A 72089-nucleotide genomic window follows, 5' to 3' on the forward strand; every position below is an offset into this window, starting at 1 on the left:
AGAACAAAGTCTTGTCAGGATGCAGTTACTTGTCAAATCCCTAATTTTTTCCTAGATTGCCCCCAGGATGAGGTACTCAATCTATCGGGATATATATATATATATTTTTTATGTCTCTAACTTTTGCCTGGATCGCCCTTTCGGGTTTTCAATCCACCGAGACGCTCATTTTTTGCCTAAGTCACCCTTTCGGGTTTTCAACTTAGCGAGCTATTCTGTTTTTATTTAGGCGAAGTATTTCTTGACTGCATCTGAATTCACATGACGAGTGAAATCCTCCCCATCCATAGTTGTAAGCATCAAAGCCCCGCCTGAAAAGGCTCTCTTAACAACGTATGGACCTTCATAGTTAGGAGTCCACTTGCCCCTAGAATCGGGCGCGAAAGATAAAACTTTCTTGAGCACAAGGTCACCTTCTCGGAACACACGAGGCTTGACCTTCTTATCAAAAGCTTTCTTCATCCTTTGCTGATATAACTGACCATGGCACATGGCAGTCAATCTCTTTTCTTCAATCAAATTCAGCTGGTCAAAGCGACTCTAAACCCATTCAGCATCAGTCAACTTGGCTTCCATCAAGACTCTCATTGATGGGATCTCCACCTCTACTGGGAGTACAACCTCCATGCCATAAACAAGAGAGAAAGGGGTTGCCCCTGTTGAAGTGCGGACAGATGTACGATATCCATGTAAAGCAAATGGCAGCATCTCATGCCAATCTTTGTACGTGACAACCATCTTCTGTATAATCTTCTTGATGTTCTTATTAGCAGCTTTAACAGCCCCATTCATCTTGGGTCTATAGGGAGAAGAGTTGTGATGCGCAATCTTGAACTCACTACACAGCTCTTTCATCATCTTATTGTTCAAGTTAGATCCATTATCAGTAATGATCTTATCTGGCACACCATAGCGGCATATGAGTTGATTCTTGATAAACTTCACAACCACCTGCCGGGTCACATTCGCATATGATGCCGCTTCAACCCACTTGGTGAAGTAATCAAGTGCTACGAGAATAAATCTGTGTCCATTAGACGCTTTTGGCTCTATCATGCCAATCATGTCAATTCCCCACATGGAAAAAGGCCATGGTGATGAAATCACGTTAAGAAGTGTCGGGGGAATATGAATCTTATCCGCATAAATCTGACACTTATGGCATTTCTTCACATATTTGCAACAGTCAGACTCCATTGTCAGCCAATAGTAGCATGCTCTCAACATCTTTCTAGCCATGGCATGCCCATTGGAATGAGTACCAAATGAACCCTCATGGACCTCAGTCATTAACAGGTCTGCTTCGTGTCTATCCACACATCTGAGCAGCACCATATCGAAATTTCTCTTATAAAGCACATCACCATTGAGGTAGAAACTGCCTGACAATCTCCTCAAAGTCTTCTTATCTTTCACAGATGCCCCGGGCGGGTAAATCTGGTTCTGAAGGAAACACTTGATATCGTAATACCACGGCTTATCATTCTTTACTTCCTCAACTGCAAATACATGAGTTGGTCTGTCCAAGCGCATCACAGTAATATTGGGAACTTCATTCCAAAGTTAAACCACAATCATTGAAGCAAGTGTAGCTAGAGCATCTGCCATCCGATTCTCATCTCGAGGAATATGATGGAAGTCAACCTTAGTGAAAAACATTGAAATCCTCCTCGCATAATCCATATATGGAATAAGACCAGGCTGATTCGTTTCCCATTCACCATTAATCTGATTAACAACGAGGGCCGAATCACCATAAACATCAAGATGCTTGATCCTAAGATCAATGCACTCCTCCAATCCCATAATACAGGCCTCATACTCAGCCATATTATTCGTGCATTTGAAAGTTAGCCTTGCTGTAAAAGGAATGTGTGTGCCCTGAGGGGTAATAATCACTACCCCAATACCATTTCCATATTGATTTACAGCGCCATCAAATACCACACTCCATCTGGAACCAGGCTCTGGCCCTTCATCGAGTGTGGGCTCATCACAATCTTTCATTTTCAAATACAGAATCTCCTCATCTGGGAAGTCATACTGAACTGACTGATAATCCTCAATCGGCTGATGTGCCAAGTGGTCAACCAAGATACTACCTTTAATAGCTTTTTGAGCTCGATACTCAATATCATACTCGGATAACAACATCTGCCAATGGGCAATCCTCCCAGTTAAAGCAGGCTTCTCGAAGATATACTTGATCGGATCCATTCTGGATATCAACCAAGTCGTATGATTTAACATATACTGGCATAAGCGCTTAGCGGCTCAAGCCAAAGCACAACATGTCTTCTCAAGCATTGAGTATCGAGACTCACAATCAGTAAACTTCTTACTCAAGTTGTAGATAGAATATTCTTTCTTCCCTGTTTCATCTTGCTGACCGAGGACGCAACCCATAGAATCTTCAAGAATAGCCAGATGCATAATCAAGGGTCTCCCTTCCACGGGCGGAGACAAGATCGGAGGCTCAGACAGATACTCTTTAATATTGTCAAAAGCTTTCTGGAAATCCTCGGTCCAATCATGAGACTGATCTTTCTGGAGGAGCTTGAATATTGGCGCACATGTGGCAGTCATGTGGGATATGAATATGGAAATATAATTCAAGCGGCCAAGAAAACCTCGGACTTACTTCTCAGTTTTGGGCGCAGGCATATCTTGTATTGCTTTGACCTTTGCAGGATCAACCTCAATACCTCTCTCGCTGACGATAAAGCCCAATAACTTGCCGGAACGGAATCCAAATGTACACTTGTTGGGATTCAGGCGAAGTTTATACTTTCTCAAACGCTGAAAAAGCTTCAACAGGTGCTCTACATGCTCAACTTCCATTCTCGACTTAGCAATCATATCATCAACATAAAATTCAATCTCTTTGTGCATCATATCATGAAACAAGGTAGTCATAGCTCGTTGATACGTGGCTCCGGTGTTCTTCAAACCGAAGGGCATCACTCGATAACAGAATGTTCCCCGAGGTGTGATGAATGTTGTCTTCTCCATATCTTCGGGTGCCATCTTAATCTGATTATATCCGTCAAATCCATCCATAAATGAGAAGACTTTGAATTTAGTTGTATTATCTACCAACATATCAATGTGTGATAGAGGGAAATCATCTTTCGGACTAGCTTTATTCAAGTCTCTATAGCCCACACACATCCGGACTTTTCCGTCTTTCTTAGGCACGGGCACAATATTGGCCACCCATTGAGGATATGTAGAAGTCACCAGAAACCCCGCATCAATTTGCTTCTGAACTTCCTCTTTGATCTTCACTGCCATATCAGGATGAGTTCTTCTGAGCTTCTGCTTCACAGGCACGCACTCAGGTTTCAAAGGTAGAAAATGTTGCACAATATCTGTATCTGGACCAGGCATGTCTTCATATGACCAGGAAAAGACATCAACATATTCTCGTAGCAAATCAACCAACCCCTTCTTAACAAACTCCTCCAGGAGTGCCTCAATCTTCACTTCTCGCACACAATCCTCAGACCCCAAGTTGACTGTTTCCAGATTCTCAAGATGCGGTTGAATGATTTTCTCTTCATGCTCAAGTAGACGGGTAATCTCATCAGGAATCTTTTCAACATCATCTTCTTCTGCTTCAAATACAGGGAATTCAAAGTTGGGAGATGGTGTTGAATCATTATGTTCAATGGGTTTGATTAACCTGCGTAATGATTTTGGATATGAAAGCTTTAGAATTCAAACAAGGCAAATCATTATGCAGATGAAAAGATTGATTTTATTCTTATTCTTAGGGTTTTATGTGATCACCAATTTCATGCAAAAGCAAAAAGGGAAAATAATTGGAAAAATAAATATTTAACATGAATTTATTGAATGAAAATATCATTGTATTTATGTGCCAACAATGTCATCACTTCTCCTTTTGGCACGGGAGAAGGGTTTTCAAACACAATGGGCATTACTTTGACTTATGGACGACTGTTGGAATATCCACAGCGACCCAATTGTTGCAGACCCCCCCAGGGATGGCGAAATTGCCAGAATCCTCTGCATCCCCTTCCAAGATAGCAACAGCCTCCTTGTCTTGACCGGTGTGGATGAAACCTCCACTCTTGAATAGACCTTGCATATTGAAGACCCCATAAGCAAATCCTATGCCATCCCGGGACTTGTTGTCTTCTAACTCAATCATTTTCTCTAATCCAGCGGTTGCACCACGCTCAATGGCCAACTTTGCATCTTTGTAGGAAGCAAATGAAGGAGTTCTCTTCTCAATAGGTTCGGCAATAGATAAAGCTTGGAAAGGAGTTCCAACTTCATCCTCAGCATCTATATATGAGAAGGAAGACAAATGGCTAACCAAGAGAGCCTTTTCTCCCCTACCACTATCAGCTTTTTGTTCTTGATAAATTTCAGTTTCTGGTGTAGGATGGATGTCACGGCGCCTGTCTCGTGAATCTATGGTCTGCCTAGGAGACAACTATACGATGGGTCAATATCCATAACCTGGAAGGTAATGTGGAAATCACTTGGTCCAATTTTGATTGGGAGATCAACCTCACCAATCACAATTTTGGGAGACCCATCGAAAGCCTTCACAACTACTCCACTCTGCCTCATGGGAGGCCCTTGATATGACAGCTTCGTAAGAGTAGTTTTTGGCAATACATTCAATGATGACCCAGTGTCCACCAGCACATTGGACATGGCGTCGTCTTTGCAACCCATAGATATATGCAATGCCAAGTTGTGGTCTCTTCCCTCCTCGGGGAGATCAGAGTCACAAAAGCTCAAGTTGTTACAAGCAGTAATGTTTGCAATAATGCTATCGAATTGCTCTATCGTGACATCATGATCCACATATGCCACATCCAACACCTTCTGCAAAGCCTCTCGGTGTGGTTCTGAATTTAAAAGCAATGATAACACATATATTTTGGATGGCGTTTGTAGAAGCTGATCTACAACATTGTATTCGCTTCTCTTGATGAGCCTCACCATCTCATCACAGTCTTCTTTCGTATTGCCACTAGGGCCAACAGAAGTAGGAGTTTTCAATACAGAGGAGGGCTTAACAACAAGTGCCGGATTCGAGGTGCTCACAGCATTTCCAATCGGGTGTTCAATGAAATCAGCAACAATACTCCCTCGAGCATCAGCCTGAGGCTTTGGCGGTGCCGAAAATACACGACCACTACGGGTCAAACCGCTAGCATCAACAATATTTACAACAGATGAAGAAGGCAATGACACCTCTTTCCCATTTTCCACTGCTACAGCATTGTAGCGATAGGGAACCGCTTTTTCAGAAGAGTATGGTACTGGTCCGGCCGGTTTAATGATGAGAGCAGGAGAAGCCTTCTGCTTGCTACCATCATACTTGATGACAACAGGCTCGGGTATCCGGAACACCGGGGAAATCATGTTGACCTCAGGCTCATCTTCATCGACATTTCTATTCTGAAGGATCTCAATGACTCCTTCATCTAGCATCTCTTGCACATCTTTGCGCACCTGGCGACAACCTCTCTGATTAACAGAACAGACTCGGCATCTATCATGGTCATGCTCATAATGACTATAATCACATAGCAAACGATGCATCTCGACCAGAGACTGTCGAATATGACTAATGTATTTGACTTTGTATTTGCCAGGGCAACCCTGGACCATGTTGACAGATTTTCCATGCTCGGGCAATGGGTTTTTCTTCACGTTAGGACTTACATCCTCGAAACACAGAATGCCACACCTCACAAGGTCTTGTACTTTGGTTTTCAAAGGGTAGAAATTCTCCACGTCGTGGCCGGGAGCACCATAATGGTAAACACAGTGTAATTCGGGCTTATACCACCACTGGGGGTTAGTAGGTATAGCCGGTGGGTCTCGCGGAGTAATCAATTTCCTCTCTATCAAAGAGGGGTATAACTCTGCATACGTCATCGGAATAGGATCGAAGGTGACCCTTTTCCTCTCGTAACTCGTGCTGGTTTGATTACTGTTTCGAGGCTGGTAGGCCTGCTGCTGCAGACGATGCTGTTGTTGTTGATATTGCGAATGTGGTTGCTGATTGTTGTTGTGTTGCTGGTACTTCTGATTATCTCTGAAGACAGGTGCTATATGAGCCACCTGGTGCTGGTTACCGGCGGGACGCACGGTCTTCCTCCTCACAGAGGGTCTTCTTAATTTCATATGGGAGGTCACAACATGTGTCTCTCCATCTTTCTTTTTCGCAAACGCCCCATAACGTTTGGCAGAAGAACCTTCTTCTCTTGTCAGACGCCCTTCTCTAACCCCTTCTTCTAGACGCATCCCCATATTCACCATCTCGGTGAAGTCAGAAGGAGCGCTAGCAATCATCCGCTCATAATAAAAAGAACTTAAGGTCTTCAAAAAGATCTTAGTCGTCTCTTTCTCTTCTAGCGGGGGCACGATCTGTGCTGCTACCTCTCGCCACCTCTGGACGTATTCTTTGAATGTTTCTTTGTCCTTCTGGGACATGGCCCTCAATTGATCCCTATCAGGAGCCATATCCATATTGTACTTGTATTGCTTGACGAATGCCTCGCCAAGATCGTTGAAGGATCGAATGTTCGCACTGTCTAAACCCATGTACCAGCACAGAGCAGCACCGGATAAACTGTCCTGAAAGTAGTGGATGAGCAGTTGGTCTTTGTCGGTCTGAGTCGACATCTTCCTGGCATACATGACTAGGTGGCTGAGAGGGCAGGTATTTCCCTTGTATTTTTCAAAGTCAGGGACCTTGAATTTCACAGGGATCTTCACATTAGGAACCAAGCAGAGTTCGGCAGCAGATTTGCCGAAAAGATCTTTTCCTCTAAGAGTTTTCAATTCCTTGCGAAGCTCAAGAAATTGGTCGTTCATAGCGTCCATCTTCTCATAGACATCTGGGCCCTCAGACGGCTCAGAATGATAGATGGTGTTGTCTACTCTGGGCAGAGTATGCACGACAGGAGGAGGAACAGCAAGGACCGGGCTAGATGCCGGTATAGAAGCAAAGGTGGGAGCAGGACCCTCGGGCATGAAATTGGGAGGCATCCCCCACGGGAATCCGACTGGCATGGCCATTGGAGCAAAGTGTGCACTGGCTGCGGGCACAATCGAGGAGACAATCTCAGAGATAACTGTCCTCTGAGGAGGAGTTGAAGGTACCGGAGAAGACTGACTCTGGGCAGCCAAGAATGACTCCATTAAAGCACTCAATCTGGCCACTTCCTCTTTTAGCTCGCGATTCTCTTGTTCTAGATGATCCATCAATCTTGAAATATTGGCTCTGGTGTAGTACCGGTGAGTCAGCTTGTCTTCAAAATAAATGAAGAACACAGAGTTAGATCACAGGACAAGAAGCCGGGAACAAAACCTGCTTATGCACATGATGCATGCAATGCTTATGCACATGATTTATTTTTTGTTTCAAAGGAACTTTTAGAGTTCTATTTGCAAAGTTTTGGGAAACATTACATTTGTATTACTCGTGGAAATATTCTCATCAATGATATCTGGAAAATATTTTTTACACCAAAGAAATACAACATTGGTAACCAAATATAATACAAGAGAGAAGGAAAATGATTATCCTATGGATCCTTAGAAACAATCATCTAAAGTTCGAGAGACTGGAAGATAAGATGCACGAAGCCTCTTCACCTCTTCTTCATAGGCTGCCTCCATATCTGCCTTCTCCTTGGCGAGTCGATCATACTTCCTCTTCCAGAACCTAGAAGACTGAGGAAGTAAAGAAGTCCATGCATCATCAGGATCATCAATAACCTGATGCTCAAGAAACTCTATCAAAGCATCCTTCTCCTTGATCTGCTGAAGCAATTTCTCTCTTTCACGGATCCAAGCACGTGAACGGTCTTCGTCTCTCAACTCCTCTACTCCTTGATCAGGGAGGGTTGAAGGCCCAACCATAACCATAGGTGTAGGTCTCGGATACTCGTAAGGCATGAGGTACTCGGAAGCTCTCCTCCTAACCCAAGAAGTATAAGGCTCCAAAGCGATACAATTCTTCGGACCTAGCTCCTTCCTTCCTTTCCTATGAATCTTGCGCCAAGCGTGCACCATTCTGCCTTTCTAGTTTTGGGGATCTTTACCCTCCTGAAAGAATACACCTTCTAACAGAATGTTATTAGGTTTATCCTTTAGGGGGAACCCAAGCTGACGACGTGCCAAAACAGGGTTGTAGTTAATCCCACCACATGTACCAAGAAGAGGTACATTAGAGAATTCACCACAAGAGTCGATAATCTGCACACCATCATACACACGGTTGTACCAAGAGATATCATCATTAGTGAGAGACATAAGTCTTGTGGACCACCGTAGACATCCCTTGTTCTCCTTGAAGGCGACCGTCTACGGTAAGTGAGAAATAAACCACTTATACAACAGAGGTAAACAACATACAATGGCACCACCAACCCTTTGCATTCCTCATATGCAAAGAAAAATAAGTATCACCCAACAGAGTTGGAACGGGATTAAGAGTAGAGAAGATCCTAATAGCGTTCACATCCACAAACTTGTCGATGTTGGGGAACAATACTAACCCATAGATGAGAAGTACAAATATGGCCTCAAAGGCGTCCTCACTCATGGCCTTCCCATACATAGTAGCTTGAGCAATGAGGAACTCAGAAGGGAGACCTTGAATTCCACCTTTGGTAGTCATATGAGCACCAACCAGAGATTCATCTATGTGCAACATGTCTGCTATCTTTTGAGAAGTAGGAACATTCTCCAAGCCACTGAACGGAACCTGATCCAGAATAGATATACTCACAAGATAAGCATACTCCTCAAGCGTAGGCAAAAGCTGAAAATCCGGAAATGTGAAGCAACGATACAAAGGATCATAAAACTTCACCAATACACTCATCAATCCTTCGTCCACTTGAGTAGTCAGAAGAGATAGAAGCTTCCCAAAACGAGCTTTGAAACCCAAGGGATCTAATACATAAGATGTCAAATTCCTTAGCTCTTTCAAGTCTGGTTGTCTGAAGCTGTACTTCTTCGTATTCCTTCTTTGTATTTCCATGTCTGAAAATTTGCAAATAGACCTCTTAAGTTCCTTGAAAATTTTCTTCATTATTAATGATATGGATGCGAATGGGTGCATGAATGCAACAATCACACTCAAGGATCAAGCAAAGCACACCAAACAAAGGTCATGGGATGGATCATATTATCCTTAATATCAATCATCCATTTTGGTGGATTATGGTTTACACCTTATCAACACCCAAGTTCCATTGATATCAAGGATATATGAACGGATCAACCATGAATCAAGGGTTTGTTGCAAGTCACGAGCATGGAGCCTCGGTTAAGAACCACCCAAAGGGAGTGTACTAGAGTTTAAACCTGCCAAACATGTTCTACAAGAGGTTCCCATAGTCATCATCCCATCTTTCGGATATTATCGGAGAAACGACTACTCGTATTCCAAAAATATTCTCAAGAGAGACTCTTATGAGCGTAGTATCGCATAACAATTGTACCAAATCTTACACTTGAACGACTTTCGCACTACATCCTAAGAATAGGCCAAGATGGGCTTGGTAAACTAAGGTCCTTGGCTTCCAAGGTTTATATTAGAAAGAGTAATGTCTAACCACAACTTACTTGTGTGACATTATTGATCCCAACATGACCTCCACCAAGTGAATGGACTTGCAAGTCAACTTGCTAAGGAATAACTCCACACAAGTCAACAAGACTATGTCATTCTCCTATCCTAAGTGCACTCGAGTTTGGGTATAGAACTCATCTCACAAAGATCACCAAGCATACAAGGAATTAATATTCAAGCAATTAAATCATTACATACAATACAGTAATCCCAAATTGCACAAAAATATGTCACAAATCAAATATACAATACAATACAACAAATCTGAAAAGTAGGCAAAACCCACTAGGCAAATGATCCCCAGCAGAGTCGCCACTTTTCTGTAGCGGGGTATTCGTTACCATTAGAGATATTGACTAAATCCAAGGTAAACCATACAAGTCGAGTCACCACCGCACTTCTATTTATCCAAAGGAATGGTTAGAAAGCGAACAAAAACCTAAAAGTTTTATCAAATCAAAAACTAGTAAAAGAGAGTCAGAGATCTGGGTAAGGGGGTTGGTTATGCAATGGGAAGGTGTTAGTCACCCAAAACATCCTAGGTACTCCTAGGGAGCCCTTTTCACATTTGTTGTAAGGTTGGTATTTTTGTGAAAAATTCATTTGTGCAAACATGATTGAAGAGATGAGAAGAGAATATACAAGTTTATTTACATTTTGTGTTTGAATGGATGAACCCATTGCCTACGTACCATCTTAAAAAAAATTAGGATCAAAACCTCGTAGTTCGGGGTAAAAATCTCAAAAAAACAAGTTGGTGAATTGATTGGTCCAAAAGCCTTAAGGTCCTTTGTTATCTAAGGGAGAAAACTCAACCTAAAACCACAAATCCACCATGTGAGGATAACTTCAACATGCTAGTGAGGGGTTAACCCTATAATAAGCATGGAAGACTCATTGTCCATCACTAAGGATATAGGTGAGTATTACATCTACCGCAAAGATAACTCAAACCTAATAGCTAAAGGTTATGAAAAACTTTTTGATTAGAAAGTGGCCATTGAAACCACAAAAAGACATTTGAATGGGTTATATTTACCAATTAGAAGTATATACAAAAAATGGTCAAAGTTGACTTAAAGATTCAATTCAAAATAAGTGTTATGAAAAGAAAGTTTGAAAATCAAAAGCATAAGGCTTAGGTTTCTAATGTTGAAAACAAGTGTTAAATGTTTGCACAAAAAGTTTGGCTTGGGTTAGAGTGGAGAGAAGAAGAAGAATGGCTAAAATCCTAAGCATACAAGAGGTGAGGGAGAAGAGAACAAAACCACACAAGGAGTTCCTCTCTTGAGATCATATTGATGATCCAAGTAGCTCCCATCCTTTGGAATAAGCAATCACAAACATAAACTCAAGCAATCAATAGACAAAAGAACTCTTGGAAAAACTCCTCAATGTATCTTGGATCTCTCTCTTTTAGAAGCTCATGGTAATGGTTCCTCAATTAGGCTCAAGTTGGAATCCCTAGCACAAGAACACGCACACCAAAAAGTTCTATAATGCAAACAAAGAATGGACAAGAGGGAGTTTAGAATATGGTCCTTTCAATGTTCATCCTTAAGCTTTAAGCAATCTAAAGGCATGAGGCCTAGTTGCTCTTTGACATTTAAGCACTCTAAAGGAATGAGGCCTAGTTGCTCTTCAAACTCCATTTGCTTGGGTAAAGTCCTAATATCTAAGTCCATTTGTCCATTTCTTTGCATTTTGGGTTCACAACAAACAGACAAACACAAGCACAAAAGTATATACACAATTATATGCTCAAGTGAGCAAAAGGCAAATGGCATTAACATAAGCATGTGCTCCAATGAGCAAAGGAAAAAAAGCAAATGAATAATATGTGTAAGAATGGTAAATTGCATAAAAGTAAAGTGCATAAAGTAAATGTTAATTGTTAATGGTTAATAGTTAGTGTGCCATAAGGCAAAATTTAGCGCTATGTTAAGCAATCGTAATCGGACTTATGTAGAAGTCACAACTCTCTGAGGCCGGTCAATAATAATGTAGGCAACAACACAAGTTAGAAGTCTTTATTAGTGAACCAAGTTCCAACAACTTGCCATGCCAAAAAGAAGAAGAGAATTGATCTTGTATTGGTTTAAGCCTTTTGCATAATTTAGGAAACAACCTATCCTTAATGCAAAGCCATTCACTTGATCAATTAGAAACTAGAAATTAGGAAATAACCTATCCTTAATACAAAAAATATCAAATGACAAAATAAAAAATATTAAAAATCAAAATTAGAAACTAGAAATTATTTGGAGAAGAATGCAATTGGTCCCATATTTGTTGGATTCAAAATGAGGAAGATATGAATTTTTGAAAATAACGGAAATAAAAGAAATAAAATCAGAAAATAAAAAATTCAAAAAAACAAGGAGCGTCTGATCAAGCCTCATTAATTGACGTGGCTGATCAAACGCTCCAGAAGCGTGCACTCATGGTAGGCTTCAGGTCAATGCGCCACACAAACATTAAAACAAAGTCATAACATTGGACAATGGAGATTAAATCTGGAGATCAGATCCAAGGGCTCACGATGCATCTGGCAAAGAGACGGTCACCGGAGCCACCTTCTTCTCCGGTGAGCATGAAGATTCCGGTGACATTTGCAGGTTTCAAAAGCTTAACCAAAATACACGATCCATACATCATTGGAAAGCTGGGATGATGTACATCATCCCTGTACCACTCAATTCCACTCTAGATCTCTATATTGAGAGAAATCAGAGATGGAAATTCTGTGATGTTCATGTGAACTTGATGGATTTCAAAAATTAAATGCACAGTAATGATGCCTCTATTGAGAGGACTTCAGCCAACACAAAATCCAAACAAATAGATCAATCGATGATGAGTTTCGAAGAAAAAACCAGTTGAAGAACAACCTTGGATTCTGGAGATTTGAGCTTGCCTCCTGGCTTCCTTTGGCAAAACAGAAGTGCAATGGACTAAAGGATGAAGGTCTAGAAGCTTTAGATCCAAAGATTCAACCAGATGTAGTTAAATTTTAGATCTGAAAAATTTGAAGAAAAGTGAAATAGCTTCTTTGGTGAGAGGTAAGGTTTTCAGTTCAACAGCATTTCAGGTTGATTCATGGATGAAATTTGAATGGAGTGAGGCTCTTATTTATAGAAGGAAAGGCAAGGCAAGTGTGATTCAATCCGTGTGCATGGAATTGGACATTCATTGCATGGGATTGCATGATCATTCACAAGGCCCAAATTCAATGCCAAATGCAATCTGAAATCATACCAAAGTGAAATGGACGTGTAATCTGAATGGTAATTGCTTGTGCATGGAATTTTGAGGTGTTATGCATAATTGAACCAAAAACTTCTCCTATTCGAAAATACCATTTGCCAAATCCAAACATGATCATGTGAGTAATGGTTGGATAGATTTTGATGTAAGGAACAATTGTTATGTTGGGAAAAAATCCATTTGAAATGTGGAAATTGGTGAAATTTGAGCTTAAAGTGCAAGGTGCATAACATGTAAAGGCAAAGTTTCTAAATTTGGCCAATGTTCAAGCCCCTCTGTTTTGATGATGCAAACTTCAAATGAAAAAACCTTCAACATCAAATTTGTATATCTTCTCAAGACAATCAAAATGGACTTAAAGTTTGCATCATTTGGATTTTTGATGAAAGAGTTATGTGCACTTGAAGTTGGACTTTTTTGCCTTTCAATGCATTTGGTCCAAAGTGACCTATAATGTTTTGCATTATCACATGTATTTCCTTTGAGATTTTGAAATTTTGTTCAACATAACATTTGAATAAGACATCTTAAGCTTTCCAATCCATTTGATCCCACCTCAAAATCTTAAAAAATGAATGAGTTGTGTCCTTGTGAAGTTGACCTAAAATTAGGGTTTCAGTCGAAATGACCTATAATGTCTTGGAATGGGAGATGACCTTCCAAGCTTCAAATCAATTTTTGATGAACATGAAAGTTGTTCATATTGTTCTTAAGATCATTTTTTTCTTTTGGAATCATCTCCATTTGACCAACACATAAAAAGTTAGGTCTCAGTGCATTTCAAAATAGTCAGATGAATTGACTGATCCACCTCTCAAGTCCACAACTCATATCTTGATGAATTGATGATTGAGGACACTCAAATAAGTTTAAATATGCATGAAAGGATGAATTAAAGAACTTACCTTGATTGTATTTGACCATGGGATGAGGTTGCTTCATGAGCAAGGCATTATGGTGCACATATGAATTAGGGTTTCTCTGGGGAACAAACCTCAAACCCTTTGACTTGATTTGATGAATTGAGATACTAGGGAGGCATATTTGATGGATGAGAGATTTGGGAGCCATTACCATGCTTGCTTCCCTCTTCACTTGGCCATATCTTTGCACCAATGGTTTCCTTGAAGCTCTTGACCTTGTTGATTGCTCAAGCTACAAACAAAAGATGTTAGTGACATATTTTTATGCTCTTGGTTAGTCAATAAGAATGAGAAAAGCAATAATATACAATTCAAGCGTGCTTGGTGATCTAAAACCACTCTCAAGAAGTCCCACCCAAAGGTAAAGGGAACCAAGATGCTCATGTTCCTTGAGGCTTTGCAAATGCAATGTTATGATGCCATGAGGGATCTTAGGGACAAAATTGGGGTCTTACAGATGCCCCTATTTAAGGTCATTCTAGCCGTAGAAGTGAAGGTAAATCTTCGTCTCGACGAGGTAGAATGGGCTTAAATAATAACAAAGAGACGAGTTTTGGTCCCTAAGAGACCTCATAATGCGAATGTATGTATGCAAAAGGATATACTCTGCGGAGATATGTGTCCACAAAGAAGAAAAGAAATCAGGAGAAACTGACAATCCATATGAGTAATACACTCAATGGGACAAAGACTCTGGGGACTCATATGGGGATAGGAAAGGGAGTAAAAATGCGTGAGTAGGTCACGACTCACAGCTTGGGGAGCAGAATTCCAAAAGGAGGAAATCAAAGGAAACCCGAGCTGACTCAAAGGCGCATGTATTGGGGAATATGCCAATACAGCAGAAATTATCCTTAACGGATACTTCAGAAATTATCCAGTGGGAATGTCCACTAAGGACTCAGCTGAGGAAATAACAAATGAGGTATTACCGGTTACTGGGTAATAAGCTCAAAAAGAGATCATGTGATCCCACCGGTATTAGGGTGAGGGAAAAACATGCTCCGGGAGAATGAATATTTAAGACCGTTATAAGGGTGAGAGATATCAAACATCCAAAATATCCGAGGAAGACCTAAAAGGTATATTTCAACTCAGGGATTCTGACTCCACAGGGGACAAAAAGTCATAATAGGGAGCAGAAGGAGGGAACACCAGGGATGCCGGTTACTGGGCATATAATAGGTGACCAATCAAAACATGAATTGGGGAATATTCCCAAGACACTCATCATCCAAAAGAGGGCTAAAAGCAAACTCGATTATGGGATGGACATTCGATTTCCACAAAAGGGATACGAATCTTACTCAACTGGGGAAGAACAAAAGGCTTCGACCAAAGAGTGCATGAGATATATTATCTATTACCGTCAGAACGTAGATAATATACTCGCATGGAAGATTATTCACAACCGGTTACTGGGTTAATAACGGATAAATCGACCGACAAAGAAAGGCATCGGGATACCGAAACTAGGTATATATGATGACGATTCAAGGGGAGCAACAAACATCACCGACAACTGGTATATGAAAGATGACTTGCTGGGGATAAACTGCCTACTCAGAGCAATTATCCAAAAGAAAGGGGGAATATCACCACCGAATATTGGATAATGATAACCGTCAATGAGGGGATTACACCTACCGGATACTGGGTAGAAAACCACGGAGAAGTAACCGTCATCGATTAGGATGAACAAAAGGTTAACTCTGCAAGGGGATAATAGGGTTTACAACTACCGGTATAAAGGTAGAAAACTACGGACTCCGCCGTGGATAAGATGAATGACTACTAATTACTGAGCAATTATTCATTTACCACAGGGAAGCGCAGGAAACAGTCTCAAAAGGCCAATCTAGGATCAAACTAAAGAGGCAAACTGAATCAAGACTCGTCCCAGTGAGGATATAACTCAACAAGGAAGCTTATCCCAATATATGTTGGGAAGGAACAAGAACAACCATCATCCACGAGGATATAACTCGGTGGGGAATATGGAAGGAAAGATAAACACTTTCTGCTTAAGGGGCTGAATCTATATTGAGGGATCAGACACCGACATCTGCTTGGGAAATGTATTACCCACTCAGCAGGGGATAACAAACAAAGATATATGGCAAAGAATGCAATCATGAATGTCTGAATGCTTGATATATTATATGCACACATGTGTGGTTTATGTATGATGAATGCTGACAAACAGACATTTCTAACACAAACAGCTCCAAAGGACACAAACATCCGGTACTACATCTCAAGAGAGAAAGCCAGGTCCACTGAGGGCAAGTGATACCAGGAAGCAAAGATCATCAGGGGGATGAACATTAGTCATTCCAACTGGGGACGGGAGTTATTGCATCGATAAAATCTGCCACACAAGCAACTCTACCGGGGAATTCAAAAAGGAATTCTGGGGGGGCAACCACCAGATAGGAATCTTCCACGGTCACATCTGCTGAGGAGGCAGGAAGCATGAATGTCTTACCACACACTCTGCTTGGTAGAAAAAAATCTCAAAAGGTTCAGGAGGAAGAAGATATAAGCATGTCAGGAATATGAACAAATGTCTTACCCTGTTGGGGATCATACCATCCTTGGGAGAGCACTGAAGATCTCCTAAGTATCCTTTCGTCATTGTGAATGTTCACTTTGTTTAAAAACAAATATAAAAAATTTGATTATTTAAAACAATGACATTTTCTCAATTAAAACGTGCAAAACATTTGTTGAATAGACACAGATAAGAGTGCAAATAATTGGATAAAAGGCTCAAATTTATTTGATGGAATGGTAGTCTGCAAATGGCAAGACTCCATAGATATTTACAAGTTTGAAATTGGTGATATATACTGGAAAAGGGCTACATTGAACATAATGACCATTTCTCCACCAATTCTGAATTTGATGTATTTGAAGCTTTGGTTGATGATGAATGAGCAAAAATCTTTGACGGAGGACAATTGTAGAACAAAGTCTTGTCAGGATGCAGTTACTTGCCAAATCCCTAATTTTTGCCTAGATTGCCCCCAGGATGAGGTACTCAATCTATCAAGATATATATGTATTTTTTTATGTCTCTAACTTTTGCCTGGATCGCCCTTTCGGGTTTTCAATCCACCGAGACACTCATTTTTTGCCTAAGCCGCCCTTTCGGGTTTTCAACTTAGTGAGCTATTCTGTTTTTATTTAGGCGAAGTATTTCTTGACTGCATCTGAATTCACAGGACGAGTGAAATCCTCCCCATCCATAGTTGTAAGCATCAAAGCACCGCCTGAAAAGGCTCTCTTAACAACGTATGGACCTTCATAGTTAGGAGTCCACTTGCCCCTGGAATCGGGCGCGAAAGACAAAACTTTCTTGAGCACAAGGTCACCTTCTCGGAACACACGAGGCTTGACCTTCTTATCAAAAGCTTTCTTCATCCTTTGCTGATATAACTGACCATGGCACATGGCAATCAATCTCTTTTCTTCAATCAAATTCAGCTGGTCAAAGCGACTCTGAACCCATTCAGCATCAGTCAACTTGGCTTCCATCAAGACTCTCATTGATGGGATCTCCACCTCTACTGGGAGTACAACCTCCATGCCATAAACAAGAGAGAAAGGGGTTGCCCATGTTGAAGTGCAGACAGATGTACGATATCCATGTAAAGCAAATGGCAGCATCTCATGCCAATCTTTGTACGTGACAACCATCTTCTGTATAATCTTCTTGATGTTCTTATTAGCAGCTTTAACAGCCCCATTCATCTTGGGTCTATAGGGAGAAGAGTTGTGATGCGCAATCTTGAACTCACTACACAGCTCTTTCATCATCTTGTTGTTCAAGTTAGATCCATTATCAGTAATGATCTTATCTGGCACACCATAGCGGCATATGAGTTGATTCTTGATAAACTTCACAACCACCTGCCGGGTCACATTCGCATATGATGCCGCTTCAACCCACTTGGTGAAGTAATCAATTGCTACGAGAATAAATCTGTGTCCATTAGACGCTTTTGGCTCTATCATGCCAATCATGTCAATTCCCCACATGGAAAAAGGCCATGGTGATGAAATCACGTTCAGAAGTGTCGGGGGAATATGAATCTTATCCGCATAAATCTGACACTTATGGCATTTCTTCACATATTTGCAACAGTCAGACTCCATTGTCAGCCAATAGTAGCCTGCTCTCAACATCTTTTTAGCCATGGCATGCCCATTGGAATGAGTACCAAATGAACCCTCATGGACCTCAGTCATTAACAGGTCTGCTTCGTGTCTATCCACGCATCTGAGCAGCACCATATCAAAATTTCTCTTATAAAGCACATCGCCATTGAGGTAGAAACTGCCTGACAATCTCTTCAAAGTCTTCTTATCTTTCACAGATGCCCCAGGCGGGTAAATCTGGTTCTGAAGGAAACACTTGATATCGTAATACCACGGCTTATCATTCTTTACTTCCTCAACTGCAAATACATGAGTTGGTCTGTCCAAGCGTATCACAGTAATATTGGGAACTTCATTCTAAAGTTTAACCACAATCATTGAAGCAAGTGTAGCAAGAGCATCTTCCATCCGATTCTCATCTCGAGGAATATGATGGAAGTCAACCTTAGTGAAAAACGTTGAAATCCTCCTCGCATAATCCATATATGGAATAAGACCAGGCTGATTCGTTTCCCATTCACCCTTAATCTGATTAACAACGAGGGCCGAATCACCATAAACATCAAGATGCTTGATCCTAAGATCAATGCACTCCTCCAATCCCATAATACAGGCCTCATACTCAGCCATATTATTCGTGCATTTGAAAGTTAGCCTTGCTGTAAAAGGAATGTGTGTTCCCTGAGGGGTAATAATCACTACCCCAATACCATTTCCATATTGATTTACAACGCCATCAAATACCACACTCCATCTGGAACCAGGCTCTGGCCCTTCATCGAGTGTGGGCTCATCACAATCTTTCATTTTCAAATACAGAATCTCCTCATCTGGGAAGTCATACTGAACTGACTGATAATCCTCAATCGGCTGATGTGCCAAGTGGTCAGCCAAGATACTACCTTTAATAGCTTTTTGAGCTCGATACTCAATATCATACTCGGATAACAACATCTGCCAACGGGCAATCCTCCCAGTTAAAGCAGGCTTCTCGAAGATATACTTGATCGGATCCATTCTGGATATCAACCAAGTCGTATGATTTAACATATACTGGCGTAAGTGCTTAGCGGACCAAGCCAAAGCACAGCATGTCTTCTCAAGCATTGAGTATCGAGACTTACAATTAGTAAACTTCTTACTCAAGTAGTAGATATCATATTCTTTCTTCCTTGTTTCATCTTGCTGACCGAGGATGCAACCCATAGAATCTTCAAGAACAGTCAGATACATAATCAAGGGTTTCCCTTCCACGGGCGGAGACAGGATCGGAGGCTCAGACAGATACTCTTTAATACTGTCAAAAGCTTTCTGGCAATCCTCAGTCCAATCATGAGACTGATCTTTCCGGAGGAGCTTGAATATTGGCGCACATGTGGCAGTCATGTGGGATATGAATATGGAAATATAATTCAAGCGGCCAAGAAAACCTCGGACTTGCTTCTCAATTTTGGGCGCAGGCATCTCTTGTATTGCTTTGACCTTTGCAGGATCAACCTCAATACCTCTCTCGCTGACGATAAAGCCCAATAACTTGCCGGAACGGAATCCAAATGTACACTTGTTGGAATTCAGACGAAGTTTATACTTTCTCAAACGCTGAAAAAGCTTCAACAGGTGCTCTACATGCTCAACTTCCATTCTCGACTTAGCAATCATATCATCAACATAAACTTCGATCTCTTTGTGCATCATATCATGAAATAAGGTAGTCATAGCTCGTTGATACGTGGCTCCGGCGTTCTTCAAACCGAAGGGCATCACTCGATAACAGAATGTTCCCCAAGGTGTGATGAATGTTGTCTTCTCCATATCTTCGGGTGCCATCTTAATCTGATTATATCCGGAAAATCCATCCATAAATGAGAAGACTTTGAATTTAGCTGTATTATCTACCAACATATCAATGTGTGGTAGAGGGAAATCATCTTTCGGACTAGCTTTATTCAAGTCTCTATAGTCCACACACATCCGGACTTTTCCGTCTTTCTTAGGCACGGGCACAATATTGGCCACCCATTGAGGATATGTAGAAGTCACCAGAAACCCCGCATCAATTTGCTTCTGAACTTCCTCTTTGATCTTCACTGCCATATCATGATGAGTTCTTCTGAGCTTCTGCTTCACAGGCATGCACTCAGGTTTCAAAGGTAGAAAATGTTGCACAATATCTGTATCTAGACCAGGCATGTCTTCATATGACCAGGCAAAGACATCAACATATTCTCGTAGCAAATCAACCAACCCCTTCTTAACAGACTCCTCCAGGAGTGCCCCAATCTTCACTTCTCGCACACAATCCTCAGACCCCAAGTTGACTGTTTCCAGATTCTCAAGATGCGGCTGAATGATTTTCTCTTCATGCTCAAGTAGACGGGTAATCTCATCAGGAATCTTTTTCACATCATCTTCTTCTGCTTCAAATACAGGGAATTCAAAGTTGGGAGATGGTGTTGAATCATTATGTTCAATGGGTTTGATTAACCTGCGTAATGATTTTGGATATGAAAGCTTTAGAATTCAAACAAGGCAAATCATTATGCAGATGAAAAGATTGATTTTATTCTTATTCTTAGGGTTTTATGTGATCACCAATTTCATGCAAAAGCAAAAAGGGAAAATAATTGGAAAAACAAACATTTAACATGAATTTATTAAATGAAAATATCATTGTATTTATGTGCCAACAATGTCATCACTTCTCCTTTTGGCATGGGAGAAGAGTTTTCAAACACAATGAGCATTACTTTGACTTATGGATGACTGTTGGAATATCCACAGCGACCCAATTGTTGCAGACCCCCCCAGGGATGACGAAATTTCCAGAATCCTCTGCATCCTCTTCCAAGATAGCAGCAACCTCCTCGTCTTGACCGGTGTGGATGAAACCTCCACTCTTGAACAGACCTTGCGTATTGAAGACCCCAGAAGCAAATCCTATGCCAGCCCGGGACTTGTTGTCTTCTAACTCAATCATTTTCCCTAATCCAGCGGTTGCACCACACTCAATGGCCAACTTTGCATCTTTGTAGGAAGCAAATGAAGGAGTTCTCTTCTCAATAGGTTCGGCAATAGATAAAGCTTGGAAAGGAGTTCCAACTTCATCCTCAGCATCTATATATGAGAAGGAAGACAAATGGCTAACCAAGAGAGCCTTTTCTCCCCCTATCACTACCAGCTTCTTGTTCTTGATAAATTTCAGTTTCTGGTGTAGGGTGGATGTCACGGCACCTGCCTCGTGAATCCATGGTCTGCCTAGGAGACAACTATACGATGGGTGAATATCCATAACCTGGAAGGTAATGTGGAAATCACTTGGTCCAATTTTGATTGGGAGATCAACCTCACCAATCACAGTTTTGCGAGACCCATCGAAAGCCTTCACAACTACTCCACTCTGCCTCATGGGAGGCCCTTGATATGACAGCTTCGTAAGAGTGGTTTTTGGCAATACATTCAATGATGACCCAATGTCCACCAGCACATTGGACATGGCGTCGTCTTTGCAACCCATAGATATATGTAATGCCAAGTTGTGGTCTCTTCCCTCCTCGGGGAGATCAGAGTCACAAAAGCTCAAGTTGTTACAAGCAGTAATGTTTGCAATAATGCTATCGAATTGCTCTATCGTGACATCGTGATCCACATATGCCACATCCAACACCTTCTGCAAAGCCTCTCGGTGTGGTTTTGAATTTAAAAGCAATGATAACACAGATATTTTGGATGGCGTTTGTAGAAGCTGGTCTACAACATTGTATTCGCTTCTCTTGATGAGCCTCACCATCTCATCACAGTCTTCTTTCGTATTGCCACTAGGGCCAACAGAAGTAGGAGTTTTCAATACAGAGGAGGGCTTAACAACAAGTGTCGGATTCGGGGTGCTCACAGCATTTCCAATCGGGCGTTCAATGAAATCAGCAACAATACTCCCTCGAGCATCAGCCTGAGGCTTTGGCGGTGCCGAAAATACACGACCACTACGGGTCAAACCGCTAACATCAGCAATATTTACAACAGATGAAGAAGGCAAGGACACCTCTTTCCCATTTTCCACTGCTACAGCATTGTAGCGATAGGGAACCGCTTTTTCAGAAGAGTATGGTACTGGTCCGGCCGGTTTAATGATGAGAGCAGGAGAAGCCTTCTGCTTGCTACCATCATACTTGATGACAACAGGCTCGGGTATCCGGAACACCGGGGAAATCACGTTGACCTCAGGCTCATCTTCATCGACATTTCTATTCTGAAGGATCTCAATGACTCCTTCATCCAGCATCTCTTGCACATCTTTGCGCACCTGGCGACAACCTCTCTGATTAACAGAACAGACTCGGCATCTATCATGGTCATGCTCATAATGACTATAATCACATAGCAAACGATGCATCTCGACCAGAGACTGTCGAATATGACTAACGTATTTGACTTTGTATTTGCCAGGGCAACCCTGGACCATGTTGACAAATTTTCCATGCTCGGGCAATGGGTTTTTCTTCACGTTAGGACTTACATCCTTGAAACACAGAATGCCACACCTCACAAGGTCTTGAACTTTGGTTTTCAAAGGGTAGCAATTCTCCACGTCGTGGCCGGGAGCACCAGAATGGTAAACACAGTGTAATTCGGGCTTATACCACCACTGGGGGTTAGTAGGTATAGTCGGTGGGTCTCGCGGAGTAATCAACTTCCTCTCTATCAAAGAGGGGTATAACTCTACATATGTCATCGGAATAGGATCAAAGGTGACCCTTTTCCTCTCGTAACTCGTGCTGGTTTGATTATTATTTCGAGGCTGGTAGGCCTGCTGCTGTGGACGATGCTGTTGTTGTTGATATTGCGAATGTGGTTGCTGATTGTTGTTGTGTTGCTGGTACTGCTGATTATCTCTGAAGACAGGTGCTATATGAGCCACCTGGTGCTGGTTACCGGCGGGACACAAAGTCTTCCTCCTCACTAAGGGTCTTCTTGGTTTCATATGGGAGGTCACAACATGTGTCTCTCCATCTTTCTTTTTTGCAAACGCCCCATAACGTTTGGCAGAAGAACCTTCTTCTCTTGTCAGACGCCCTTCTCTAACCCCTTCTTCTAGACGCATCCCCATATTCACCATCTCGGTGAAGTCAGAAGGAGCGCTAGTAATCATCCGCTCATAATAAAAAGAACTTAAGGTCTTCAAAAAGATCTTAGTCATCTCTTTCTCTTCTAGCGGGGCACGATCTGTGCTGCTACCTCTCGCCACCTCTGGGCGTATTCTTTGAATGTTTCTTTGTCCTTATGGGACATGGCCCTCAATTGATCCCTATCGGGAGCCATATCCACATTGTACTTGTATTGCTTGACGAAGGCCTCGCCAAGATCGTTGAAGGATCAGATGTTCGCACTGTCTAAACCCATGTACCAGCGCATAGCAGCACCAGACAAACTGTCCTGAAAGTAGTGGATGAGCAGTTGGTCGTTATCGGTCTGAGTCGACATCTTCTTGGCATACATGACTAGGTGGCCGAGAGGGCAGGTATTTCCCTTGTATTTTTCAAAGTCAGGGACCTTGAATTTCACATGGATCTTCACATTAGGAACCAAGCAGAGTTCGGCAGCAGATTTGCCGAAAAGATCTTTTCCTCTGAGAGTTTTCAATTCCTTGCGAAGCTCAAGAAATTGGTCGTTCATAGCGTCCATCTTCTCATAGACATCTGGGCCCTCAGACGACTCAGAATGATAGACGGTGTCATCTACTCTGGGCAGAGTATGCACGACAGGAGGAGGAACAGCAAGGACCGGGCTAGATGCCGGCATAGAAGCAAAGGTGGGAGCAGGACCCTCGGGCATGAAATTGGGAGGCATCCCCCACGGGAATCCGGCTGGCATGGCTGTTGGAGCAAAGTGTGCACTGGCTGCTGTCGCATTACGCGAAAAACCGGCGGGAAACGAAAACAACAGAGCCGCCACCGTGCGTTATTTATCCCAAAAGAGGGAAAGGAAACGCTCGAAGTAAACCTGGAAAAGACATGGTCTCGCGACCAAAGAGAATGGGATCGGGAGTCGGTTATGCGAAGGGAAGGTATTAGCACCCCTACGCATCCGTCGTACTCGACGGGATCCACGCACAAAAGGAAGGAATATGGTTGCTAAACACTGCTCAAAAAAACATCAAACACTGGCTGAAAGAGACACAGAAAACAAAAGAAACTAACTCGGCAGGATATCGCATCCTGGGCCTACGTAGTCTATCGGGCACAGACATCAGAGTCGACGTAGTTCGGACTAGGGGAAAACGTGCTCGCTAGGATGTCGCATCCTATGCATACGTATCTTCTCGGACTAAAGAAGAATCAGAGCACTCGTAGCTCGGCTAACGCACGCCAAACAAAACCACACAAGAAATCGACTGCCAATCGCTGGACTTACGTCAAACTCCACACGAAACAGGCAAACACACACACAGGAAACCAATTGCCAATCGCTGGACTTATGTCAGACTCCACACAAGCAAACTGGAAACCGAATGCCAATTGCTGGACTTACATCAGACTCCAACCAGAAAAGGAGAAACAACTCACACAAACAAAACAAAAGGGCGCCCGGAGAGATCAGCTCATCTCCTGCCTACGTACCTCATCTGGTATGAGGATCAGGGCGACGTAGTTCCCCTACGCAGGGACAAAGGACTAGCCTAACCAGATACAAAGGGAGACTACGACTCGAGCCTAGATGTTATCATGCATATCATCCCTAAGTTAAGGTTGCTATCTAACTTGCACAGGGAGCAAGCTATCCTAAACAGCATAGGCAAAGCAAACAATCACAAATAGCACACACTATATACACACAAAGTGGGCTCACACAAGGGTTAGGCTGTGAAACACAAGCCAACTGGAATCGAGTGATGTTAGCTCTTAACCCTAAAATTGAGAGTTAGGGTGAAGCAGATGAAATAGGAAGTGAGGGGTGTGCCTCACAGCTCTTATCCCTGGCCTGGGAGAGCTTCAGACAAAAGAATGTGTGGGTTCAGAAAGTGGGAACCCTTCTACACATATGACTGACACAACTGTACAAGGATCTTGGGTTGATATCCACAATGCATCAACACAAGGTGTGTGAGCAAAGGGATGACTCAACTGAATAGCAGGAGATGGATTGCACATCTCTTGTATCTGCCAATTGCCTTATCAAAGGTCTTTTCCTGCTTGGGGACAAAAATAAACAAACACAAGCATTGCCTCTTAAGGAGGACTTCAGACAGGTGCCTGACCAAATAACAGGCCAGGTCTTCCAGACTACATGGAGTCAGAGACATTATACCTCAAATTGGTTAAGCAACCAAGCAACAGCAAAAGCAAGTTCACAATGAACTATAGCAACTAATGTACCTGAAAACAATCTAACTCAGTCAATACACAACTTAAAGAGTCAAACAGACAGACTAAAAGTCAACAGTTAATTGTACAAACAGACAACAAGCCATGCATCAAGCAAAGCACAAGCTCAACTCAAAGGAGCTAATCCACCTACAAAACAACTTAATGTTAATCAACATCAATCAAATATCAATCCAAATGAGCAAATGAATCACACTCCTCAAGGCCATATGCTTCTTGTCCTGAAAACACAACTCAAACATAAGCACTAACCACTAGGACATGGCCTAAGGTCAAAGAGGGAGAAATAATTCAAAACAGAACATGAAAATTGGCATGAATCAAATTAAACCAATTAAGAACAAAATCCAAGTGGTCTCATATCCATAACATTCACCAAAATCATTTCACAAAGCAATCGTGGCAAGGCATGCAAGTTCAAAGCTCATAGAAGCAAACAGAATGAACCAATTCACATCAACTCAAAAATGATTCAATAAATCTCAATAAAAATCATGGCTAAACAGAACACCCAACATGATCTACACACCAAAATTCAAGGCATTTGGACAAGTGGAAGTATGGAAAACAAATTCCATAAGGCAAGGTATGCACAAACAAGCTCAATTAGGGCACAAATAGATGCATCAAATTCACACAAGCATAAAACAGAATCCATGCATGATAAATGCATCCAATCAAAGCCACAATTAACTTCAAAGTGTCTAGAACACATGTACAAAATTTCAGGTTCATATGATAAACATCCACCATTTCACAAATCATCTAAGTTCATGACTATCCAAAAGTCCAAACATGACCAATCAGCAAAGAAAATCTCAAACAAATTGGAAATGCACTCAAAAATTCTACAAAAATTCATGATAAAACTTAACATCCAGAAGTAGCATCATGGAAAACATCAGATCATTTGACATTGAATTGGCATGGCAAATAAAATCAACAAGTCAAGCAAGCAAAGGTGTGACACACATTGTCACACCTACCTTAAACAGATCATATCTCATCAACCCGGAATGGGAAAAATGCAAACTCTATACCAAAATGACTATTAGGATGTCTATTTTAAGCATGCAAAATTTCAAGAGTGTTGGATAAAATCTCATCATTTCACAATCAAAATGGAAAGGCAGGTCAAGAAAACATATGTACACACAATCCCTAGCCAAAATTAAAATCCATTCGTGCACAATTTCTGGAAAAATCATCATAAAATACTAGAGATCATGAGGAACATCATGCAAAAAATCCCATCTCAATTGGATTAATAATCATGGAGATATGAATTTTTGAAGTGATTGGAAAAATAAAAAAACATGTGAAGAACTAGCATGCACATGGATGAAATAAATGCATAAGGCTAATGTGAAAATGTTTCAGCCAGGGCTCGAACCGAGCTAACATTCAAACGAGCGCGTTTATAAGTGAAACGCGTCGTTTCACTTAATCCACATGGCACAGGCAATCGTTCTCAACCAATGAATCAGCCACGCTGGATTCCAAACGACCAATGCATGGCCTAAAACACCAATCCATATGCACAGTGCGCAAATAAGGATCAAACATGCATTATGGGAAAGAAAACCTAGGGTTCATACGTGTTCTTCATCATTCATACACTCAAGAACAATTGTTCACAGAAATTCACAAACGATACATCATTGCACCCGTCTTTGCACGTACATCAACAATCTCAACTCAATTTATCCTAATTCTCACTATCATGTCTGGATCGAGTAAAAGAAAATTCACACATCAATCTTATATTCAACATATCTCACTCAAATCTTGATGAAAATTAATGCCACAAAGCTCAGAATACTCATGGATTCAAGATCTACAACATGCATATCCTAATTGCATGAATTGTGAGATTCAAAATCTTACCTTCAAGAGATTGCAGAACTGAATTCGTGACTTTCAAGCCTTGAGAAGCAAAAACAGATGATCTTCAATGCTAGTATGATGATTTGGATGAATGTTGGATGCTCAGTCTTGTTTGATCTTGCTCAAATCTACAGTTGCCATTGATGATGCTAGCCTCAACAGTTCAAGAATCAGCTCAAAATCCTTGCAATCTTGCTTCAGTCCAACTCAGTTATGGTTGTAGATGATGATTCAATCGTGGAAATAGCAAGGTTTGTGAAGAATTTTGATGAATCTTCAAGAAAGAGTTTGAGAGCACAATGAAGAAAAAGTTCAGATCTGGAAATTATGCCAAGTTAATCCAATTTTCTGTTATGATTTGCAATATATATGGTCTGTTAATCATGTTTGCTAATCAAGATTAAGCCATGCCAAAGAGATTAATGAAATGAAGGTGTAATGGCTAATTTGCAAATGCACCTTAATGTGTGATAACCAATGCTACAGTGCACGATTTTGTGCTTAATTCACCTCAAAAATCAATTTGGAGCCAAATGCCAATGTTGGAATGCATGGACAATGCTTATTTTTCAAATTCAACTTTTCCCTCCAAAATTCAAATGGAATTCAAATGAAAATGCCAAAATTTTGTAATGGAGATGCATGGTTCATGATGCATGAATTGGATAGCTCATGTTAAAATAAGATTGTTACAAAAAGAACCATCTCATTTGGCCTTGTGGTGTGAAAGTTATCCCCTTTTGAACTTCAAATTATCTTGACAGTGATTGATCCATAATTTCTCAACCACACATGGGAAATTCATGTTCTTGGACTTTTTGGAAAGGTGAGAGCAAGATCTTCAACTTTCATGTTGGACAAAATTTCATTTGAAGCTTCCTTGGACATGTAAACTTGAGGAGAAGACCTTTCCATTTTTGGCAGTTTGAAATTACAGGTCACTTACTATTTTTGGAAACTTTTCATCTGACCTCAAATTCTCCAATGTTGATGTTTGAAATGTCAAATGAGACTTGTATGGACATGAATGAGGCCTCTCTAACCATCTCCCACCTTCAAATCCATGATTGAATGCACAGTAGACTTTGGTTGACTTTCTAGGGTTTCAGATGAATTGCATCTTGACTGTTGAGCTTTGAACATCCAATCTTTGGCCAAACCACTTAAAAATGATCCCTAGGTCATATGAACACAATGAACCAACCCTAGGGATTTGCTCCAATAGGAATTGCACTTGCTTGCTTGCACAACTGGATCTCCTGACCAGTCTTGACTGATGACTTGCACTTGGGCAATGGACAATGCAATGCTATGCAGTGGACAATGTAATGTTAATGACCTAACATGAAAATGAATGTACAAAATGGGAGGTGCAAATTTGAGGTGCTACAGCTGCCCCTATTCAATCAACTGGGAACCCGAATGGATGAGAGCAACGGCTGTCAGACTTTCAGGGTAAACAGGGATTGAATACCGAAGAACCGTAGAAATTTGCACAACTGCGGGGATCCAAGAAAGGAAAATTCACCAATGGGCGCTTCCACTGGGATCTGATATTTATTACTGGGGATTCTGATTTTTCCTCAAAGGTACAGTCACATCCAGACATCGAAAGACGATGAATGGGAAGAGAAACCACAACTAGACGTCAACGGACGACTAGGAAAAACTCAACGTTTATCGAAACCAACGGAGAGGTAACCAGACATTAATGAATGATGGGAAAAGAAAGACTCGACCAGACGTCAATGGACGACATGGGAAAAACTCGACGTTTATCAAAACCAACGGAGAGGTAAATAGACAACCAGATGTCAACGGACAACTAGGAAAAACTCGACGTTTATCGAAACCAACGGAGAGGTAACCAGACATTAATGAATGAATGGGAGGACTCGACCAGACGTCAACGGACGAACGGGAGAAGCTCGACGTTTATCGACACCAACGGAGAAGGAGAAGACTCGACCAGACGTCAACGGACGAAAGGGAGAAGCTCGACATTTATCGACACCAACGGAGAAGGAGAAGCTCGACGTTTATCGACACCAACGGAGAAGGAGACTTACTGGGGAAAAGCTAATCACAATCAAACGTCAACGGACGACTTGGGAAAAACTCAACGTTTATCGAAACCAACGGAGAGGTAAACAGACATCAGCGGATGAACTGCGGGGGATAATACATCTAAACGTCAACAGACGCATAGGAAAAACTCAACGTTTACCGAAACCAACGGAGAGGTAACCAGACATTAATGAATGACTGGGAAGACTCGACCAGACGTCAACGGACGAAAGGGAGAAGCTCGACGTTTATCGACACCAACGGAGAAGGAGACAGACATCAAAGGATGCTGGGAAAACTGAGATACAACTATTCACCAACGGACGAATAGGAAAAACTCAACGTTTATCGAAACCAACAGAGAGGTAACCCTACTGGGGAAGAGACAACTATACGTCAACGGACGCATAGGAAAAACTCGACGTTTATCGAAACCAACGGAGAGGTAGCTCACTGGGGATCAAGGTCACGACAGGGAGCAGACAGGAAGGAACACCAAGGATACCGGGTTGTAGGCATGAAACAGGTGACCGACCAAAGCGTGAATGGGTTTGTGTTCCAAAACACTCATCATCCTTAAGATGGCTAGAAAGGCAATCTTGTTAAAAGATGGACATTCGATTCCACAAGGAATACGAATCTTACTCAGTTGGGGAAGCAAACAAAGGGTTCAACCAAAGAGCGCATGAGATATATCATCTATAGCCGTCAAAACGTAGACAATATATTCGCATGGAAGATTATCCTAACCGGGTTGTAGGTTGTTAAAGGATAGATCGACCGACATCATCCTGAAGAGAGCGAAAGCAAACTTGTTAAAGGATGGACATTCGATTCCACAAGGAACACGAATCTTACTCGACTGGGGAGGACAAAACTTCGACCCAAGAGTGCATGAGATATATTATCTATAGCCGTCAAAACGTAGATAATACACTCGCATGGAAGATTATCCATAACCGGTTTGTAGGTTGTTAAATGGATAAATCGACCGACATCATCCTGAAGAGAGCGAAAGCAAACTTGTTAAAGGATGGACATCCGATTCCACAAGGAATACGAATCTTACTCGACTGGGAGGGACGACACTTCGACCAACGAGCGCATGAGATATATTATCTATAGCCGTCAAAACGTAGATAATACACTCGCATGGAAGATTATCCATAACCGGGTTGTAGGTTGTTAAATGGATAAGTCAACCGAAGAAGAAAGGCATCGGGATACCAGGACTAGGTATGCAAAGATGACCAATCAAAAGGGGAAACCACAAACATTACCAGCAAACGGTGAATGAAAGAGGACCCGCCGGGGATAAGATTGCTTAATCAAAGCAAACATCCGAAAAAGGGAAAGGAATATCAATACCAACTGGATAATGATAACCACAAAGAGGGGATTACATCTACCGGTTAGTAGGTAGAAAACCACAAAGATAGGACTTACAACTACCGGTTTGTAGGTAGAAGCCAACAAAACAATCTGCTGAGGAACAGAGTGAGAAAAAAAAAGGATTTACAACTACCGGGTAGAAGACCGCAAAAATCCGCCAGCAACCAGAATGAACCACAAAGGTTACCTCTGCTAGGGGATGAAAGTGGGATTTATAACTACCGGTTCGTAGGTAGAACACCACAAAGATAGGACTTACAACTACCGGTTCGTAGGTAGAAGCCAACAAATTCCGCTGAGAATAAGATGAATGAGTGCCGGTTAGTGAGCAACTATTCATTTATACCACAGGGAAGCACAAGAGACAGCCACAAGGAAGCCAGTTTAGGATCGATCCAAAAAGGCAGACTGAATCAAGACTCATCCTAATGAGGAAAGAACTCAATAGGGAAAACCCATCCCGTTATGTGTGTAGGGAGGGAACGGAAACAACCGTCATCCACGAGGATATAACTCAATGGGGAGCGCAGAAGGAAATGACAAACACTTTCTGCTTAAGGGGTTAACTCTATATGGAGAGATCAGACACACCCACATCTGCTAGGGGAGGATCTACTGGGGAGATCTGTATCACCAATTAGCAGGAGACAACCATCAACAGATACATGGCCAAAGATGCAACATGAGTATCTGAATGTTCTGATTATGCATGTATGCATTATGCATGAGGAATGTATGATGAATGCTGACAAACAGACATGTTTAACACACATAGGTCCAGGAATCAACCATCCGGTGCTACTCTTCCAGAGGGAAGGCCAAAATCACCAAAGAGCAAAGAAAACCTGCTGGAGACTGGGACATCAGGGAACAACATCATCCTGCAGGGGAGGAAGGCCACAATAGGCTTTCGGAGGGATCATCAATCACAACCGGATGAAAGAGTTCGATATACAAGCAGACACGCCACAACAACAACTCATGCTGGAGATCAGAGATACCAAGAAGCAACCAAATCTCTGATGAAGATAGATAGGCATTGATAAAGCTCATCATGCCAACAACTCCGCCGAGGAATCTATCCGAGGGAATGCCGGATTACTGGGATGTCAAACCACCAAATACCGAATCTTCCAAAGACAAGCACCCATGCCGGGGGGAGGAGAAGACTGCTCTGCTGGAGAGACGAAAGTTGAAGTCTTCGATAAACAATCTGCTCGGGAACTGGCCCACAAAAGTGTTCCAACAGCAAACTTTGCTGGGGATGCCCCACGATAGGGCTCAAACAGCACCCTACTGGGGATGCACCACAATAGGGCTAACAGGGACTTGGAGGAAGAATGCTGCACTGTCGGGGACATGAAGATGAACAACTTCAACCAACACTGCACTGAGCAACCTCGCTGAGGAGAAATCATAAGAGGTTCTACAGGAAAAGGATACAGTTATGCTCGAGATACGAACAGATGTCTTACCCGTTGGTAATCATACCACCCTTGGGAGAGCACTGCGGATCTCCTAAGTATCCCTCCATCATTGTGAATGTTCACTTTGTTTAAGAACAATTTGTGAAAAATTTGTTTATTTTGAAAACAATGATACTTTATCAATTAAAACATGCAAAACATTTGTTGAGTTGAAACAAATAAGAGTGCAAATAATTGGATAAAAGCTCAAATTGATTTGATGGAATGGTAGCCTGCAAATGGCAAGACCCCATAGATCTGTACAAGTTTAAAATTGGTGATATATATTGGAAAGGGCTACATTGAACATAATGACCTTTCCTCTACCATTCCGAATTTCGATGTATCCAGAGCTTCAGTCAACGACGAATAGAGAATCCCTGACGGATGACAGATGTAGAGCATAGTCTTGTCAAGATGCAGTTACTTGCCAAATCCCTAATTTTTTCCTAGATTGCCCCAGTGTGAGGTGCTCAATCTAGCGGGATGCAAATTCTTTTTTTCAATGTCTCTAACTTTTGCCTGGATCGCCCTTTCGGGTTTTCAATCCACCGAGACGCTCCTTTTTGCCTAAGTCGCCCTTTGGGGTGTTCGACTTAGTGAGCTGTTTTGCTTTTTTGTTTTGTTTTAGGTGAAGTATTTCTTGACTGCATCTGGATTCACAGGACGAGTGAACTTCTCCATCCATTGTTGTAAGTGTCAAAGCACTGCTTGAAAAGGCTCTCTTGACAACATATGGACATTCATTGTTTGGGGTTCACTTGCCCCTGGAATCGGGCGCGAAAGACAAGACTTTCTTGAGCACAAGGTCACCTTCTCGGAACACACGAGGCTTGACCTTCTTGTCAAATGCTTTCTTCACTCTCTGCTGATATAACTGACCATGACACATGGAAGTTAATCTCTTCTTTTCGATCTGATTCACTTGGTCGTAACGACTCTGAATCCATTCAGCATCAATCAACTTGGGACTTTGAGGGTGTTATTTCTCTTTTGTTTCTTTCTTTCTTTTTATTTCTTTTCTTTTGATTTCTTTTGATTTCTTTTGATTTTGCACCCTCCTCTTTTTTTCCTCTCTTTTTTTTTAATGCCCCAGTTGGCTGTTCTGCTGATTCTCGAGATGCAGCTGAGTGATCTTCTTTTCTTGCTCAAGAAGTCGGGAAATCTCGTCAGGAATCCCTTCAACATCATCTTCTTCCGCTTCGAATACAGGGAATTCAAAATTGGGAGATGACGTCGGATCATTATGTTCAATGGGTTTAAGAATCGACCTGCATAATGATTTTGAGTATAAAAAGCTTTTTAGAAATCAAACAAGACAATCGTTATGCAGATGAAAAGGTTGCTTTTATTCTTTTTTTTAGGGTTTTTTGTGATCACCAATTTCATGCAAAAAGCGAAAAGGGAAAACAAATGGAAAAACAAATGTTTTAACATGCTTTTATTTGAATGAAAATATCATTGCTCAAATGTTGCCAACAATGTCATCACTTCTCCTTTTGGCATGGGAGAAGGGTTTTTAAACAAAGTGATTATTACTCTGACTTATGAAAAACTGTAGGAACGCCCACAGTGACCCAATTGCGATAGATCCCACCAGGGATGACAACTGTCAGTATCCTTTGCATCAGCAGCTTCTGCTCTTGAACAACCCTTTTCGTTGAAGACTTCAGAAGACAAGTCAACGCCAGCCCGGGACTTGTTATCTTCAAGCTTGATTAACCCTGGGACCTAAGTCCTCGAAGCTCAGAATCCCTGATCTGACAAGGTCCTGCACCTTATTCTTCAACTGAAAGCAGCTTTCCACATCATGACCAGGAGCACCCGAATGATACACACAACGCTGATCAGGCCTATACCACCACCGAGGGTTGACGGGTATAGTCGGCGGGTCTCTGGGAGTAATCAAGTTCCGCTCTATCAAAGAGGGATACAGTTCTGCGTATGACATAGGGATTGGATCAAAAATGATCTTCTTCCTCTCGTTACTCGTACTGGCTTGATTACCATTGTGAGGCTGGTAAGCCTGCTGCTGAGGACGAAGTTGTTGATGCTGATATTGCTGAGTTGGTCTTCTCTGCTGTTGTTGAGGTGCTGGAATAGTCACAGCAGCAACCTGACGATACTGTCCTCTGTTCACATTCCTCCGACAGTGCACAGCATTTGTTTCACTCTCTCCCCTTTTGGGTGCCCCAGAGAATGGCTTCTTAGAATTCGAAGAACTTGAAGAGCCAGGATCTTGAATCTTTCCTGCTTTAATGAGACTCTCAGTCCTCTCTCCACAGACAACAACATCAGAAAAGCTACTGAACGGGAAACTCCCCATGCGGTCCATGAACACACCTTGCAAGGTACTGATAAACATGTTAGTCAGCTCTCTTTCCAACATAGGAGGTTGTACTCTTGCGGCTAGCTCACGCCACCTCTGGGCGTACTCTTTGAAGCTTTCCCCAGTCTTCTGACACAAGCTCTGCAGTTGGTTTCGGCTCGGAGCCATATCCATGTTGTGCTTGTACTGCCTCAGAAAGGCTTCACCTAGATCTTTCCAGCTTCTGACTGATTCTTTCTTCAGATCCATGTACCAGTCCAAAGACGCTCCAGACAAACTGTCTTGGAAAAAGTACATCTACATCTTCTCATCGTCAGTGTATGCTGAGATTTTTCTGTAGTAAGCCTGCACATGAGTGCGAGGACAGGAAGTGCCATTATATTTGTCAAAGGACGGCGCCTTGAATTTGTAGGGAATCCTCAACCCCTCTACCAGCCCCATGTTTGTAACGTCGAAACCCAGGGAATTCTGACATTCCATGGCTCTTATCTTCTCAGCAAGGGCATCAACCTTCCGATCTCTATCCTTAACTCTTCCAGCAACTTCATCATCTTCACTGAGCAGAGTGAACATGTCCTCTTGTCTATCAACAATCGGAGCGGGATGACGAACTGGAGCCCGGGTAGCTCTGGCATTAACAATCTCTGCAGCAAGAGGATGTCCATTGATTCTGATCCCCCTCAACTCATCACCCACGGCATAGTCATTGACGGGAACAGCAACATTAACATTATCCTGAACGGGCATGCCCACCGGCGACGCGCGGTTGGGCTGCGGAATCACAGTCTCTTGTCTCTGAACCAGGGCTCTAAGCTCTTCCTGACCTTGCGCAACCCCTTGCATCATCGTCATAAACTGGGCCATGTTTGCCCTCATCTCAGCCAACTCCGTCTGAACTTGATCCATAATTCTCTGATGATTGAGTCTGGTTGAGTAACGATGTGGTCTCTGATCAGCTATCCTGTCTCAGTCAAGAACCAAAGTGAGAAGTCTCTCCCAAACATGTCTGCAATGCAAGGATGACATGTGCATGATATGCGTATGATGCGGATGCTATATTCTATCATGAATGATCCTGATAAAGGATATGCATATGCGGGTTAACTTTTTTTTTCGTGCATTCATATTTTTTTGAAAATAAACATGCTATGATGTAAATGATGCGAACATGACTGGTCGGCTGTGCATCTCGGAACACAGGATCGAAGCTTCGGCTTGAACTCGGAACCATAATTCATCTGAAACCCAAAGTCATATGATAAACTGTCATCTGAACCCAATCTGAGGAACCAAGTCACCAACAGGATCACAAGTCACGAACAAGTCACCGACAAGTCACCAACTGTACCTGTAATAATGATCATTCCCTCCCCACTCACGGGTGTCATCTAGGCCAGGGTAAGGTCATGAGAAACGCAGCATAAATAACCTTTCGCAGAATATCATCATATACACACCCGAAGTATCTAACGATAATATCCCACCAGGGTCTGAACTGCTCGTGATATCAATGTTCCGCTAAGTGGCGCATACCACCCGCTTCCCATGAATCACTCTATTCCTAGGTTTCCTAGATTTCACTCATAGCCTGGGTATTGGGCCTTTTACCTCGAGTAACTCCCACCCCAAACAGAGAGAACACAGCACAGCCAGCACATATGAATATGAATGAATGCAAACATTAATGCACACATAAATGCAAACAATAAATAAATGAATGCAATAAATAAAACAGCAAACAGCAACCAAAACCCTAACCTAGAGAGCGCTAGGAGAGACTCGCTTAGGGAAGATGGACCAGCAAGAGGTCAACTTCTCAATGTCCCCAGCAGAGTCTCCAGCTGTCGCATTACGCGAAAAACCGGCAGGAAACGAAAACAACAGAGCCGCCACCGTGCGTTATTTATCCCAAAAGAGGGAAAGGAAACGCTCGAAGTAAACCTGGAAAAGACATGGTCTCGCGACCAAAGAGAATGGGATCGGGAGTCGGTTATGCGAAGGGAAGGTATTAGCACCCCTACGCATCCGTCGTACTCGACGGGATCCACGCACAAAAGGAAGGAATATGGTTGCTAAACACTGCTCAAAAAAACATCAAACACTGGCTGAAAGAGACACAGAAAACAAAAGAAACTAACTCGGCAGGATATCGCATCCTGGGCCTACGTAGTCTATCGGGCACAGACATCAGAGTCGACGTAGTTCAGACTAGGGGAAAACGTGCTCGCTAGGATGTCGCATCCTATGCATACGTATCTTCTCGGACTAAAGAAGAATCAGAGCACTCGTAGCTCGGCTAACGCACGCCAAACAAAACCACACAGGAAATCGACTGCCAATCGTTGGACTTACGTCAAACTCCACACGAAACAGGCAAACACACACACAGGAAACCAACTGCCAATCGCTGGACTTATGTCAGACTCCACACAAGCAAACTGGAAACCGAATGCCAATTGCTGGACTTACATCAGACTCCAACCAGAAAAGGAGAAACAACTCACACAAACAAAACAAAAGGGCGCCCGGAGAGATCAGCTCATCTCCTGCCTACGTACCTCATCTGGTATGAGGATCAGGGCGACGTAGTTCCCCTACGCAGGGACAAAGGACTAGCCTAACCAGATACAAAGGGAGACACAACTACTCCACTCTGCCTCATGGGAGGCCCTTGATATGACAACTTCGTAAGAGTGGTTTTTGGCAATACATTCAATGATGACCCAGTGTCCACCAGCACATTGGACATGGCGTCGTCTTTGCAACCCATAGATATATGTAATGCCAAGTTGTGGTCTCTTCCCTCCTCGGGGAGATCAGAGTCACAAAAGCTCAAGTTGTTACAAGCAGTAATGTTTGCAATAATGCTATCGAATTGCTCTATCGTGACATCGTGATCCACATATGCCACATCCAACACCTTCTGCAAAGCCTCTCGGTGTGGTTTTGAATTTAAAAGCAATGATAACACAGATATTTTGGATGGCGTTTGTAGAAGTTGGTCTACAACATTGTATTCGCTTCTCTTGATGAGCCTCACCATCTCATCACAGTCTTCTTTCGTATTGCCACTAGGGCCAACAGAAGTAGGAGTTTTCAATACAGAGGAGGGCTTAACAACAAGTGTCGGATTCGGGGTGCTCACAGCATTTCCAATCGGGCGTTCAATGAAATCAGCAACAATACTCCCTCGAGCATCAGCCTGAGGCTTTGGCGGTGCCGAAAATACACGACCACTACGGGTCAAACCGCTAACATCAGCAATATTTATAACAGATGAAGAAGGCAAGGACACCTCTTTCCCATTTTCCACTGCTACAGCATTGTAGCGATAGGGAACCGCTTTTTCAGAAGAGTATGGTACTGGTCCGGCCGGTTTAATGATGAGAGCAGGAGAAGCCTTCTGCTTGCTACCATCATACTTGATGACAACAGGCTCGGGTATCCGGAACACCGGGGAAATCACGTTGACCTCAGGCTCATCTTCATCGACATTTCTATTCTGAAGGATCTCAATGACTCCTTCATCCAGCATCTCTTGCACATCTTTGCGCACCTGGCGACAACCTCTCTGATTAACAGAACAGACTCGGCATCTATCATGGTCATGCTCATAATGACTATAATCACATAGCAAACGATGCATCTCGACCAGAGACTGTCGAATATGACTAACGTATTTGACTTTGTATTTGCCAGGGCAACCCTGGACCATGTTGACAAATTTTCCATGCTCGGGCAATGGGTTTTTCTTCACGTTAGGACTTACATCCTTGAAACACAGAATGCCACACCTCACAAGGTCTTGAACTTTGGTTTTCAAAGGGTAGCAATTCTCCACGTCGTGGCCGGGAGCACCAGAATGGTAAACACAGTGTAATTCGGGCTTATACCACCACTGGGGGTTAGTAGGTATAGTCGGTGGGTCTCGCGGAGTAATCAACTTCCTCTCTATCAAAGAGGGGTATAACTCTACATATGTCATCGGAATAGGATCAAAGGTGACCCTTTTCCTCTCGTAACTCGTGCTGGTTTGATTATTATTTCGAGGCTGGTAGGCCTGCTGCTGCGGACGATGCTGTTGTTGTTGATATTGCGAATGTGGTTGCTGATTGTTGTTGTGTTGCTGGTACTGCTGATTATCTCTGAAGACAGGTGCTATATGAGCCACCTGGTGCTGGTTACCGGCGGGACACAAAGTCTTCCTCCTCACTAAGGGTCTTCTTGGTTTCATATGGGAGGTCACAACATGTGTCTCTCCATCTTTCTTTTTTGCAAACGCCCCATAACGTTTGGCAGAAGAACCTTCTTCTCTTGTCAGACGCCCTTCTCTAACCCCTTCTTCTAGACGCATCCCCATATTCACCATCTCGGTGAAGTCAGAAGGAGCGCTAGCAATCATCCGCTCATAATAAAAAGAACTTAAGGTCTTCAAAAAGATCTTAGTCATCTCTTTCTCTTCTAGCGGGGCACGATCTGTGCTGCTACCTCTCGCCACCTCTGGGCGTATTCTTTGAATGTTTCTTTGTCCTTATGGGACATGGCCCTCAATTGATCCCTATCGGGAGCCATATCCACATTGTACTTGTATTGCTTGACGAAGGCCTCGCCAAGATCGTTGAAGGATCAGATGTTCGCACTGTCTAAACCCATGTACCAGCGCATAGCAGCACCAGACAAACTGTCCTGAAAGTAGTGGATGAGCAGTTGGTCGTTATCGGTCTGAGTCGACATCTTCTTGGCATACATGACTAGGTGGCCGAGAGGGCAGGTATTTCCCTTGTATTTTTCAAAGTCAGGGACCTTGAATTTCACAGGGATCTTCACATTAGGAACAAAGCAGAGTTCGGCAGCAGATTTGCCGAAAAGATCTTTTCCTCTGAGAGTTTTCAATTCCTTGCGAAGCTCAAGAAATTGGTCGTTCATAGCGTCCATCTTCTCATAGACATCTGGGCCCTCAGACGACTCAGAATGATAGACGGTGTCATCTACTCTGGGCAGAGTATGCACGACAGGAGGAGGAACAGCAAGGACCGGGCTAGATGCCGGCATAGAAGCAAAGGTGGGAGCAGGACCCTCGGGCATGAAATTGGGAGGCATCCCCCACGGGAATCCGGCTGGCATGGCTGTTGGAGCAAAGTGTGCACTGGCTGCTGTCGCATTACGCGAAAAACCGGCGGGAAACGAAAACAACAGAGCCGCCACCGTGCGTTATTTATCCCAAAAGAGGGAAAGGAAACGCTCGAAGTAAACCTGGAAAAGACATGGTCTCGCGACCAAAGAGAATGGGATCGGGAGTCGGTTATGCGAAGGGAAGGTATTAGCACCCCTACGCATCCGTCGTACTCGACGGGATCCACGCACAAAAGGAAGGAATATGGTTGCTAAACACTGCTCAAAAAAACATCAAACACTGGCTGAAAGAGACACAGAAAACAAAAGAAACTAACTCGGCAGGATATCGCATCCTGGGCCTACGTAGTCTATCGGGCACAGACATCAGAGTCGACGTAGTTCGGACTAGGGGAAAACGTGCTCGCTAGGATGTCGCATCCTATGCATACGTATCTTCTCGGACTAAAGAAGAATCAGAGCACTCGTAGCTCGGCTAACGCACGCCAAACAAAACCACACAAGAAATCGACTGCCAATCGCTGGACTTACGTCAAACTCCACACGAAACAGGCAAACACACACACAGGAAACCAATTGCCAATCGCTGGACTTATGTCAGACTCCACACAAGCAAACTGGAAACCGAATGCCAATTGCTGGACTTACATCAGACTCCAACCAGAAAAGGAGAAACAACTCACACAAACAAAACAAAAGGGCGCCCGGAGAGATCAGCTCATCTCCTGCCTACGTACCTCATCTGGTATGAGGATCAGGGCGACGTAGTTCCCCTACGCAGGGACAAAGGACTAGCCTAACCAGATACAAAGGGAGACTACGACTCGAGCCTAGATGTTATCATGCATATCATCCCTAAGTTAAGGTTGCTATCTAACTTGCACAGGGAGCAAGCTATCCTAAACAGCATAGGCAAAGCAAACAATCACAAATAGCACACACTATATACACACAAAGTGGGCTCACACAAGGGTTAGGCTGTGAAACACAAGCCAACTGGAATCGAGTGATGTTAGCTCTTAACCCTAAAATTGAGAGTTAGGGTGAAGCAGATGAAATAGGAAGTGAGGGGTGTGCCTCACAGCTCTTATCCCTGGCCTGGGAGAGCTTCAGACAAAAGAATGTGTGGGTTCAGAAAGTGGGAACCCTTCTACACATATGACTGACACAACTGTACAAGGATCTTGGGTTGATATCCACAATGCATCAACACAAGGTGTGTGAGCAAAGGGATGACTCAACTGAATAGCAGGAGATGGATTGCACATCTCTTGTATCTGCCAATTGCCTTATCAAAGGTCTTTTCCTGCTTGGGGACAAAAATAAACAAACACAAGCATTGCCTCTTAAGGAGGACTTCAGACAGGTGCCTGACCAAATAACAGGCCAGGTCTTCCAGACTACATGGAGTCAGAGACATTATACCTCAAATTGGTTAAGCAACCAAGCAACAGCAAAAGCAAGTTCACAATGAACTATAGCAACTAATGTACCTGAAAACAATCTAACTCAGTCAATACACAACTTAAAGAGTCAAACAGACAGACTAAAAGTCAACAGTTAATTGTACAAACAGACAACAAGCCATGCATCAAGCAAAGTACAAGCTCAACTCAAAGGAGCTAATCCACCTACAAAACAACTTAATGTTAATCAACATCAATCAAATATCAATCCAAATGAGCAAATGAATCACACTCCTCAAGGCCATATGCTTCTTGTCCTGAAAACACAACTCAAACATAAGCACTAACCACTAGGACATGGCCTAAGGTCAAAGAGGGAGAAATAATTCAAAACAGAACATGAAAATTGGCATGAATCAAATTACACCAATTAAGAACAAAATCCAAGTGGTCTCATATCCATAACATTCACCAAAATCATTTCACAAAGCAATCGTGGCAAGGCATGCAAGTTCAAAGCTCATAGAAGCAAACAGAATGAACCAATTCACATCAACTCAAAAATGATTCAATAAATCTCAATAAAAATCATGGCTAAACAGAACACCCAACATGATCTACACACCAAAATTCAAGGCATTTGGACAAGTGGAAGTATGGAAAACAAATTCCATAAGGCAAGGTATGCACAAACAAGCTCAATTAGGGCACAAATAGATGCATCAAATTCACACAAGCATAAAACAGAATCCATGCATGATAAATGCATCCAATCAAAGCCAAAATTAACTTCAAAGTGTCTAGAACACATGTACAAAATTTCAGGTTCATATGATAAACATCCACCATTTCACAAATCATCTAAGTTCATGACTATCCAAAAGTCCAAACATGACCAATCAGCAAAGAAAATCTCAAACAAATTGGAAATGCACTCAAAAATTCTACAAAAATTCATGATAAAACTTAACATCCAGAAGTAGCATCATGGAAAACATCAGATCATTTGACATTGAATTGGCATGGCAAATAAAATCAACAAGTCAAGCAAGCAAAGGTGTGACACACATTGTCACACCTACCTTAAACAGATCATATCTCATCAACCCGGAATGGGAAAAATGCAAACTCTATACCAAAATGACTATTAGGATGTCTATTTTAAGCATGCAAAATTTCAAGAGTGTTGGATAAAATCTCATCATTTCACAATCAAAATGGCAAGGCAGGTCAAGAAAACATATGTACACACAATCCCTAGCCAAAATTAAAATCCATTCGTGCACAATTTCTGGAAAAATCATCAAAAAATACTAGAGATCATGAGGAACATCATGCAAAAAATCCCATCTCAATTGGATTAATAATCATGGAGATATGAATTTTTGAAGTGATTGGAAAAATAAAAAAACATATGAAGAACTAGCATGCACATGGATGAAATAAATGCATAAGGCTAATGTGAAAATGTTTCAGCCAGGGCTCGAACCGAGCTAACATTCAAACGAGCGCGTTTATAAGTGAAACGCGTCGTTTCACTTAATCCACATGGCACAGGCAATCGTTCTCAACCAATGAATCGGCCACACTGGATTCCAAACGACTAATGCATGGCTAAAAACACCAATCCACATGCACAGCGCGCGAATAAGGATCAAACATGCATTCTGGGAAAGAAAACCTAGGGTTCATACATGTTCTTCATCATTCATACACTCAAGAACAATTGTTCACAGAAATTCACAAACGATACATCATTGCACTCGTCTTTGCACGTACATCAACAATCTCAACTCAATTTATCCTAATTCTCATTATCATGTCTGGATCGAGTAAAAGAAAATTCACACATCAATCTTATATTCAACATATCTCACTCCAATCTTGATGAAAATTAATGCCACAAAGCTCAGAATACTCATGGATTCAAGATCTACAACATGCATATCCTAATTGCATGAATTGTGAGATTCGAAATCTTACCTTCAAGAGATTGCAGAACTGAATTCGTGACTTTCAAGCCTTGAGAAGCAAAAACAGATGATCTTCAATGCTAGTATGATGATTTGGATGAATGTTGGATGCTCAGTCTTGTTTGATCTTGCTCAAATCTACAGTTGCCATTGATGATGCTAGCCTCAACAGTTCAAGAATCAGCTCAAAATCCTTGCAATCTTGCTTCAGCCCAACTCAGTTATGGTTGTAGATGATGATTCAATGGTGGAAATAGCAAGGTTTGTGAAGAATTTTGATGAATCTTCAAGAAAGAGTTTGAGAGCACAATGAAGAAAAAGTTCAGATCTGGAAATTATGCCAAGTTAATCCAATTTTCTGTTATGATTTGCAATATATATGGTCTGTTAATCATGTTTGCTAATCAAGATTAAGCCATGCCAAAGAGATTAATGAAATGAAGGTGTAATGGCTAATTTGCAAATGCACCTTAATGTGTGATAACCAATGCTACAGTGCACGATTCTGTGCTTAATTCACCTCAAAAATCAATTTGGAGCCAAATGCCAATGTTGGAATGCATGGACAATGCTTATTTTTCAAATTCAACTTTTCCCTCCAAAATTCAAATGGAATTCAAATGAAAATGCCAAAATTTTGTAATGGAGATGCATGGTTCATGATGCATGAATTGGATAGCTCATGTTAAAACAAGAATGTTACAAAAAGAACCATCTCATTTGGCCTTGTGGTGTGAAAGTTATCCCCTTTTGAACTTCAAATTATCTTGACAGTGATTGATCCATAATTTCTCAACCACACATGGGAAATTCATGTTCTTGGACTTTTTGGAAAGGTGAGAGCAAGATCTTCAACTTTCATGTTGGACAAAATTTCATTTGAAGCTTCCTTGGACATGTAAACTTGAGGATAAGACCTTTCCATTTTTGGCAGTTTGAAATTATAGGTCACTTACTATTTTTGGAAACTTTTCATCTGACCTCAAATTCTCCAATGTTGATGTTTGAAATGTCAAATGAGACTTGTATGGACATGAATGAGGCCTCTCTAACCATCTCCCACCTTCAAATCCATGATTGAATGCACAGTTGACTTTGGTTGACTTTCTAGGGTTTCAGATGAATTGCATCTTGACTGTTGAGCTTTGAACATCCAATCTTTGGCCAAACCACTTCAAAATGATACCTAGGTCATATGAGCACAATGAACCAACCCTAGGGCTTTGCTCCAATAGGAATTGCACTTGCTTGCTTGCACAACTGGATCTCTTGACTAGTCTTGACTGATGACTTGCACTTGGGCAATGGACAATGCAATGCTATGCAGTGGACAATGTAATGTTAATGACCTAACATGAAAATGAATGTACAAAATGGGAGGTGCAAATTTGAGGTGCTACAGCTGCGGGCACAGTCGAGGAGACAATCTCAGAGATAACTGTCCTATGAGGAGGAGTTGAAGGTGCCGGAGAAGACTGGCTCTGGGCAGCCAAGAATGACTCCATTAAAGCACTCAATCTGGCCACTTCCTCTTTCAGCTCACGGTTCTCTTGTTCTAGATGATCCATCAGTCTTGAAATGTTGGCTCTGGTGTAGTACCGGTGAGTCAGCTTGTCTTCAAAATAAATGAAGAACACAGAGTTAGACCACAGGACAAGAAGCCGGGAACAAAACCTGCTTATGCACATGATGCATGCAATGCTTATGCACATGATTTATTTTTTATTTCAAAGTAACTTTTAGAGTTCTATTTGCAAAGTTTCGGGAAACATTACATTTGTATTACTCGTGGAAATATTCTCATCAATGATATCTGGAAAATATTTTTTACACCAAAGAAATACAACATTGGTAACCAAATATAATACAAGAGAGAAGGAAAATGATCATCCTATGGATCCCTAGAAACAATAATCTAAAGCTCGAGAGACTGGAAGATAAGACGCACGAAGCCTCTTCACCTCTTCTTCATAGGCTGCCTCCATATCTGCCTTCTCCTTGGCGAGTCGATCATACTTCCTCTTCCAGAACCTAAAAGACTGAGGAAGTAAAGAAGTCCATGCATCATCAGGATCATCCATAACCTGATGCTCAAGAAACTCTATCAAAGCATCATTCTCCTTGATCTGCTGAAGCAATTCCTCTCTTTCACGGATCCAAGCACGTGAACGGTCTTCGTCTCTCAACTCCTCTACTCCTTGATCAGGGAGGGTTGAAGGCCCAACCATAACCATAGGTGTAGGTCTCGGATACTCGTAAGGCATGAGGTACTCGGAAGCTCTCCTCCTAACCCAAGAAGTATAAGGCTCCAAAGCGCTACAATTCTTCGGACCTAGCTCTTTCCTTCCTTTCCTATGAATCTTGCGCCAAGCGCGGGCCATTCTGCCTTTCAAGTTTTGGGGATCTTTACCCTCCTGAAAGAATACACCTTCTAACAGAATGTTATTAGGTTTATTCTTTAGGGGGAACCCAAGCTGACGACGTGCCAAAACAGGGTTGTAGTTAATCCCACCACATGTACCAAGAAGAGGTACATTGGAGAATTCACCACAAGAGTCCATAATCTGCACACCATCATACACACGGTTGTACCAAGATATATCATCATTAGTGAGAGACATAAGTCTTGTGGACCACCGTAGACATCCCTTGTTCTCCTTGAAGGCGACCGTCTGCGGTAAGTGAGAAATAAACCACTTATACAACAGAGGTAAACAGCATATAATGGCACCACCACCCTTTGCATTCCTCATATGCAAAGAAAAATAAGTATCACCCAACAGAGTTGGAACGAGATTAAGAGTAGAGAAGATCCTAATAGCGTTCACATCCACAAACTTGTCGATGTTGAGGAACAATACTAACCCATAGATGAGAAGTACAAATATGGCCTCAAAGGCGTCCTCACTCATGGCCTTCCCATACATAGTAGCTTGAGCAATGAGGAACTCAGAAGGGAGACCTTGAATTCCACCTTTGGTAGTCACATGAGCACCAACTAGAGATTCATCTATGTGCAACATGTCTGCTATCTCTTGAGAAGTAGGAACATTCTCCAAGCCACTGAACGGAACCTGATCCAGAATAGGTATACCCACAAGATAAGCATTCTCCTCAAGCGTAGGCAAAAGCTAAAAATCCGGAAATGTGAAGCAACGATACAAAGGATCATAAAAATGCACCAATACACTCATCAATCCTTCGTCCACTTGAGTAGTCAGAAGAGATAGAAGCTTCCCAAAACAAGCTTTGAAACCCAAGGGATCTAATACATAAGATGTCAAATTCCTTAGCTCTTTCAAGTATGGTTGTCTGAAGCTGTACTTCTTCGTATTCCTTCTTTGTCTTTCCATGTCTGAAAATTTGCAAATAGACCTCTTAAGTTCCTTGAAAATTTTCTTCATTATTAATGATATGGATGCGAATGGGTGCATGAATGCAACAATCACACTCAAGGATCAAGCAAAGCACACCAAACAAAGGTCATGGGATGGATCATATTATCCTTAATATCAATCATCCATTTTGGTGGATTATGGTTTACACCTTATCAACACCCAAGTTCCATTGATATTAAGAATATATGAACGGATCAACCATGAATCAAGGGTTTGTTGCAAGTCACAAGCATGTAGCCTCGATTAAGAACCACCCAAAGGGAGTGTACTAGAGTTTAAACCTGCCAAACATGTTCTACAAGAGGTTCGCATAGCCATCATCCCATCTTTCGGATATTATCGGAGAAACGACTACTCGTATTCCAAAAGGAAAAGTCAGGACCTGACTGGTGCTCACAACTTGAGCAGTATGATTGGGAAGCTGGAAGTGGAGATGCGGGCCTCGATAGTCCTCTTCATCATTGGGGAGGTCGCCAGGAACCTGACCTTGATTGTTGTCCGGATCTGCAACATCGACCGGAGTAGTTTGGAGAGTGGGGAGAGCCCACGGGAAACCAGCATTTCCAGCAGCGGCAGAGAGTTCCAGGTGAGGGAAGAAAGCTCCCCCACTGGCGAGACTAGCAGCTAGATATGGGGGCATTCCCCATGGGTAGGCAGCGACAAGCCTAGCAGCGTCCATGGGGACCGTCTGACGGTTCCCAGGGTTGGGCACAACAATTTCCGCTGGAGTGTCGACGGTAGTGCTAACAACAACATTAGGAATGGTCACCCCAATAGCATTGGTGACGTTGGCAGCAGCATAGGCAGGGTTCCTCTGAGATTGGAGGATCTCAAGGATAGTCTCCATGTTTCCCCTGAACACATTCATTTCACCTTGCACCTGGGCAAGGGATTCGCGAACGGCAGCATTGTCAGCTTTGTATTCGGCTATGATTCTTGACTTGTTAGAACGTGTGTAGTACTGATGACGAGTCGTTGTTGTTGTTGCGAAAAAACAGCGAGTGTAAGCATTTTGTTTTCTGGCGGCTTTTGGCAAATAAATGAGTGGATGCATGTATGTATGCAAAAAGGTTTGATATGTGCATTCATTATATATATATATATATATATATATATATATATATATATATATATATATATATATATATATATATATATATATATATATATATATATATATATATATATATATATATATATATATATATATATATATATATATATATATATTATTTTGTAAAGGAAAACAGTTCCAAGGAATCCGAAAGCTTGTTCATTTAACACAAGCAACTATAAAGCAAGTAAAGAGAGACAATTTATGAAGCCAATAATCGATAAAATCTTTTATTCAATGTCGATAAAGCGGGATACAAATACATCAAGGAAATGACCGTCGACTACAAAAGGGTCGCATTAGTCCTATCAGACCTCAATCTAGTGAACTACAAGCAACTAGAAGCAATTGGATAACAGCTTTTCATAGTAAGTCTGAGATTTAGGGGACAACCATGCGCCCCACTTTCCCAACATCGCACTCCCTTCAGGTGGTGGGTTATGATCTGGCTCGCTCGGAACATTGTTCACAACTGTCTTCCCTTGGTTTGAGGGGTCTTCAGGATGCTCGTTCACTTATGTGTTGATGTCTTTCGGGTTCCCATGTGATTGTCCCTTCAACTCTGGAATCTCTTCTAGTCTCTGATTCAGCTCATACTGGTTTTGGCGAAGGGTGACTTCTAGCTGTTTGTTGAGCTTTTCTCATCCTTCAACTCTTTGTTACAAGCTTCTAGCACTTTGGAGTTTCTTCATTTGTTCCATGTGTTCCAGTTCGGCTTTGCTGGCTCGGTATTGGGCTTCGGCTAACTGCTTCTTTTTGGTTGTCAGGCTGGCATAAGTCCCTTTGAGAGTGTCACCCACTTTGAGTCTTTTGAAGACCTCTGTCTGTACCTCATCATCTACTTGACGAACTCGGTCTCTCTTCTGATTCAGATTGAATTTCAAGGTTTCCTTCTCTAATGAGATCTTACCAAGCCTATATTTAAGATCGACATTTTATTTCTCTAGAGTCTTGATAACCTTCTTCAATTCATCTACTGCAGAATTTGGCTGGTTCTCTGGCTCAAGAGGTTGGACGTTCATGGACGGTTCGGGCGGGAACGGCAAAAAAACCTCACTAACTCTTCTATTGACCCAACTGGTGTAAGCTTCCTTGGTGATACAATTCTTCTTACCAATCTCTGCTCTTCCTTGAGGACAAATCGATCCCCAAGCCTTGACAATCTTCTTGATCAACTATGGCTCTTCGACCCCTTCGTATAAGACAAAACCCTCTACACTTTAGAGATCAGGTCTGTCCACCATAGGGTATCCAAGTTGTCGCAATGCTAACCTCGGGTTGTAGTTGATTCCTCATTTTGTGCCAAGAAGAGGCACATTAGGAAAATCCCCACAGTTGAGGATGAGCTTGACACCATCGTAAACTCGAGAATACCAAGGAATGTCTTCGGCTTTTAAGGACATGATCCGCTGGGACCACTTCAAGTTATCTTTGTTCTCAATGAAAGGGCCTTTACTCGGTAGATGCGAAATAGACCATCTATACAGCAAAGGGGTACAAAAGACGATAATCCCTTTCTTCTTCTAGGTCCTCACATGGATGAAATAGTAAGTATCAACAAGAAGAGTGGGGATCGGATTCTGAGTTAGGAAGATATGAGTAACAGCCAAGTCTACGAACTCCTCAATATTCGGAAACAATACAATCCCATAGATAAGTAAGGCTAGAATGGCGTTGAAGGCCGTCCAGCTCCCAGCTTCAGTGAAGGCGATAACTTTGTCTACGAGAAACTTAGAGGTGAAGCCATGGATTCCACCCTTTGGTTTTAGGTTCAGTTCTATTTCCTTCTTTCCCATATGCAGAGCCTCAACAAGATCTTGATATTTAGGAAGTTCCTTAGTACGGATGAAGGGCACTTGGTTCTTGATCCTAATACCCAGAATATGAGAGTACTCTTCCAATGTCGGTGCTAGCTGGTAATCTTGAAAAGTAAAACATCTTAGTGGTGAATTGTAGAATTACACCAAGGTGTGCACAGCGGTGATGTTGACTTCGGTGTTCAGAATACCCAAAAGGTTACCATAAGCTTCCTTGAAGTCTTCTTTGTGTGTCAGGTCTAAACGTGCCCCAAGTCCTCTCAATACAGCCAACTGAGGTTCCACAAACTTGTAGTTGTGGATGCTCCATCTCTCGGGATTCATACTTTGCTTCAAATGCTTGGTAAATAGACTAGACTCTTAGATTCTTGGAAAAGCCATGCATATGCAAAAATTTGGTCATGATGGACGATAATGTAATGATGAGATGATAATAAGTCACATGGATTCGAAACTCAGGTAAGCTTTGGACAATCTATAAGTGCCACATGTTGTAAGTTCAAAAGTTCGACATAACATGAGTATCAAGGTAGGTGGAGTCTATGGTTTCCTGCAATAAAAACCCATATCCCCCTCACAGGTGTGGACTATGCTCCAGGGTGGTCCCTAGAAGGTCTCTTAGTGTCATCGACTCGAAATGGAAATACCCTGTCGTAGTGAATACTCACAAGACAAAAGTACTTCCAAGTGAATCTAGTCTGGGTGTGGTTCTCGTGACACCCAACGCGCGAAACATAGGTGTACACGACTATCCATGAGTCTTACCTATGTGTGTATTAAGCTCGGTTACAGAGGTTTTCTCTCACGTAGTCTAACCCATCCCAACAACAACGCAATATATATATATATATATCTATAACATAAAGCGAATAAGAAATGCGATAAATAAAAATGAGTAAAGCTATAAGGTAAGCACCTAAAGCTAGCGAGGGAACAACATAAACTAGGCTCGACTCCTTTTAGCAACTAAGAAGCACTCCAAGTAGAGAAGTTTCCCCAGCAGAGTCGCCAGCTAAAGCTAGCGAAAATATACCCGAACGTATCGCACGCTCGAACATACAACAGAGTTGCCATCGAACTTTATTTATCCCAAAATGGAAGGGAAAACATCAATAAAACCCGGGGGAAAAGAGATATATTGGGTAAGGAAGTCAGTTATGCAAGGGAAAGGTATTAGCACCCCAAACATCCATGGTACTCCTTGGGAACCGTTTTGATTGTTCTCACTTAAATAGGTGTGATATCTAAAGATTACTCACAAAAGAATAAGGAAAGGAAATAAATAGATAAAGTGTTCGGTGAGGATTGAGGCCCTCATGCCTACGTATCCTCATAGTGCAATGAGGAATTCAGAGCTCCGTAGTTCAGGGAACTAGAAGTGGAAGGTGAAAAGGAGTGTGATAGAAGGTATGGTCTGAATCAAAGGATGATGTTGTTTGAACTCCAAAAAGGGTGAAAACATGAACCCAAGAGTAAACAGGTACGAACGAACAAGTGAGGGCGTATAGCACTTGTATCATTGTACGGGGACAACCGAAAAAAAGAGGAATTAGGTGTTTGGGGTAAGGGCCAAACAACTCTTGGTTCACAAGGAGGTACAAGATGGAGCACAAAGGTATAATATATTTTGCTCAAATGATAGGGTATATCACATAAAGTGAAAGAAGATAGAATATGAGTGTATTATGGGATGAATGGAATGAAGTGACCGAAGTCACATAATAGAATAGCTGGGAATAAGTGACTGACAAATTATTGTTTGAAATAAAAAGGTGAAAGTGTATTGGAATCCATAAGAGAAATGGCATTTCTACCATAGAGGGAAACAACTCTGACCCCGACATGGTGTTAGCCAAAAAAGAAGGAATTAAATGTTTGGGTTAAGGGCCAAACAACTCTAGGTAGAAAGACGGACTATTCATTAGGCGTCCTAAAAGGGTATATATGGAATCCCAAAGAAAGTGCATCTCGATGTCAAAGAGACAGTATGTCACTGGGTGAACGATTTATGATCGAAGGTAGGTAATGAATAATTAAAGATATGGATGATGCCCTAAGGCGAAGGAGGAATAATTAGAAGTATGCTCGCCAAGGATTCGCATCCTCGTGCCTGCGTATTCTCATAGTGCAATGAGAAAATTAGAGCAATCGTAGTTCGGAACTACGAGAATAAAAAGAGAGAGATATTTGTCTAAGCAACAAGGACTCACAAGACAAAAACATATTCAAGGAAGGATTGCAGTACTCGAGTGCAAGGAGTAGTGTATCACTTGCTGGGGAATCGATAATTCGAGATCAAATAAGGATAGTATCTTGGACCCAATAGAAGGATATACTCTTAATCGAAGAGAAAGGTAGGCATTTACCAATACGTGGACTAGCAGGTCGCCACTATAAGGTAAATCCAAAAAGAAAGACTGAATTAAGTGTTTGGAGTTATTTGCCTAAACAACTCTCGATTGAAGAGGTGGACTATCATCAAGACGTCCTAAAAGGATGGACAAATAGTCCAAGGAGAAGTATGATTGATCTCAAAAAGATGGTATTGATAGAATGGAGAATGATTGATTAATAAATAGGGTAGCTCGCGAAGAAACTGGGTTCTCCTGCCTACGTATCCTTATAGTGCAATAAGGAAATTAGAGTTTTCGTAGTTCAGCCTACTAGGGATGAAAAGAAATTGATTGGAGGCAAGAAGAAATGGATGATTGAAATTGAAGTGATATGAATGGATAGACTTGATAGTTACTAGATAAAATCACTCTAACTTTCAAGTGGAGGGAGAAGAGTCTTTGTAGTTGTTTCTTGTAGTGAAGATGAAGACCTTATCAATCATTCGATCGAATTGCACTAAAGTCTATGAACGAAGGTGAATACGATGAGCGTTGGGTCATACGTCCCATACTCAAAGATATTCAGAATGAGGGTAGGAATACTTCAGTCTCACTCCTTCTCCATTGCTTAAGGCTCGTATCGTACAACTTGATTCATGATTGATAAGTTGTTGATTGGTTTCCTTGCTTTTGTTGTTTTTGCTTTGCAAAGAGAGACTTGTCAACCGTATGGTTAGAATTGTGCTAAAGTCTACGAATAGAGGTGAATACGATGAGCGTTGGGTCATACGTCCCATACCCAAAGATACTCAAAATGGGGGTAGGAATACTCCAGTCCCACTTCTTCTCTATTGCTTAAGGCTCGTGTCACACTCTTATAGCTTTGATTTAACAAGTGTTGAAGATGCCACCTTTGATGTGCTTGAATAATCCGCTGCTTGGTATGACTGAGGATGCCTTGATTGAAGATCTTGTCCTTAGGTCTTGAGCTCCACAACTTGGAAGAAAAGTCTTATTAAGTGACCAAGGGTCTTTTGGTCACTCAATATAGACTGTGGGATTATACAAGTTCAAAGGATTTAATTAATCAAAATTTCTTTTAATCAATTTAATCATGGGTTTTGTTTTGTTTTTAGGGAACTAGGTTAGGATCTAATTGAAGTTAGTAATTGTTAGAAACTACCCTAAAGGATCATGCATTAGAAATTGATTGAAAATTCTAAGTTAGAAGTCCTAAGGGAGCATGTACATATTGGTCAAAATATTGATTAAAATTCTATGTCAAGTCCTAAAATTGTAAGGAAATAATTGAATTCTAATCCTAAGGGGAGCATGAAATTCTAACACAAAATATCAAAAATAAACCCATAAGGGCAAAATGGTCATTTACCAAAAATATGTCTAATTTTATTCATGGCCTAAAGTTTATTAAATCCTAAAGATGAATTCTAATCCTAATGTTGAGCATGGTGTAATTCTAAATTTAATCAAAGCCTAATTATTTCTAACTAAACCTAATCAAAATTCCTAATTAAAATTCTAAGGAAAAATTCTAATTAATTCTAATGAAAGTTCTAATTAACTCCTAATATGCTAATTAAATCCTAATATTAAGATTTATTAACCTAATTAACCAATAATATAATTAGCTTAATTGAAATGTAAAACAATAAAAGAAACAAATAAAATGGGCAAATGGTGTGTAAATGTCCACTAGGGGTGTGAAAAGGTAATTCTGGTTAGTGGGCTGCCAGTTGAGCCCACTACTGGTTTGGTTTATCGAGCAAGAATCCCGAAACAGAGGGTGCGTATAATGAGGTTGGAAATGGGCCATTTGAGTCCAACGCCTTAACAATATTCCAATAGGGGGTGTAAGCTGAAGTTACATGGGGGATTAGTAACAATGCTAATGGGCCTAACGAAGCCCAAAATCCATCTTCTTTGTAAGCCTCAAGGGGTGCACTAGTAGAAGTGGTGTATGGGAAGTAAACACCATGGGCCTCAATGGTTGAGCCCACTACCTTATCTCTGTTGACTTGTCCAAGTCAACAGAGTTTGAAACTCAACTCAAAACGCACGTCTTCTCACCACCGTCTGTTCACTATAGGTCACCGCGCTGGCGTCCGTCGCCGGCGCCAGTAGTAGTTTACAACCATAATAACTCCACCCTTGGATGCACAATGACACGCTAAGCATCAATATCGAAGCGGATTTGGGAAATAGTTACGAAATTGGTTGAATCGAGCCTAAACTATGGAAGAACCCTAGCCTTTCTAAGTCAAATTAAATGGAGTTGATCCTGAATTAACCTCTAACACCATAGGGCTTTCACTCCCTAGACTCAATGCTACACTCGGGTACGCTCAAAGCAAGAAAACATCACAGAAGAGAAACAAACTTACCGAAGAAGATCATCGAAAACTTCAGCAGGTGAGTTCTTGATCTTGATTTGCACTTTCCTTCTTCCTCCTTCTTCTTTTTCTTCTGAATTTGAGAATGGCTAAATGAGGATGCAGGGATCTAGCTAAAGCAAAATTGAAGCTTCAATGTGAAGCTTCAATGGATTTTTGAGAGAGAAATGGAGCTCTGGTGAGGGAGAGGGAATGAATTGCAGAATGAGATAATTTCTGAGCAAAGTGTTCAAGGTTCTCAAAAGATGATAGTGGAGTTGTTAAAATAGAGAGGAGGTTAGGGAATTAGATAGGTTTGGAGTCAGGATTGGAGTCTGTTGGAGAAGGGTTAGAGTTAGTTAGTGTTGACTCACTGAGTTAACTGATAACTCAGTTGGTTAATGAGTGATGAACTCAGTTAGTGAGGTTGGTTTTAATTGATTAATGACTTAATGAAATGAATTTTAACTGGATGTTGTAGGTTAGGCTTAGGTTACATTCATATTGAAATGATCTTGGTGACTTGCTACTCATGTTGCAGGTTGAAAAATTAAGTGACTTGGTTTTGGTTTGAAGTGATGGACAGTTTGTAGTGTGAGTGTTAATAGACTGGCTGTAGGAAGCAACATTAGAGATAGGTGATGAAGCCATTAGACAAAGGACAACCTGTTGAAATGGTAATTGTTAAATGCAAATGTGCTCTGGTTTATATTTTGAAGTGATGAATGTGATGTTTTGGTTCAAAATTTGCTTGTTTCTTCTCACTGTTTGTATTCAAATCCTTGCATTTGCTTGTTTCCTTTTGCTGCAACATGATTTGGCTATGGTCTTGCCTATTGTGTGAGTCATTTTTCAATTCAGAAGGGTTATTCTATGCAAAACTCATGTTGACTCTGGCTTCTGTAGGACCTAGTATTTGCTTCAAAATTCATGTCTCAGTGATGGCCCTGAGGACAAGTCCTTTGATCCCACTGTGTTGGTGACTCCACTTGGCTTGTTGTAGGCCTTGAGGTATGTCTCATTTTGGTGACTTGCTTTGGGTTTGAAATGATGTGCAATGGCTTTGGTATGCGAATTGGGTTTGTTGCTTGCAAGGCTTGCAATTGTGTAGGATGTTTGGTTGCTTCAAGGCTTGGTGAAGCAAGTTTGGTGACATGGTTGGTGATGTTGAACTGCTACTGGCTATGGTCTCCTTTCAAAGTCTCCATTGCAACTGGATTTTTGGCTTGTGGTTTGTGTTAGGTCTTATGCAGGACAGTTGCAACATTAGGTAGCCTATCCTAATTTTGCTTCAAAGGATTGCCTTTTGTGGCTTATGTTCTAGTTCACGATTTGGTTATGGATGATCACTGTTGTTGTGAAGATTGCAGGCTGGACAACATGATGTTTTGGCTTGATGCAGGACTTGGCATTTCAACCTGTTGCAAGAACCATATGCAATCCTGACTGGAGTGTGAGGCGGGTGGGTGGGCAGTGTGGTTACAAGGCCATTTGTGAATGAAACAGGTTAGTAACTTATGTTGTATACAACTTCTTCCATTTTTCCATGCTAGCTGCAAAACTTTGGTGGTTGCATTTAACCTTGGCAAGGTTGTGTTGTACTGTGAGCAGGGAGTTTGGTTGCAGCTCCCATGAGACATGAGCATGTTCCTGTGGTACTGCTGCAGAGTATTTAGCAAGGCAATATGGTGCTGCAGTTGGCATGTGTTACATGTTCGTATGTTAGGCTCATGTGTCATGACTGAATGTGGTTGTGTTGGTTTGTTGCTGCTAGATACAGGTTTCCAAGTTGCAGCTTCCATTCAACTAGTCATCAACTGGTCGTGGCAAGGCTATGTGATGCAGCAAGGTATGATATGGGCTGCTGCAGCAGCAGGGCCAACATAATGCACTTCCAGTGGTTGGATCATGTATCTCCATGGTTTTATTGCAGGTTGTATCTAGTACAATGTTGGTTTTGTTGCAATGATGATGTAGCAAGACATGTGTAGGCATGTTACAACAAGCAAGCCAAGACAAAGTCCATGTGCTTGCAACCATGGTAAGCTGAATTTTGGCCAATTGGTCCTCAAGGTGTCTTAGGCAATGTTTATGTGGTTGTATGAATGGGTTCATGGACTGATTGCAGGGCAGGATCTTATGTTGTAGTTTTCATGACTTGGTGTCTTGTAGGTTTATGAAAAGGGCCATGACATTTGCAAGGTCACTTATGAATGAAGAAACAAGGTGAAAGCAAGCAATCAAGGCCTTTGGATGGTGGATCAAGACCAATGTGATGTGATTAGGGTTATGCTTGGAAATTTAGGACTTTAAGATTTTGGGTTGACTTTGGTCAAAGTTGACCAAAAAGTCAATTGTTGACCAAAGTCAACAATTGGTCAAAATCTCATTTTCTTTGCATTATCTTTGTAAATAGACAATGTGTTATTGATTAGGGTGAAATTTAGGGTTTTTAGATTTTGGGTTGACTTTGGTCACAGATTACCAAAAAGTCAACTGTTGACTAAAGTCAACATTTGGTCAAAAATGTCAAGACTTGTATTTTCTTATGTAGAATCACATGTAATGGTTTAAAATGACATGAAATGGATTAAAAAATGGTTTGTCATTGGTTTATTTGTGACTTGAATGCTTGACTTTGAAAAGATAATAACTTGACTTGGTAATATATGTTAACAAGGCCATTAAATAAGGGCATAAGATTAGGGTTTGAATGGATTATCCATGAATCAAAATGGCATGACTAGCAATTGGCTCGAGACACCAGAAGTTTGGTTGTTTGGATGACCAAAACCATATATGTGCCCATAATCCCATGAACAACATCATGACCTTGAGACCAAAACCAATACCCATAGGAGACCAAAGTAGGATTGGACCAAGTTCATTGAAAAAAGGTGAAGATCGAGGGGATCATGGATGCACAATCAAGCCACCAAGTTCATCTGATTCACCATCTCCCTAACTAGGGTTTCCCTGAGGCTTACCTCTCAAGCAAGTTTCTTGAATCAATCCATAAGTTCCAACTGTAAGACCCCAATTTTGACCCTAAGATCCCTCATGCAATTCCATCATAAGCATAAGCATTGGGATCATGTCTTAGCATCCTCCTTACCCCCTCCTTCATTGGGTTTGTCTTGGGAGAGATCACCAAGCACTTTGTGATTATATCAATCTTGTATATTATCATTTTACTAACTAAAATACCAAAAATATGTCTTTGTATCTATCTAACTCTTTTGTAGGAAGGGCATGATCTCACTGGTTCATTGATCATATCTAGGGTTTTGAGGACCTCATGAACAAAGAGCACAACCAAGAATTGATTCAAGAATGGTTATAAGTATCATATATGAGTCCTATTGATCTCTACATGTTATATTGATCAAGTTTTCTTCAAGAGTTTGAGGGTGACTTGCCTTGGAAACCCTAGTTTGACTGGGTATCTTGAGTAACTTCTCCAATAAGCTATCTTACCAATTGATCAAATTTCTCAAGGGAAACTCTAAATTTCATCATATTATGCATATATGATCTACCATGAGCCAAGAAAGTCAAGATAATTGGAAATTAGCAAGTTGGTTGATGGTGGTTGGCCAGATGAATTCATCTGATCAAAACTGGGTCTCCCTAGACCCTATCCTCTACAATTTTCACTATATGAAAATTATTCCAAGAGAAAACTTACTCTAAGTTACATTATAAACAACTTTCATGTCGATACCTAGAGCTAGTTTTTCTTGGAAAATCATTTTCTATGTTGAAACATTATAGGTCATTTTGTCTAAACTCTAATTTGAAAGTCAATTTCCCAAGGCCATAACTTTCTCAATTTGTATGAGATGAAAGATTTCAAAGTTTCACAATAAAATTAAATGTGTCTAATTCAAATTTGATGTTTGGAGTGGGAGCTAATTCAACTTTTTTTAGCATGTGATATGAGGCTACATTATAGGTCACTTTTGACCTATACCATTGATCAAGTGATTTTTCCAAACTTCAAAAATGCATAACTATATCATTTCAAATCCAAATGAGATGAAATTTGCGACCATTTTTAAAGTCTTTGAGAGAGCTACAACTTTGACGAAGACACTTTTCTCATTTGAAGCTCCCATAAAAAGTTAAGCAAGGTGCAATATTGACATGTCAAATTTTTCCAAACTTCCACCTCAAATTTCTCCAAGTTCCAAGCTTCAAATGAAAAATTGTTCAACATCAAACTTATTCCTCTTGATATCACCTTTCCAAATAGCTCAAGTTCATTCATTTTGGATGAGAAATGCATAGGCTGTGCATGGCTTAAACAAGCTGATGTCATTTGGCATGGATCCAACTTCAAGTATCAACGTTCAATTGCCTTGCATTCCAAGCTTACTTCAACACATCTGATCATTCATTTTGGACTTCAAGTTATCATTTCATGGGCCTATGCGCACCCATGCACCATGCTATCATCATTTGCCAAATTTGGAAGGTTGAAAAGAGTGTGCAAATATCACATGGATTTGGATATAAATACAGCTGCATTTGCTCAGAAATCACACACACATTGCGTCAACTTTGAATCTCCATTGAAAACCCTTCACTCTCATAGGATAACCCTGATAAATTCATTTGAATTTGAGCTTGAATCTCAACTATTTTGGAATTCAATTCTCCAGGAGTCCATTGCTTCTAAACTTTTCCATTCCTCTCGCAAGCAATTGAAGTGAAGCCAAACACAATTTAGATCAAGATCCATCAAGTTCAGACCTTCATTGAAGGTAATTTGCAGAAATTTTAAACTCTTCGATTCTATCAATTTATTGCTCAATTTCATTGATTCTTGAGTTGTCTGAAGTCCTACCAATGTAGGCAAGAAGATTGAGTTGAGGCCAAATCGAAGCAACTCAGATCATGAACCTCATTTTTCAATTCCATACATCTCTTAATATATTTGGAATTGGAGGAGTTGGAGGTCATATTCGTGCTCAATGATGTTTTTTCTTTAAAATCATGTCCCTGTTTCTTATTTTGGTGATGGTTCATCTTGTCCAGTTCGGTGGAGCTCACCGGGGAAGATGACCGGAGCTCTGGCTCCGGCGACGAGGTGTCTCATCTCTGAACCACTTGATCCAAGTCCCATGTTCTAATCTGGATCGTTCCTTGTGATTACCATCTATGCCACGCGGTTGACTAAGATATTGGTGGAACGCGCGTTTTGGATCATCAGATTTGCCCCCTCAATTAATGAGGGAGATCTGATGGTCCACGTATTTTTGATTTTTTAATATTTTATTTTAATAGCATTTTCTTCAATAATTCATATTAAAATCAATATTGATCCAAAAAATATGGGACTTTCACAAAAAAATCCAAATATTTTTCTCTTTCATATTCTGAATTAAAATTATTTTTTGGATCATTATTAATATTTTTTATGAATTAATTGATTTTGCATTTGTTTTTAATTGTTTAAAAATATTTTTAAGTGTACAAAAATTATGAATTTTTTCCTTCAAGGTCCTTTGACCTTGTTTGACCTATGATAAACCTCATGACCATTTATTTGGTGTTTTGATGAGATTTTAGGATTTGGACAAAACATATTTGAATTTAATGCATTATTTTATTATTTTTAATTGAATAAATGCCATTTTAATTGTGTTGACCATTTGTATTGACTTAATTGAGTTTGATTGTTGTTGGGCCTTGGTCAAGGTTGATTTGACTTTGTTAAGTTAATATCATTGGATTTAGGGGATTGATGGAATGTACATTCCATCTCCCAAAATGAATGAATGATATTAATTTAATAAAAGTTCTCCTTTGACCAATTTGTGATCTCATCCATCCCCTTCCCCTTCATCTAATTCCCTTTCTTCATTCATCCATTTCCATTTGGCCAATGATATCTCAAAGTCCTAATTCTAGTTTATTGAAAGATTAACATGAGTATGGATGAGATTAGGCCACACCTTTTGCATATTTTTTGTGTGTGGTGTGTTTAATGAGCATAGTTCATAATACTATGTCTCCAACATGCATTAACACCAAAAGTCTACTGCCCGACCTCAAATAGTTGTGACTTCTACATAAGTCCAATTACGATTGCTTAACATAGCGCTAAATTCGTGACATAAAAGACAAAAGCATTCTAGTTAGTGAGATTGTAAGTCTCCCCTCTTTCATGGTATTGTGTGGAAACTTGGCCTTCTTTCCTTCCTTTGGAAGATGTTTTGGTTCAAGGATTCATGCTAGTGGCAAGTGGGTTGAGTGTTCTCCAAAGAATTTCTTGAAATCAAAAGCAAAACAAAACTAACTTCTAACTTACTAATCATTAACTTTTAATTTCAAGTCTTTACTTTAATGCAATTTACTTTTGGTACTTTATATCATTTGCCATTATACATATAATTCTAATTGTTTATGTTAATGTAACTTTCACTTTGTCCATTTGGACCATATTTTGTGATATTATTTTGCTTGTGTTACTTTGTTTGTTTGTATGGTCTTTGACCATTTAATGTACATAATGACAACAAAAATCCTAAAAGACTTTTGAGTGGACTGTTGGTTTGATCTTGCCCAATTGGACTTAGAACTTAGGAAACATTCCTTTGCTAATGGACTTGGTCAATGCCAACTTGTTGAAGAATCAAGTGCTTGTAATTTGCAATTCATCTGATACATCATTCAAGATATCTCCAGTCCATCTACAACATTGATCATTGTTAAGCTGTTATATTGAACCTGTGACTTGTGGAATTTATCTGTTGCATGGGTTATTTTGAAGAAGATCATGAAGTGGATAAGCTTGGATAAGGCCATCTTTATTTGATGCCCTTGCTCTTCAAGATTGATATAATTGTGCATTTGTGTGTTGCTTGAGTAAAAGTCCAAGGGAATTCTGGGTTTCTATTGACATACTTGTCTATTGGATTGTTACCCATTTGGTCAGATCTTTTCAACTTTAAACTTTTAAATTTTGTGCATAGGGTAGTCTCTTCATCTTCTCCCCACTTATTTAGTTTCAAAATCTCTCCCTCCATTTTCAAAACCTTCTTTGTCTGAACTATTTTTGTTTTAAACTTTGACCACTTTTGCAAAAAAAATAGAAACTTTGGCCTTATGTCATTACATTTTCAAACTTCTTTTCTTAAATCAAACTTGTAAATAGACTTAACTATACTTGACTTAAACTTTCAAAAAGCCAAAAAGAATTAACTCATTCAGACCATTTTAGGCCTTTGTGCCTTGCAAACTTAAATTTTGTTAAAATCAATGAACCCATTTTAAAATTTGTATCACGAACTACGAGGTTTTGATCCCTCATTTTTATGTTGGTACATAGGCACAAGATCGAAGGTCTTGTCAAACACAAAAATATAATTAATGAATTCTTTTCTCATCCCCCCATTCTATTTGTTTGTAAACATCACTTTATACCAAGTACATATGCACACAAAAAGGGCTCCCTAGGAGTACCTAGGACACTTTGGGTGCTAACACCTTCCCTCTGTGTAACCAACCCCCTTACCTGTGATCTCTAATTTTTATTTGAAAACTTCTTACTTATTAGGTTTTGTTTGTACTTTTCCCTTTTCTCTTGGAAACAATAAAAGCGCGGCGGCGACTCTTGTTATTTGACCTCTAGCTTGTTAATAGCTTGATGATCATGAATTTCCTGCTATAGAAATTAAGTGGCGACTCTGCTGGGGAGTAGTCTCCAGTAGGTTTAGCCTACTTTTGTGTGAATATATTTGTATATATATATATATATATATATATATATATATATATATATATATATATATATATATATATATATATATATATATATATATATATATATATATATATATATATATGTATGTGTGATATAATCTGCTTGTTGTGCTTGGTGATCTCTGAGTGGTGAGATAAGTTCTAACCCGAACTTGAGTGCAATTAAGATAGGAGGATGGTATAGTCATGTTCGACTTGTGTGGAGTAGTCCTTAACAAGTTGGCTTGAGATCCATCTGCTCAGTGGAGACTCCTTTGGATTTGGAAATGTCACACAAGTATTTGTGGTTAGGCATTGCTATTTCTGATTGGGTCTGAGAAGCTGAAGACCTTAGAACACCTAACCCATCTTGGCCTATTTAGGACGTAGTGCGGAAACTGTTCAAGTGTAGACTTGATAACAGTTGTCACGCGATACTACACTCAGATGAGTTTCTCTTGAGAATATTATGGGTCGATGAGTCAGTCATCTTAACCTGTAATATCCGATAGATGGAATTAAAACTCTGGGAACTTTTTAGAACATGATCTATAGGTTTTTACCCTTAGTTCACTCCTTTGGGATGGTTCTTACCCAGACTTCATGCTCGTGACTTGCAACAAACCCTTGATTCTTGGTTGATCCAATCAAGTCTTGTCAATATCAATGGAACTTGGATGTTGATAAGGTGTAAACCATAATCCACCAAAATGGATGATTGATCTTGACAATGACTTGATTCATCCCTTGACCTTTGTTTTCCTTGTGTGTGATCCCTTACTTGTGATTGTTGCATTCATGCATTCTTGTGCATCATAACATTCATCACACAAAATTTCAAGGAACTAAGGTATCATTTGCAAATATTTTCAGACCATGGATTGTGGATGAAGGAACACTTAGAAGTACAGTTTTAGATGTTCCGACTTGAAAGAGTTAAGGAAGCTAGCATCTTTTACTTCAAACAACATCATGGGGAAGCTTCTGTCCATCTTATTTGCTGATGTGGTTGAAGGACTCTTGAGTGTATTGGTACAGTTCTATGATCCTCTCTACCATTGTTTCACTTCCCCAAATTTTCAGCCTGTGCCTACCTTGGAGGAGTATTCTCATCTTTTGGGGATACCTGTTTCTAGTAGAGTTCCTTTTAGTGGATTGGAGGAGATTCCCCGATCTAGTATTATTGCTGAAGCTCTTCACTTGAAGAAGTCTGAGATAGAGGCTCATTGGGTGAAGAAAGGAGGGTTATTTGGGTTGCCATCTATTTTCCTCATCAAGGAAGCTACCACTTTTGCTCAAGCTGGTAGTGTGGATGCTTTTGAAGCTATCTTTGTGTTGCTCATCTATGGATTAGCTTTGTTCCCTAAGATTGACGGTTTTGTTGATGTTAATGCCATTAGACTTTTCTTGATTGGGAATCATGTGCCTACTTTGATTGGGAGATATGTATTTCTCTTTGCATCTAAGGAATTCTAAGGGTGGTGGTGTTGGTGTAAAGCCCTAGAGGCCAATACTTATGGTACTTGTATCGAATTATTTATTAATAATAAAAGGCTTTTTCTTTATTATGTTTGTTTAATAAAGTCCGTGGAATAGATAGTCCGTTTAATGTATCAAGTATGACTTAATCATGAAATCACATTGAACATAAGGACACTATTCTTAAAGTATCCGTAGTCGAGCTTTATTGTGAAATGGGACAATATTAAAGCATGAAGACTATTATGTTTGTAGACTGATGATCACATCTCATGGATCATGGATAAGGAGTTATCAAGTCTTAAACATAGGTATGAATATTAAGAGTAATATTTATACTGGATTGACCCGCTATGAGAATACTATATAGAATGTTATGCAAAGTGTCATAAGTTATTCTCATGGTGATAATGGTGTATACCACTCTTCGACCTGAAATCACTATGGACCCTAGATGTAGAGTCGAGTGCTTTATTGCTGATCAAACATTGTTCGTAACTGGATAACCATAAAGACAGTTGATGGGTACTCCACGAAGCATGCTAAGGGACATGAGTGACCTAGATGGAATTTTCCCATCCAGTGTAACAGGATAAATGTCTATGGGCCCAATATTGAACTGGACAAGGATGACACAGTCTATGCCTTGTGTTCAATATAGACATAAGGGCAAAAGGGTAATTATACACATAATTATTATCACAGAAGGACTTGTCATATCACATGACATTTTCGTGTCTTGGGTAGCAGTGATGTGTTACTAGATACCGCTCACTGTTTATTATATTAAATACGTGATTTAATATAATTGACAACGCCGCGAAAACCTATAGGGTCACACACAAAGGACGGATTGATGAGAGATAGAGTAATTAAGGAATACTGTAATGTACGGTTCCCTTAAGTGAATTATAGAACATCGTAAGGTACGGTGTACTTAAGCAGAATACAAATATGGTAATGTACCACACACTTAAGTGATTTTGGCATATTATGAGATATGGGCCATATTCACTTGAGTGGGCTTTTTAGCTTGCAGCCCACACAAGTGGTTCTATAAATAGAACCTTTGTGTAGAAGCATTGTCACGTTTGCCTGCAATTTCGTTTTTCTCTCTCTCACTCAAAGCCTTCATTCGTAGCAGCTAGCACTGAGATTGAAGGAATCCGTTCGTGTGGACTAAGTAGAGACGTTGTCATCGTTCAACGTTCATGATCGCGACAAGAGGTAACGATTCTATCACTGATCATGCCCATTCGTAAGGATCACTAAATGGAGAAATTTTTAAATTCCGCTGCGCCTTGGATGGCAATTCTCCTTCAGTGGTATTAGAGCCACTTACGAAACCATGAATCTGATAACTGTTTATTTTCTGTATTAATACGATTAAAGACAGAATGAATCAAAGATTAAATTGAGATCGATCAAGTTATATATATGATATAAGTAATTCTGATGCAAAACACATTATATATGATATAATGTTCTCGTTTCGTTCATTCAAACACTCAATGGTTGTTTTCCTTTGAGCGATCAATGGTCGTTTGCTTCTTGATCCGACATTAGTATGGTGAAGTAATGACGTGTTGATCAATCATACTGAATCAAAAATCGAGATGTGTTTGACGGTCTGAAATTGGTACATCAGGGTTAGTGACGACACAAGGGTTGTGTTGTCAGAGAGTTATGCGATTGGGGTTGTGACTGCACAAGAGTTGTGCTTTCTAAACACTTTTTCGAACAGTGTTAACCGGTTAACGCATATGGTTAACCGGTTAACGCAAGACGAAATACTGCCTTTTAACAGATTTTCAAACAGTGTTAACCGGTTAACGCATTTGGTTAACCGGTCAAAGCAAGGCAGAAAACAATTTTGAACAGATTTTCAAACAGTGTTAACTGGTTAACGCATTTGGTTAACCGGTTAACGCAAGACAGAATACACCCGTTCGGCTAACTCTGCGTAGTGTGATCGGTCGTCGAGATTTAATTTGGTTTTAATTTATTAAAAGAATTAAAATTAATAATAATAATGTGTTTATTATTATTGTCTTGTGGTGATTGGTTATGGCATTAGTTTTCCTTTATTTTGTTTTGGGTTTTAAAATACAACCTGCGTGTCGTGCCTCTCTCTTAAATCTCTCAATGTAACTTCTTTTCTCATCTCACTCCCTCGTATGTAAAACGAGTTTCTTTTATGTAATGATATGAAGAAAGCAAAGAAGTCAATGCCAAATGAGGACAACCTTGAAGATCTTGCTTGGAGAAGCTTAGATCGTTATTAGGTTAGCTTAGGTTCTCTCATTGGCTTGGGAGAACAATTGCGCTAGGGGCCATAACTGTTTCATTATGTATGTATGTATGTTGATGCATGTGAATGTATGTTGTTGCATGTGAGAGACGATTTATATGATAAATAAGCGGTGAGATCGGAATAATTACAAATTCCCTCAAATTAAATATTAAGTTTATGCTTTCCAAGTTTCAACACTCATCAAGACTAGTATCGGATAATGTAGGTTTCGCCTACGCGAGGTGCATGTTCTATATTAGTAAGGTGAGATGGGATAATTGTAATATCCAATTGTTAAAACAATGGGTCAAACTTAACTAAACAAATTATAATAAGATTATATATGTTTAGAAGCAAGAGTTGGGAATGATCCATATGATGGACTGGAATAAGGAGTTATTCACCCAACTGAAATTTTCGAGAGTTGTATGAGATACAATTGGAAGGAGTTCCTACCTAAATAACCTAGTTTTGTGTAATCCGTCTACGCGGACTTAGAACAAAGTGAAATATGGATCTCGACCCACTAGAAAATCTTCCAACGGGATTTTCCGAATCAAATCACGAGGGTCATTTGTTTTGAGTAAAATAGTGGGAGCATATTTAATTAAAGGCCTAATTAAATATGTTATTGATACTTATATTTTCATTAATTCTTATGTAGATAACCATGACAACAAACACCTCTAACAACATCTTGCGATCAATCATTGACAAGGAAAAATTGTCTGGGACAAATTTTCTAGATTGGCACCGAAACCTGAGGATTATCCTCAAACAAGATAAAAAGTTGTATGTCTTGGAGAAACCTGTTCCTGAAGAGGAACCTCCTAGTTCTGCACCTAAGGCAGAAAGAGATGCTTATAAGAAGCATGTCGATGATGCCAATGAAACTGCTTGTCTCATGCTAGCTACCATGAACTCAGAATTGCAAAAGCAACATGAGAACATGACAGCGTTCGATATGATCGAACACCTTAAAATGCTCTATCAAGAGCAAGCAAGGCATGAAAGGTTTGAAGTTTCAAAAGCCCTTTTTCAAGGCAAGTTAGTTGAGGGAGCCCCTGTAGGTCCCCATGTGCTCAAGATGATTGGGTACATGGAAAACCTTGAGAGATTGGGTTTTCCCCTCGGAAAGGAACTTGCGACTGATTTAATCTTGCAATCGTTGCCAGATAGATTCAGTCAATTTGTCCTAAATTTCAATATGAATGATATGGACAAAGCTCTTCCTGAATTGCTAGCCATGTTAAGAACTGCTGAGCAGAATCTGAAGTCGAAAGGGAAATCCATTATGATGATTGGAAATGGAAAGAGACAGAACAAAAGGCCAACCAAGCAGGGTGATAAAGGGAAAGGCAAGGAAGTTGCCAAACCCAAACCCACTGTTGCTGCTTTGAAGCCTAGTGGAGGCATAGCAAAAGAAGGCACCTGCTTCCATTGCGGTAAGACCGGACACTGGAAGAGAAACTGCCCAAAGTACTTGGAAGATAAGAAGAATGGAGTAGAGACTTCAACTTCAGGTATTTTTGTTATTGAAATTAATTTATCTACTTCTGCATCATGGGTATTAGATACTAGATGCGGTTCTCACATTTGTACAAATGTGCAGGGACTAAAAAGGAGTAGAGATTTGGCAAAAGGTGAAGTCGGCCTACGAGTTGGCAATGGAGCAAAGGTTGTTGCGTTAGCCGTAGGAACTTAAGTATTGACTTTACCTAGTGGTTTAATAATTCAGTTAGAGAACTGTTATTATGTACCTGCAATTAACAGGAATATTATTATGTACCCTTAAGTGAATTATAGAACATCGTAAGGTACGGCGTACTTAAGCAGAATACGAAATATGGTAATGTACCACACACTTAAGTGATTTTGGCATATTATGAGATATGGGCCATATTCACTTGAGTGGGCTTTTTAGCTTGCAGCCCACACAAGTGGTTCTATAAATAGAACCTTTGTGTAGAAGCATTGTCACTTTTGCCTGCAATTTCGTTTCTCTCTCTCTCTCTCTCTCTCTCACTCAAAGCCTTCATTAGCAGCTAGCACTGAGATTGAAGGAATCCGTTCGTGTGGACTGAGTAGAGACGTTGTCATCGTTCAACGTTCGTGATCGCCACAAGAGGTAACGATTCTATCACTGATCATTCTCATTCGTAAGGATCACTAAATGGAGAAATTTTTGAATTCCGCTGCGCCTTGGATGACAATTCTCCTTTAGGTGGAACGCTTGTCTGTTGCATTCCTCTTCTGTACAAGTGGTTTATTTCACACTTGCCTCAGATACCTGCTTTTGTGGAGAACAAACAATGTCTAAGGTGGTCTCAGAGACTTATGTCTCTCACTAATGATGATATAGTTTGGTATGACCCATCTTTGAGCAGTTTGGAGATTATTGATAATTGTGGTAAATTCTCTAATGTGCCCCTCATTGGTACACATGGAGGAATTAGCTACAACCCTACTTTGACTCGTCGTCAACTTGGGTTCCCCTTGAGAGACAAACCTAATAACATGTTGTTAGAAGGTCTTTTCTATCAAGAGGGTAAAGATCCCCAACATTTGAAGCAGAAGATTGTACATGCTTGGCATAATGTGCATAGGAAAGGAAGACCCGAGCTTGGTTCGTGCAATTGTGTAGCTTTGGAAGCTTATACTCTTTGGGTGAAGAAAAGAGATATGGAGTTGAAGATGCCTTATCCCTGTGAAAGACCTATATCTATGGTTGTGGTTGAGCCATTAACTCTCCCTAACCAAGATGTAGAGGAGTTGGAAGACGCTCTCATTAAGATGAAGCAAGAGAGGGATATGTGGGAAGAGCCTTTCCATGCTTTGAGAAAGAAGCATGAAGAGTTGCATTTGGAGTCTAAGGACAAAGATGCACTGATTGAGCTACTTAAAGACCGAGTGACGAAGAGGCAGAGAGAGACAGAGGTTTCATCTTCTAGCATACCTCAGCCTTCCGTTGCTTGGAAGAAGATTGTTTACCAACTTGTCCTCGAGAAGACTCGGATGAAGGCTTCTTTTGAGACCGAGATTCGTCGCATTCGAAGAAAGTACGCGTCTTAAGCCAGATCTTCTAACACCGTTGTTAGGGATCCTTAGGATGACTAGTCTCTTTTTCTCTTGTGTCTTTTTATTTTGGTTTCTGAAATTGCACTCAGTGTAATCCTTCCAATTTATAAATAAAAAGAGATTTTTGGTCATATCAAATTATTGCAATTGCCATTTCAAAATTAATATATATTTGCAAATGATATAGTAAGTTCCTTGGAAATAAAAATAATCAAGCATTGCATTTCATGCATCATTTGCATAAATAGGTTTTTGCCAGGTGTCTGATTGGTGTTCTTCTGTGCTTTTGCCAAGCTGACTCACCGGTACAACACTAGAGCTAATCGCCAGAGAATCATGGAACACCTTGAACAAGAGAACATAGATCTGAAAGAGGAGATTGTCCGGCTGACTGCCATGATGGAGTCAGTTCTTGCTGCCCAAAGCCAAGCTTCTTCAACGCCTGCAACTCCTCCCGCAAGGACAATAACTTTTGAAGTGGTTACCTCTATTATGCCTGCTGCCACCGCCCACTTCGCTCCGAACTTGCCTGCTGGATTCCCGTGGGGAATGCCTCCCAATTTTGTGCCAGAATGTTTTGCTCCTACTTTTGCTTCCATGTCGGCATCTAGCCCGGCCATATCTGTGCCACCTCCCGTTGTGCACACTTTGCCTCGCATAGAGGACATCATCTATCATTCTAAGCCATCTGAGGGCCCGGACGTCTATGAGAAGATGGATGAAATGAAGGACCAATTTCTTGAGCTGCGCAAGGAATTGAAAACGCTGAGAGGCAAAGATCTGTTTGGGAAGAGTGCTGCTGAACTGTGCTTAGTGCCTAATGTGAAAATACCAATGAAATTCAAAGTGTTTGACTTTGAGAAGTTTAAAGGGAATTCTTGTCCACTCAATCATCTTGTGATGTATGCCCGCAAGATGTCGACTCAAACAGATAATGACCAATTGCTGATTCACTATTTCCAAGATAGCCTGACAGGTGTTGTACTCCATTGGTATATGGGGTTAGATAGTGCAAGCATCCGCACTTTCAATGATCTAGGTGAGGCTTTTGTGAAGCAATACAAGTACAATGTGGATATGGCGTCGGATAGGGACCATCTGAGGTCCACGTCTCAGAAAGATAAGGAGACATTCAAGGAGTATGCCCAGCATTGGAGGGAGTTGGCTGCCCAGATCACTCCTCCTTTGGAGGAGAAGGAGATGACAAAAATATTTCTGAAAATCCTGAGTTCATTTTACTATGAACGTATGATTGCCAGTGCCCCTAGTGATTTTACCGAAATGGTAAATATGGGGATGAGACTTGAAGAAGGGGTCCATGAAGGACGATTGTCAAAAGATGAGGCGTCAACCAGCAAGAAGTATGGGAGTAGTTTTAGTAAGAGGAAGGATAATGAGACCGACGCAATTTCTAGTGGGAGGCAGAGGAGGCCTCAAGCAAGAAGAAATCCACCACCCCGTCAACATCATCATCATCAAGTATCTTCCATTATTCCAGTATTTTCAAATAAGCAAACAACACCAATTCAACAACAACATCAATATCAAAATCAACGTCAACAACAACAACAACTGCAACAAAGAACGAACACCTACAACAATAACAATACCAACAATCATCACCAGCAACAGAATTTTGAGAGGAAGAAGGTCTCTTTTGACCTGATTCCTATGTCATATGCAGAACTGTACCCATCTTTAGTCCTAAAAAATTTGATTCAACCGAGGAACCCACCGTAAGACCCAGAACCACTTCCTTGGTGGTATAAACCCGAGCTTCGCTGTGCTTTTCATCAGGGTGCAGCTGGGCATGACATTGAGAATTGTTATCCGCTGAAGTATGAGGTGCAGAAGCTTATGAAGAGTGGCCTGGTGAAGCTTTTGTTGCAATCAAACCTTCACCACTCTCATTAGGGTTTCATATCCCCCATGCTGGTGACATGGTTAGCCCATGTCCTTGGGTTTTGATATCCACACAAACCCTAACTTTATAAGCCCAAGTTTCTTCTGGATCCATGAGGAATGATGCATGTGGGTGAATTATGAATATATGCAAGTGATCTCCTGATCAAGTGATTGGACTAATAGGTGAGAAAAGGGAAGGGCAAATTTTGGGGTACAACATTAACCATTGGTCAACTGTTGAATTTTTTGTCAACCAGTTGATCAAAGTCAACTGCCATACTCTTTCATCCCTAAACCCTAGTACTCATTATATCTTTATTCTTGCATAAAACACCATGGTCATTTGCTTCATGAATGAGAAATATTTTGCATCAAACTTGATTGGTTATGCCTTGAATGCTTTGCCTCCACACTTGCCTTGTCTCATGTCTTGCCATTTGACAACCCTTCCCAAAGTCCTCATGCCCATCCTGCAACAATAAGAAGTATCAGTACCATTCACATATATCACATCATATTTCATCAATGCATATCACAAGTAAAGCAATAGAGCCACAAACATGCATACATGAGCTTATACTCAAATCAATTTAAACCATTGCATCCATACATAGGTAACATTCATAACAACCTGCATATGTAGAAAGACATCATATATACTCAAAAACCATTGAGTCAATAGAATTGGGTTTTTAGGTTTCATTCACTAAATGACAGGTAGTCATAAACAAACACTTTGACTTGCATTTAACATAAAAAATTCAAGCAAATATAACCTAATAGAAATTCACCAACATGTTTAGTATAACTTTAACATCAACACAAACAATCATAGTTCAAGCTAAAGGATTAGGGGCATACAAAACACGTGCTAACAGTCCATTATGTGTCGCATTACGCGAAAAACCGGCGGGAAAACAAGACAACAGAGCCGCCACCGTGCGTTATTTATCCCAAAAGAGGGAAAGGAAACGCTCAGAGTAAACCTGGAAAAAACATGGCCTCGCGACCAAAGAGAATGGGTTCGGGAGTCGGTTATGCGAAGGGAAGGTATTAGCACCCCTACGCATCCGTCGTACTCGACGGGATCCACGCACAATAGGAAGGAAAATGGTTGCTAAAACACTGCTCAAATACACACAACTGGCTGAAAGAGACACAAGAAAACAGACAAGACTGACTCGGCAGAATATCGCATCCTGGGCCTACTTAGTCTATCAGGCATAGACATCAGAGTCGAAGTAGTTCGGACTGGGAAACGACACATGCTCGCTAGGATGTCGCATCCTATGCATACGTATCTCCTTGGACGAAGGAGAATCAGAGCATTCGTAGCTCGGCTGACACGCACACAAACAAACAAAGGCAAAGGCAAACGTGGAGCCTGAATGCCAATCACTGGACTTGCATCAGCATCCGAACCAAAACACACGCACACTGGAACCCAAATGCCACTCGATGGACTTACATCAGCTTCCAAGCACACAACAAGACAAAACAAAGACAC

The sequence above is a fragment of the Lathyrus oleraceus genome, chromosome 5 (assembly GCF_024323335.1).
Source record: "Lathyrus oleraceus cultivar Zhongwan6 chromosome 5, CAAS_Psat_ZW6_1.0, whole genome shotgun sequence".
NCBI lineage: Eukaryota > Viridiplantae > Streptophyta > Magnoliopsida > Fabales > Fabaceae > Lathyrus > Lathyrus oleraceus.